This window comes from Serinus canaria, chromosome 13 (genome assembly GCF_022539315.1).
Source record: "Serinus canaria isolate serCan28SL12 chromosome 13, serCan2020, whole genome shotgun sequence".
In the NCBI taxonomy this organism is placed as follows: Eukaryota; Metazoa; Chordata; class Aves; order Passeriformes; family Fringillidae; genus Serinus; species Serinus canaria.
The window spans coordinates 9,307,402-9,379,015 of record NC_066327.1 but is presented as its reverse complement, the minus strand read 5'-3'; the positions used below and the strand labels follow the sequence as shown (position 1 = coordinate 9,379,015).

General features: G+C 46.1%; 2 protein-coding genes across 2 annotated transcripts; both read left to right on the top strand.

Moving 5' to 3' along the window:
• Positions 1 to 36,775: 36,775 nt before the first annotated feature.
• CXCL14 (C-X-C motif chemokine ligand 14) lies at positions 36,776 to 44,699 on the top strand. Its single transcript, XM_009091388.4, has 4 exons — positions 36,776 to 37,064; positions 37,896 to 38,001; positions 42,484 to 42,594; positions 44,126 to 44,699. The coding sequence occupies exons 1-4, from the start codon at positions 37,001 to 37,003 to the stop codon at positions 44,139 to 44,141; spliced, it is 297 nt and encodes a 98-aa protein (XP_009089636.1). The 5' UTR covers positions 36,776 to 37,000; the 3' UTR covers positions 44,142 to 44,699.
• A 16,665-nt stretch (positions 44,700 to 61,364) lies between these two features.
• On the top strand, positions 61,365 to 61,895 carry NEUROG1 (neurogenin 1). Its single transcript, XM_050979769.1, has one exon. It carries the CDS (start codon positions 61,365 to 61,367, stop codon positions 61,893 to 61,895), a length of 531 nt encoding a protein of 176 aa, XP_050835726.1.
• The last annotated feature ends 9,719 nt before the right edge of the window (positions 61,896 to 71,614 follow it).

Sequence of the window (71,614 nt, the reverse complement as noted above, 5' to 3'; positions counted from 1 at the left end):
TTAGTCTGATTTCAGGTGGGGCCAGGAAGGATTCCTTGAAATGGCTGCAATATTCATTCAGCATTTCTTTCAGAGAGGGTCCTAAAGAACCTGAGAGCTGTGTGATGTCCACAGAGCTGTTTCTTTCCTCCCAGGGAAATGGGAGGACCATGCTTATTCTCACAGGTAGCAACAAAAGAGACCATCTGCCTGGCAGTTTTATAATCAGCTTATTTATCTGCATGTGGGCACTGCAGGGAGCTCCAAGCTGCCCCCTGATGCCCATGGCTGGAGGGGAGCCACGATGGCTGCACGCTTTTGGGGCAGGGAGCAGGCACCTGGTGGGTTCTGTGCAGGGTCAGGAGCTGGACTTGGAAGGTCCTTGTGGGTCCCTCTCAATTCTGTTTATGTGATTCTATGATTCCTGATTGTGTCCTGTGAGCAGCCCCTTTGGCTGCACTCCCAGCTGATGTTACTTACACTCAGAATTATGTGCAAAAGTGTGGCTGAAAAGGGCAACAGGAGGGGCAAGAAATCAGCCAAGTGCACAGGGGAGAGACAGGGGCAATGGGCTCTCCTGGCAATTTGCTGCCTGCAGCCTTCAGAGGTGGAAGGAGCCCAGCAGTGACAGTAATTGCAGTAATCAAAGTAAATCATGTCTTGCCTACATGGCATTCTTCTCCCTGTACATGAGAACAGAAATGAATTTTCTGGTTGTGTTTGAAGATGATGATTTCAAAGATTTTACAGGAGGATTGATTACACATTTCAGCTTTCAGCACTAGAAAAGGAAATTCTATGGGAAAGAGAAGTCCAGTCCTTTTTGTGAGATTTTGAAGAAGGCTGTGGAGAGCATAAGTCAGAGCTAAAATGGACCCCATGTACATCGGATTGGTGATATCCTGAAATGAGCAGTTGTGCTTTGAAGTGCAGTGAGAAAATAGAGATTTTTATCTGAATGAAACAGGAAGATAATTACACTCAGAAGCTTTAATCAGCATGCTTCGGATTTAAGCAGATGGATACACAGGGCAAATCTGTGAAGGATGAATTATTTATTTTGGGCACACTAAAACTTTGTCTCTTAAAGGTCATCAAACTTTCAACAGAGTTGACAAAGTCTGCTGCATTTGTGAATGAGATTAATCTTCTCATTAGTGAGAGGCAACATTTTCTTTTGAACTTGATATGCCTGGTAGGAGAACAAAAAAAACCCACAGAACAAAATCATTTATGGAAAAGTACAGCTGAAGAGCATCTGTTTGTCTTACAGCAGTGGTTCTGCCCAATTGATCAAAAAAAAATTAAACTAGAAGGCTTAGAGCAGAATAATATGTTCTGTCCAGCAGGCTCAAATATTTGACATATCTATCATTCTTAATAGGATTATAAAATTAAAGGCAACCCCAATCAAGCTGCATTCATCACTCAGTGAGATGTCCCTGTAGTGGCTAAGGGATTTTGCTGTCAAAGGCAATGAAAGAGTCACTTCCACCCTGTATCAGAAATGAGCAGTGAATAAAGAGGAAATGCCATTGTTGGTAATTGACTCCAACGACCCTGCTCGCATGGGTGAGCCTAAATGCACCCAGGGACAGCTAAAATGATTTACAATACTTCACATTTAAACCAGGCATGGCTCAAAACTGGGCTCCCAGCTTGAGTTTATCCATCTGGATCCTGATCAGTGGGGCCAGGTTTTTATTTCTGAGGTGATGCTGCATTTCAGACAGCACAAGCTGGTTGTCTGCAGAGTCCTGGGACCAGGGTCGTGCTGCCAGTCCTTCCAGCTGGAATCTCCATGGGAATTCCACATGAGTGAGCTTGATGCCCACATGCCAAAGGGATTTACAGGCAAAAGCAACTTAGACTCTTCCTGACCCCCACAGGGAATCAATGGAAGAACTAAGGAGAGAAACTGCATTATTAATGGAGATAAATGGTAAGATGAAGGCTCAGGCAGATTAAAATACCATGTTGTTCAGTGAAGGAGGTCTCCAGTGGGCACACTGTATGGGACTGCAGACAGGAACATTGGGAAGTTGAATGTATGTGAATATTCAAACTCATTGGGATAGGAAAAAGCACCTGAGATCCCAGCAGCTACTTAGAAGCCACACTGAGTTAGTGACACAGACCTGAGTTGATTTTCATTCTTGGAGTGGGGCCAGGATAAAATTAATGGTAATTTTTGTGACTTTAATAAGAGCACAAAGTCTTCATTGTGCTCAGCAAACGCAAACATTTTAACAAACAATGTTTTTTTTTAATTGCATGGAACTCAGCCTTACTACTTTGGAGCACATGTGTTTCAGTATAAGCTCCTCTCTACTCAGGAAAGTATTTCAAGATGCACAAAAGTCCCTTTTTTAATCAAGAAGTGAGTGAAATAAAAAGCCTCAACAATGAGCCAGCTTGCCTTTCATAAATAACTGCTTTGTAATAGTTTCTTGAATATAATTGCACAAAAAATACTGCAGCGATTTCAAAAACCTGTATCCAGCCAAAGTGCTGCCATACAGATAGCTCTGTCTGAAACCTGACCTCCTAAGAGGAATAGGTCACAGGAGTTTTTGGATTTCAACTGAAATGAAAAGCCCTTGGGCACTGAATTTGCAGTGATTTGGTTTAGAGAGGGAAAACCTCACCAAAGAGCAGCGACAGCCCGAGCACCCCAGAGCAGGTCAGGGCAGGCTGGTGCCAGCCCAGCTCTGCTGCTGCTGTGATGCAGTCTGGGGACTTACACACCTTCTGATGGCTTATACCAGCCTCAAAATGGCAAAGTCAGGGGAGCTGAAGCATCATTTCCAGTGGAAATCTGGTCTGAAAGTTGGGTACTGAGCACCCTCCAACCTGGAAATCCCCTGGCTCCATGGCAGGCATCAGGCAGGGATCTCCCTCAGCTCTTACCTGTCCCAGGACTATCCATATTTATTTTCAGGACAAACCTAGCACTGAAATCCTGAAATTCAGCTCTGAGATGCTGTGCATCTTCCAGGACCACAGCAGTAATTAAAAAAGAGAAAGGTCTTCTGCCTGCTATCCCAGTGTGGTGGTTTTTGCATGGTGAGGGCTGAGCAAAGTGAGGCTGTGTCCTGTGCAGGGATTTTCTTTCTCAAGAGAAGATTGTAGCCAAGCTACCCTGAGAATAAAAGGGCCTTTGAACAACATACTCAATAAAATTCTAAATTTAAATTTGAACACACACACAAATCATTTCTGGATGTTTATTTCATTTCACATCAGGAAAATCCGCCTTCCTTTGGTTGGAATTATTATCTTTTAATGGATACCAGAAGATTTGCTCACTGATGCAATTTTTCCCAGGATTTCTCTTCCTTTGTGTGTCCACAGTGTTTCCCTGTTTTGCTCTTCCCAGGAACATGCCCTGTATTCAGTGGGACAGCTTGGTGGTTTCTGCAGTTCCTGAAATTTCCAGCCAGGTTGGAGTAGGCAATTTAGGCAAGGATTTTAGACTGGAGATTAGAACTAAAATAGCACGAAAAACAAAGGAGTAGGAGCTAAACAGTTGATATCATTAGCAACTTCTTTGCTATAAGGCACTGCACATAACAGAGAGTGACTTTATGATTTCTTGGCAGTTTGGAGGTGCCACATTTGGGGTGTCTGATGTTCCTTGCTTGAAAAGAAAAGACAAACTGGTGTGAAAATCAGTGGACTGGGGTGGCATACAACTCATGATTTCTGGCTTTGTTTTTAGCAGAAGGAAAGTAGCATGTTCCTGATGTGGGGCTGCAGATCCCCCACCCTGGAGAAGACTTTCAGCCCTGGGTAGGGGCAGGGAGCAGGATGCAGCAGCACAGTCCCTGCTCCAACAAAGGGCCAAGCTTGGAAGCCACACTGACTTAATTTATTGCATGGAGAAGGGTCTGGAAAGTGGAAAATTACCCAGGAGTGAACAAAGAGGCTCATCTGTAACCATGGGGGCACACAGAGGGGCCCAGCACCACCCAGCACGACTCAGTCAGGAGGAAGGACACACAGAGGAGCTGCTGGAGAGGGGGAGCTGGCTGTGCTCTCACTGGGACCCACATGGTTACATGAGCTGGGCAGGGATAGAAACTTTCAGCTGCTCTGCAGAGAAGTTATAAGGTGTAGGATAAATGCCTTGGACAGCCCTGGATGGGTTTGACCCCTATGACAGTGCTTGTGTCACTAGTGCCATATTTAGCAACCTAAGGTTGCCCAAATTTGTCTCAGCCTCACAAACAGGAGCCGTGGGGAGCAAAAGCAACCAAGAGAAGTGGAGGCAGATATGGGAAGCCTGATGGAACAGCCAGGACTTCTTGTGTCCTTTCATTTAAATGAAATAATTAACCCTCTTAAACCCCATCCTCACCTGTCTTGTGGAACAGAAAGGACAATCCCATTTACTCTTTAAAATATAATCTTATACCTTAACCCTTATCTTGGTGCCCTGGCCAACCCAAACATTGTCACAGGATTTGATTGGATTGCTGGAACTATTTGATTTGTTCCTGGTAAATCAGACTTCAGTTTACCAAAGACTTAGTAAACTCCACTTACCACCTGTTTATCATCTGTCTGACACAATACTTTTTAATGAATTTTTATTTTTAAATCACTTTTTGGTCAAGGCTGTCCTTGCTTAAGAGAGGAAGTTTACAAGCACATTTCAGTTTCAAACAGTTGAAAAGCTGGCAACAGGAGATTAACACACTATAGCTGAGTAAATGCTTGGGAACCTGTTAAAATAGGAGGAGATGAGGAATCATGAGGACACGCCCCAGTAGAATACAGAAATTTGCTCATAGCTTCCTTTCATCCATTTCAGTGAACCCTCACCATGTCATGAACCCTTCTGCCCTTGCACAGAGCCCCACTGTGGAGGGAGAAATTCATTTATATGGAATTGGAAGCAATTCCCAGCCCTGCTTTGAAGCCAGCCGCTGTCAGTCCAGCCCCAGGAGCAGCTTCCATGGCCAGCATCCCTGCAAGCCATTAGAGCACTTGGGATCTGGAGATAATCTTCACTGCCCACTCCCAGCTTCAGCAAGGCTGTGCAAACATCATCTGTTTGATTTTATCTGCTCATTTTCACTTAAGGGGTGCAAGAGAAGAGGACACCAAAAAAACCCTTTCAAAACATTTCTCTTTTTTTTGATGTGGCTGCTATCAGAGGCTTACAGAAAACTGCATCAGCCTCTCTAGAAATCTCAGGCATATATTACATTATGCAGATATGTTGTGGAGAAGAGCAGCTAATTTTTTTCTCTCTGTCAAGCTGATGTAAGTCTGATTTTCTGTAGCTAAACTGTAGGAGAAAGAAGAATTCTTTGCACGAATGAGCTTTACTTACAGGCAAATAGTGATAAGACAAGGGGAAGCAGCTTTAAACTAAAAGAGGGGAGATTTAGTATAGATGTTAGGAGGAAATTGTTCCTTCTGGGGGTGGAGAGGCTCTGCCCCAGGCTAGTCAGAGAAGCTGTGGCTGCCCCATCCCTGGAACTGTCCAAGGCCAGGCTGGATGGGGCTTGGAGTGTGGTTTAGTGGAAGGTGTTCCTGCAGTGCTGGGGGTAGGGGAGAGGCAGGGCTGCTCCTGCAGCTCCATTTCCAGGGGGTGCATCCCAAAAGCTGAGGGAAGGAACAACACAGGAGCCCCTGCCAGGACTGTGCTGTCTCCTGAAGGAGCAGGGTTAATTGGCTCAGTCCATAACCCACAGCACAGCTCCCTGGAGGCACCAGGATCCCCCCAGGGCTCCAGGGAGCCTCAGCCTGGCTGTCAGAGGAGGCTCTTTGGCAGAAGGACCACATTTGAAACATATTTCCTGGGAAATGATGATTCCCAAATGGTCCCAAAGCACTCCCACTCCCACCTCTCACATTCTGACGGTGCTCTGAGGCTCGGGCTTGGGCAGCAGGAGGTGCTGAGCTCCAGTGCCTCTTTGCAGGATCAGGATGAGCTCAGGGGAGGCACCAGGCTGGGGACAGACCCAAGAGGGGTTAATTAGTTAGTTAATTACTGTGATTAATTAGGAGAATAAAAAACTAAAAAAAAAAAAATCAGAAAACTAGCAGAGATTTTGCCAGAAGATGTTAGACCTGAAACAAACAACAACAAAAAAGGCAACCTACCAGGGGACAGTGCACATGATTGACCAGTAAAAAATGGCAAACAGCTGTGCCTGAGCATCTGTACTGTGGAGTCAGACTCTGCAAAAAGGGGTAAATGACAAGAAATTGTCAATAGCTCCTCTAGCCAAGCCTAGGCCGTGCTTCAGGGAAGGAAGAAGCCAAGAGTCAAGCAGGCTCCCTTCCTCTCACAGGACAGAAAGTGGCTCAGGTTGGGATTGACTAAAGGTGACATTTTTACCACATTTGTCTAGAAAGGTTGAGTCCAAATTCAGAGGTTGAAGCCCTCTTTGTTCCATCACCCCTCTGCTGGTACCTCCTGGGTGGGCCATCCTGGTGGGGACGTGATGTTTTGACCTGCCACCAAAGCCATGTAATGTTTTATCTTAAATTACAGAAATGAAAACTGGCATTGGGCTGCTTCTTGCATTTGCCCCTCTAGGCAAGATGGAAAGGAGTCCAATGATGAGCACTTTAAGCAATCCCAGAAGATGCTCCTTACTCCTAGGAAGCTTCATGGCTTCAATTGTATCCTGGCCAAATTGCAATCAGTTACAGTTGTTTTTAATTTCTCAATCTGTAATAATGAGATTACACTAATCCTGCGTTCCCAAACCCTTTTGGTTGTACAGTGGAAATCTTCCTTAGCCTGATGCCTCAAAATCAAAAGACAACCAACTTCTTCATTTACATTCATAGTTATTAAGCCCATGTTATGATAGTTAGGGCAAGACTTGTCAATTTATAATATTTATTCTTTGTTTTGCTACCAGGACAAAGGAGAAGTTCATGGATCACTGGCTCCTACTGCCTTTATTTATAGACTAAGGCAAACCCACATTTGGAGAACACACAGATGTGACGAAATCAATCCACTGGGCTACCTCGCCCTCAAAAGGCTCCTTAAAGCTGCCATGAATGCCTGGATTTTTAAGAAACCCATTGCAATTCCCAGATGCTGAGGCTGCAGCCTGGCTGGAGCTGTGTGTGGTGCAGCAGTTGGGATCCCAGGGATGCAGGGAGCTCCTCAGCCACGTCCCTCACAGCCCTGAGCCTTGCCAACACCTCTTCAAAGGTCATTCTAAGCATCCAAAAGAGGTGAAGGCATATTTATTCCCCACATGCTTCTTTTTCTAATTACAAAAGTAATTAATGCCCTGAATGAAACAGAATGAAATGAAGTTGCTGAAAACTGCACTTTAGGCTTCTTTGAGGTGAGATGAATTAATTAAAACAGCAAGTGAATCCAAACAACAAACATCTACAGAACTCAACCCAAAGTGATCTGAAACAGCCAGAATATGGCTTCTCATTAGCAGAGGGGAGGTTTTTTCTCACACTTTTCTAAAACAGTTCTCAAAACTATATTAGTAAGTTTAAATAACATATTAGCAACATATTCACTTAGAAGTATTTCTAAAAAGAAGTATGAGTATTCCCAAAATTGCCCATCTATTTTTTTCATCATTTCCTAGAAGAAATAGTCCAAGGGCTTAAGTAAAAGAAATAATACTTCTTTTTCTTCCCTTTGCAAAGGGAAAAAAAAAGAGCCTAATAATTTGAAATGCCTGGAAACAATTTTTTCAGTATTGCTTCAGATCTCTCAGCTAAAAGGAAAAGTTGCTATATCTTCACTCTGACTCTCTAGAGAAATTGCTTTGATATAAAAATTTTTAAAGTGGCTGAAGAACAGGCTACTGAGTTTGCCTCAAGATCTCAGGTTGCATAAATCAGAGGAGACCCATAAAAAGGCACTTGGTGGTTTACACAAGCTGTGGATCTGTCCCATTTTTGCTATAAATACCAGCACTGGAATGTCACATACACTTCCACATGCTAATGGCAGTGTCATATTAATGCTGTGAAATCACACTTGTGAGACACAGATTTAAATGTTATTTGGTTGAAAGGATTTTAGAGCAGAGCACATAAGTTTTGAAGGTCTTTTTTTGGCTGAAGGATAAGGGAAATGGACAGCCCTTTACACTTTCATTTGTGACTCCTCTGTCAATGGTGACTGGCTGTAGTTTATCACATAATACAGCTGGCAACTTCCCAAACCCCAGTGAAACCAGCAGAGAAAATCACCATGAACAATTTGGGGCTAGAATTATGAGTTTTGGTAATGAATATTTTAAGCTCCTTTTACAGCTCTCATTCCCAGGGCAGAAATGGATTTAAAAGACAAGCAGGGGATCCTGATGGGCTCTGACATCACTGGAGCTGTTGTGCTCAGCAAAACCATCTAGTTACATGAGTTCTAAAGTCCTGCAGAACCTGCTCTTTCTGTGGTTGAGCTTAGGAGTTAATGCAAGTCTCTTCTTTAGATCACCTTGTGCTACATTTTGCTGTGTTTAATTAATTAATCCACTGAAGTGAAATTCATGTCAGATGGAGCTGTGTTGTTGTGAGATGTGACTGAGCTGTGCTGCTCTGTCCATGAGCAGTGGACAAGGCTGTCTGTGTCTCTGAGTTTTGACTGTTTTTCATTATTTTTCTGATCCACTGAGACGTCGAGAGCCTTGTGCAGACCTTGGAGATGGCCTCTCCCACAGCATTGCTGATTGCCTTGGTAAAGCTGCATTGTCCCCAGAGGGGAGACTGTGTCTGGTATCTCACAGGCTTTGGCTTCAGTCTCCAGTTTTGCCAGCTGTTACACCATTTGACATCATCATAATTAAGTTCCTTCATTTTTTTTCCCCGCATTGTGGGTTTGAAATTAGGCACCTATATTGATATATGGACTTTTAAAGGCATGGCCTGATTTTCAGATATCTAAGTACTGCCATCTCCATTAATTTTCACTTTAGCACCCTGAAAATCAGTGCCCTAAGCACCTTACTCTGTATTTCTTTCTAAGAGTGAAAGCAATTGAGAAGGGAAATATCTGTCTACTTGCATAACAAAAACTATTGCAAGTAACTTCACCATATCTGCACAGATCCTCTCATTTTGCACACATAACCCACATTCACCACATTTGCATGGATTTTTCCATGCCTAATGCTCTGCACAGCTCCCAAGGCCTGAACCTGCTTGCTGCAGGTAGCAAGGAGCATCCAGGCTCATGAACCTGCATGCCCCAGTCCCCCTGATAACCCAGAGCTTTTGCTCTGTCACAGCATGTCACATAAAATAGCAGCGGAGCGACTGGGAGTGGGCGAGGTGCTTATGTCTTCTGAGCCTCAAACCACACCAAAAAAAAAAAGAAAATTAGCTCAAAATAGAGCTTGAGATGCTCCTCCTGCAGAGATGGGAGATGTTGCAATGTGGAAGTCATCTAAATGTGAGGAAGAGACCCTGCACAAATCTTTAAGGTTGGAACTAATGTCATGTTTCAACTCTGTAATCTAGGACCGTTAAATATTTATGCTGTTGGAATAAACACAAAGAAAATTAGTACCAGTTCAAATGAAAAGGATCAAGCTAGGATGGAGGCTAAAAGCAAAAGAGACAAAATAATCAAGCTGGATTTTCCTTCTCTTTTTATTCTCAGCTCTCCTTCTGCTAATGTGTTATTTCACCCTCAATACCTCCGACAATACCAGCTGCTTTGATCCCTAAGGCTTATTTGCTCCCTAAGTCAGCAAGTTTGCAATAGCCTAAATAAACTCAGAAAGGTTCAAAGCCCAACAGGAGAGAGAAAATATACTTTTAAAAGACATAAAGTCAGGAAGGCATGTGTTCCTTAATGACTTTCCTGGAGGCATTATCTCTTCTTCCCCCACACTCCTCCTCATCTACCTTCCTTCTGTTTTCTGGCTTAAATTAGACTGTAAGATCTTCTGGAAGTGAATGCATCCTTCCTGTGCAATGGGCCATGATCTTCACTGGAGCCCCTGGTAATACTGGGACTCATTTTCCATCTGTTGTCAAGGGTACTTTCTTGGTCCATTAACACATAGCAAAACACAGAAAGCAAAAGAGACCTGTTTACACGTGATGTATTAATTCCCATCTCCACACTGCTCATTTCTTGTCTCCAGACACTCCTTTTAAAACACAACAGGTATTTTCCATGCATGCCAATGTAGTGGAGAGGCTGTGGACAATCAGTACAGGCACAAACAAGTTATGGAAACTGCAGGATCTGCTTCTATACACAGAGTAATTTATTACCTGTTGCATTCAGCTGGTGGCAGGATTATGTCTGTCTTACAGAGTGTCCTAAAGCTGCAGCTGTAAAAATCAACTGAGGGTAGGTGTGGGGAAGGAGGAACAAATGCACTAGACATTAATTGGTTTTCTTTGAACATAGCAAGGATTTTTCTCTGTGACAGCAGAGAGATTAAGGCCATGTTTTACCTTGAGTTATGGTCCCTTGTCCTCCTCTTTTTGGACGGAGATGCAAATCCTGCACTTCCATATATTGCAGACTTCTGCCCCTCTCCAGGCTTTCTCTGAAGTCAAATGCTAAGGGCATAACCAGACAGCTTTGCCAGCCTCCCAGGACTTCAAAGGCCTCCAGTGAGGCCACACAGTCTTAGAACACAAATTCTCCAACGCTGCCAAACTTTGTCATCCCACAAAATGCCTGGGTAGGGTTAATGCTGTGAGAAAGTTGGGACTGTAACTTTCCCACTAAATGGAGGAAAAAAAAGAGTTGAACATGATGTTTGCTGCCAGTACTCAAGCCTGGGTTAAGATGCTCTCCACCTTGTCTCCTACCCTGCACACAGTGGCAGAGGGATGGGCCAGGCTGGACTGGTGGCACCACAATCCAAACACAGTGGCAGCAGTCTGGCAGTGAGATGTCAACATGCCATCGTCTCCCCAGGCCCCTCCCCAGCCTCTGCACAGCAGGCTCCACTCTATTCCTCAGAATTTGGGAAATCTGGTAAAGATTAAAATATATTCTACTCATTTCTCACTAGAAAATCCAGGAAAATTATTTATTTTGTTTCCTGGCAGAACATGGTTTGTTAAATTACAATTGTTTGCATTTCAAGTAGACTGGTTTTATGGAGACAGGTTGCTCATACTCCTGAAGGATGATGGCATCTTCCCTTCTCCTTGTTGCTTGAGGAGAATAGGGAGTCTCTATTTCACCTCATCTGGCATCCAGCATTTTGCCATGTAGCCCACACACATTGCTGGCTACTGCTGATTCATTTCACATGTAACTTCTCCTCATCCACTTTGCATAAAGGAAAAACACTGATGTGCAAAGCTTTGGCAGGCAGGGAACAGAGGGGCACTTGGAGACACAAACCTTTTCAAAATATTCAGAAAATTTGGTGTATTAATATATATTCCTGCTGCACCCACTAAGGGAACAGTCACAAGTCAATCTGCAATCATTACAATCATGTCCCCATGTGCAACCTGTCAGGGGTTGGAACTAGATGATCTTTAAGGTCCTTTCCAACCCAAATCATTCTATAATTCTCTTCATGAGCATCTTTATCAAAACAGCTCTGATTAACAACATTCTGACACAAAAGTCCATCCAACTCTCTTCTTGTAGAAGCAATTCCTGGAGCTGATCTTAATCCAAGATCTTCCAGCAGTAGAAAGTTACTGTGTATTAAAACCACATGTATATCTTTGGTAGATCATGTCCAAAAATGCTGGGAACAACAAATATTCACATTCAACCAGTAGCCACCAGCTTTGTAATAAATATTTATATAGGAAAACAGTCACAAAAACTTTGTTTACTGCACAGAAAAGCACTCAAAATTAAGGAATTTTAAAGTGCATATGTAACATTTGTTAGCTGAAAATCTGTTCTTGAAGTGACAGATCCTGGGTTTAGTTGGATTCTCCTGAAGTGAACCCAAGGACAGCACATCAGTGCTAGCAGCAAAAACAAGCTCTCATGGTCCATTCCCAGTGATGGCCAAGTAAATGCACTCAAGGCTCCCAGGGCATACACTGAGTCAACACGTGGCTGCACAGCTCCAGCTTCACCCAGCCCCTTTCTTTGGTTTACATCACAGCTCACAGTCCTTCAGAGCACACCAAAGGATCTTCACTGGCAGCACTGCACTCTTTCTGATGTTTTCATGAGGTGCTTATGCAGAAAATAATGGTCCAGAGCATAAAAGGAGCCAGAGCCAGCAGACACTTCCCAGCTTGCATATTTTCCATGTGCATTGCATGGCCTGGCTGCTGGAGCCAATTCCTGGGGTAAACACAGCTCCTGGGGATCCTGTTCCCTCTGGTTTGTGCCACGAGTTCTCCCTCAAGCCAAAGCTTTTGGGCTGAAGCTGCCTCCCTTCCTTTGCTGCAGGGCAGGAGGGAAAAGCCTGAGGAGCCAGGTTCTGATTGCAGATTGGTAACAGAGCTGGAGATCAGTCAGGGGGATGGCAGGAAATGGGCACCACCCCAGAGACACAGAGTCAAGAGCAAATCCTTCCTGGTGTCTGTGGCCTCTGCTGGTTTCTCTCCCTTTTTCTCAGTCCGTTGGTGAGCTTTTAAATTTGTGTTGGGATTTTTTTCCAGGATCCTCAAGGAGAAGAGACTGGGCAGCAGATACAATCAGCCTGCCATCCATCAACCAGCTGAGGGAGACTGAGGATTAGAGACCAAGCCACAGATGGACAATTGTTCTTGAACCATCAACACTTTTCATCAGTTGTGCAGCAAGATGCTTTGGCAGATCCCAGCTCCACCTCCCCAAGCAAAGGGAATGGGTGCCTGCTACAGTGAGGGGATGAAGCAGCCTGTCCTTGGGGGACAGGGATGTGCCTACTGTCTCCTGGACAATGCCCTGGAGAATGAGCTGAATCAAGAAATTAGACTTTAATACATTCAAAATTAATGGAATTTTTTTTAGCCCTTCATTTGTGACCACACAGTGCCCTTTAATGGATGGGTCTCCCCTGAACACAGTTCCCAGGAAACAGCTCAATGAACTCAGTCCTTGGAAAGAGAGGGCAGAACACTGATGAACATCTGATCTCACATAGGGACTGGCTAAAAAAATTAAACTTTTTTCCAATGGAGAAAACAATGAACTGTAAAGAACACAAAGTAAACTGCAGATGATCAAATCTGGAATATTTCACATTATATGTAAGGAGACAAGGTTTGCTAAAGGATTTAACCTTTCCTCAGTACCCTGTCCTACCTACTTACTTTCTGTATTTCCTTTGGATTTCATAATCATGATAATTTCCTTTTTTGGATGCAAAGAAAGAAGTAATAGTCACTTAGGGAAAACTGTATCAAACATAGGAGAGGATTTTTTTCACTTCTTCTGCTTAATAACTTTAGGAATGTGGGTAAAACAATTTCTTTCTCTACTTCTGTTACATTAGTGACACGTAGGTTGCAGAGAGCTCCATTCACCCAGTTCCCCAGCATCTTTTTAAACTGGATGAACTTTATTTTGAGACACCCCCAAAACAGTGCTGTATACTGACACAGAGTTAGTTCATGCTTTGAAAAGCTCTTGAGACCCTCAGAATAACACCTCACATCAGAGGCATCACCAGTTACCCTTCATCCTGCTGCCAGCGTGGGATTTGACAGACTTTTTCAGAAAAAACCTTTGAGCATCCAAAAGCAGCATGTAGGAAGGAAAGGGACAGCAGGACCCCACAGAAAGGTATCAAAAGAGAAAAAGAAGCTGATGCTTCTTAAAGACTACCAAAAAGCCTGTCTTCAGAGGGTATCCCAGGGAAAGGCCCCAAGGAGGTACTGACCAGGATGGGAGCAAGCCACAGACTGCCTCCTTTCTGTCAGAGACAGGCAGGGCAGAACTGGAATGAAAGGGGGTCCCTGAAAAGCAGACTTGAAGGTTAAACCCAGAGGACTAATTCCTACCTGTGTAAGAAACAGCTCCCTCTCTCTCCTTGCATTACTGTGTAGGGTGGGTTTTTGTTATGAGAAATACATCCTAATCCTCAATATTGCTAGCCAAGGAGTAGGAAAGAGCTCAAATTAAACTCTGCTCCCAGCCTGAACCAAACCTTGGTGCAGAAGGACTGCATCCTCTGGATGCCACTGCCCAGCCCAACTCCTGGGGATCACCCCAGCCCCCTGTAATCCCCTCAGAGCAAATTCAGAGCAAACTTTATCCCCATCCCACCTGGCTGTGGCCCACCAGCACCCTTTGACCACCTCAAATGCCCCTCACAGATAAAAAGGGAAGGGCTCTGGTGTTCCCCTGCCCCCAGACCTTCAGTAGAGTGGTGGAGTGGGAGCCACAGGGAAACAGTCAGTGTATGCCTTCAAAGCAAAATGTACAATTGCTGGGTAATTCAGTAACTCTTGGCCTGATTCCTGACAAATGAGATCTGGCCAAGTCCTTCCACGGTGGCATCAAGATGTTAATGAAAGAATTATATCAACAGCTCTCAGGTTGTCTCCTTTATTTATACTAGAAATCTGGTAATAGACACAATTACAGTAAATTAACTTTGGCATAGCTTTAGCATAAAAACCACATACCAGGGCCAAATTTTACTCCAAGTATAATATATCTATTGCCCTGCCCGTGTTTCTATTTATTTTGCTTGGACTGACAAACTTTAATTCAAAGAACATAATTACAGAATAACTTGCTGCTAGGTTTCTTCAAGACTACATTATTCACTTGAAGGGAAAGTAAGTTTACTTCTCATTGAGTTTAATGATGAAGGTTAATTTTCTTTGAGTTAAAGGAGTTTGCTTTTTGACTTGATTTCTATGCATTTGGGGCAACCAGCACAGCTGTGAAAACATAATTGTTCTTAAAAATTTCGGGATGTTCATCCTCATTTTCAAAATTGCTCTCTCTTTTGTGTGCTTTCCTAATTTCAGCTCGCTGAAGCGGCCGCTGATTAGCAACCACAGGTGCAATCCTTCTGGACTGCTCACTACCTCCAGCTCCAGCACTTCCAGCCACATTCTGCACTGCAGAAAATAGCCTAATTAGAGGCAAAAAGCTGATCTGTTAAAATAGCAGACGGACCAGCTAGAGAATCAAGGAGAGTTATTTGCCCCATCAGAGTCAAGGGGAAATTTACCCTTACATCAGCATGGACAGGGACCAGGGAGATGCAGAGGACGTGCAGCTCTGTGGACCCACAGTGCCAGGAGTGAAAGATCGGCAGTGACCTGTTATTCATGAGCCATTAATATAACTAATAACTGTGCAGCAGCAGCAGCATCCCCAGGACCTCACTCCTCTGCAGCCTTGGGGCAGGACAGGCTTTTCTCTATGAACACACAGAGGTGAAGTGATGCCCCTGTGTGGGTGCTGAGGCTTTGGGGGACACACCAGTGAGGCACGGGGCAGTGTCCAGAGCTGTGGCTGTAATGAGCACATAAATCATCCCTAACGACCCCTGGGCCAGCCAGGCAGTGTGGGGGACAGCGAGCTGGCCCACGCTGCTGTGGCTGCTGCAGAAAGGCTTCAGGTTGCAGTGAGCACAAATGGCTCTTTCACACGTCTCAGCAGATGTTACTCATTTTCTCCTCATCTGACTTTAAGATTTGGCTCCATTCTTTCCCTGTTCCCAAAGCCCGTCAGTTGTCCTAGAAACCTCTCCCAGCTCTCCATGGGCAATGGGCTATCCCAGTGTTCAGCAGGGGCTGGCCCATCTGCAGGCATCCCACTCCTCCAAGTCCTCATCTGGATTGCTTCTGTTCCCCACTGAAACTCTCCTCATCCACCGGCCATTTCCGCTGCTCCGCTGCACGTGGTGTTATTCATCAAGGTGCTTCTCCTCCTGCACAGCCATGAGCTCTCCAAAATACTTAAGGACATTTGCAAAGTTTGGATGGAGGTTAGCAACAGCAAGCAGGACCAGATGTTCACTGGGAAAGACTAAGGCTGCACCTCAGTCACACAACGTCCAGGGCTCACCCTGGACCACGGGAGGATGAGGAGCAGCCAGCAGGGACAGTGCAGCTGGTCCTGGGATGGAGATGCACAAGGGCATCATCTGCACAGCCCTGACAGCCACACAGCTTTGGCTGAGCAGTCATCCAGGTGAACAGGAGTCTGTAATTCACAATTCACTTTCCCATATCTATATTTTAATTTCTTCTAAAAATCCCAGAAAAAAAAAAAACTCAATAGATGATTCAAATTTTTTGCCAGGTTGATAGCTTAAGCTATATGGCACTCATTAAAGGGAAAAGATAATATGAGCAAATTCTTAGGAATGGATTGCTGACAATACATGTGTGTGTGGTTTAGCTCAAATCTATATACCAGTTGTGCACCATATGACATAGGAGTCACTCATCAATCTATAACTCAAGGAAAACATTCCCTATGGATTCTGCTTATATTAAGCACACAGATCACCCAAAGTCACCTGTCACCACCAGCAGGAATTGGCTTAAAATAAATCATCAGTGAGAGCTGCAGTGCTCAGACTGAGAGCTCAGTGTGGGTGGAAGATCTGATTCCTCTTGGTTCAGGGAGGAAATGTTTGCCTGCCTTGGTGCTTGGACCCCCCCATGCTCTGCAAAGTGAGGGCACCTTCCCAGCCTGCAGCATCCCAAGCACATTCCCAGCAATCCACAATTTCATGAGAAATCCTGAGATGAAAATGAACTCCACAGTAAGGTGTGTTCATGGGAAATACAATTAAATGTTAACACAGAAGGAGGAAACCATCCATACAAAGTATGTGTTTTACTCCAGCTCTAAGTTCTCCAGAGACAAGTTGAAAAAAGCCCTGGGATCCAAAGTAGTAAAAAAAAATCAATCAGAACCACAGTTAATCAATATGCAACTCAAGTTTGCAGCAGAACTTTCACCTGGAGGAAGATTACAAAGCCACTTTGTTATTGCTACACACTTCTCACACAATGAGGAAAATACAGCTCAAGAATAGCTACTCAATAGGTACTCAAACCCCAGCTGTCAGAAGTAAAAGCTGTGTCCAAGCAGGGATTTGTTTTTCTCTGGGAAGAGATTTGTGGTGATCCTCAACACTAGAAATGTGCTCACCAATTACTGGATTTATGGCCATGCCTCCATGCCATCAGCAACCCCACAGTCACCAGTGAGGGACAGCACATCCCACTGTCATCCATGCAGTATTTTAACATGGAAAACACTCAGCAATACCTTGTGGCTGTGATTTAATGAAAAGTTGTGAATATTTCACAAGCAGGGTAGCAGATGTTTGCCATACTCCAACCCAGAAATTAGGAATGCACAGAAGATGAGCAGAGCTACATACAAGTTCAGAAAATTACCATGTGCAAATACAACTGCTTTGTTCCAAAATCACCAATTTTTGATGACAATCCTCACCTCTACTGTTTGCCTACAGAAACTCAAAGAATTATAGAATCATTATGGTTAGAAAAGATCTCCAAGATAAATCAAACCTTTGACTGAATACCCCCCATGCCCACTAAACCACACTGCAAAGTGCCACATTTATTCATTTTTTGAACATTTCCAGGGACTACCTGGGTAGCCTCTTCCACTCTTTCAGTGAAGAAATCTTTCCTAATATCCATCCTGAATCTCCCCTGGTGCAACTTGAGGCCATTTCCCCTTGTCCTGTTGCTGGTTGCCAGGGAGAAGAGACCAATTCCTACAACCTCTTTCCAGCAGCTCTGGGCGCAGCCGGGTCTCCCTCGAGCCATCCTTTTCTCAAGACTGAACAACCCCATTTCCCTCTGCCCCTTCCCACAGGGCTCGTGCTCCAGACCCTTCATCATTTCTGACCCTGTCCCATCCCGTTACCCACCAAGGAACGTTTTTCTGTGGATGCACTTCCTGCCATCCCTGCGGGTGCAGCTGCAGCCGCAGCGCAGGGAGAGGCTGCCGGAGCACTTGCTCTCCAAACAAAACGAATTCAAAGGGAACCATTTCCCCAAACAGAGGCTGGGGGGAACCATCAGAAACAAATTAAAATCAAAACAACTTTTCAGCAGGAAACAATGAAACAGATGGAATAATATTTATTACTGGAAACTGCTAAATGTGCCAATTAATTTTGAAGGGGCTTAAGTGGATTAAGCACTTTTTTACTAGAAAATATGAAGAAAAAGTCATGAATCACAGCAATACCTTCGGCATTGTCAATGTATTTTTCTGAAAGCCTGTTCAGAAATCAAAGGAAAAAACAAATCCAAAAAGTCTCAAATTGGACAATAATCTTTCTGTTGCATAAATAGTATCAATGTCCCCATGAGCATCCCCAGAAATATTAGGGGGAGGCAAAAGCCAACCCATTGTTTCCACACGTCAAGTTGGTAATTTTTGTCTAATCCAGAAAAGCATTTGACAGGGGCCAAAATTAGCCATGTAAGCATTTGTGATGCTCTGAGCACAGAAAGATTTTTGAGTTCATTTGGATGTTGAAAGCTGTACAGATGATTAAATGCTTAGACAGACCAGAGTGTAATCCAACCTTGTTACCACACAGAGGTAGTATTATTAAAAGTAGGAAATTAGTGAGCATCTTTATTTGTTTATCTTAACACAAGAACATGGAAGCCCTTTCCCACAAAAATGTGTAATGTTTAAAATATATTCATGCTACATCCTGTTTTACATGGAGTAAAACATGAATAAAAAATATGTAATAATCCAATTCAATTTTAGGAGCACTTAGGGTAAGGGTTTTTTTAGTATTTTTGCATGCTTGCTTAGAAGCCTTTTATCTACATTGCTTCCTGCCAAAAAGAGAATTGAGAAGTGCCTTTCTGGTAAGGCTAGGAAATCCATTTAATTTTTCCAAAAGGAAATTAAAAATACTTCACAGCACTGAAATTTGCCCACTGCAAATATTGATTTTGCAATGGGACATTCTGCTTCAGAACTATCCAGAAACGTTCTGCTCAGCTCCACTTATCATCATTGCCTTCCCTTTCTTTCACATTTTATATAACACTTCATGCTTTCTTATGCAAAATTGTCATGTTCCTCCCAAAATAGTGCTATGTTTAGAGAGGTTATAAGGAGTAAAAAATAAAATTGTGGTTATTTAAAGAGTACAAGATAAATATGACACACACTCTTTCACAAATAGAAAGCAGCTGGAAGAAAACCAACAGTGTCAGGGTTATGTGTAAACTCCATTTTCCTATCAAAAATTATGGAAACAGAAAAAGAAAAGAAAAAAATTCACTGTTTGCTTAAACTTGCTTAGACTTATTGCTGCTGATTCTGAATATGGCTCATACAGGAGACAAATTGCTTCATGTTTCCAGGCTTTGCTATTTGGATCTCAGCAAAAAATTTCTGATTTCTTCCTTAGTAGATTCAATCTATTTTCTTTGGCAGATCCATTGCAATTGTGAACGTATTTTGTCACAGGCTTTCTTTTCTGCTGAGTGACCCAAGCCCCTGAGATTTTAACCTGTTTATACAGGCTGAATAGTTACTCAGTGGGAACTTTGGGTCCGTGAGGAACCTTAGACTTTCCACAGAAGAACATGGGGGTAGTTGAGCTACCTCTGCACAGTCCTTAAACAGGAAATGAGGGGACACACCTCCAAAAACTGATCCCTACTAAAGGCATTATCTGGGAGGGAAGGAGAAAAACGAGGCAAAAGTTCAGTCTTATCTTGTTCATTCCCAGCTGGGGACAGCCCTAAGTTCCAAACCTTGCCATCATGCATCAGGCACAGGAGCCAGCCTTGAGGAAAGGGTTAAAAAAGCCCCTCAAGTAATGAGACACAAGCTGCCTCAGGGCACTTCAGCTGTTGAAGTGCAGGTGTCACTTATGGAAACCTCACAAAATACAATCTCTTTCCTACCACCAGCACTAAAGCCCACAAGGAATTACTCTCACACTTACAACCAGATGCTGCAATCGACCTCACTCAGAGAAGAGGGGGAAGGATCCAACTCATCTCACACTTGGCTTTCCTCAGGCTGAGCACATTGGAGCCACTTTGCACTCTGGGGGACACTGGCCATGCTGCAGCAGCACCAAGGACTGCAGAGGAGGAGCTGCCCACCTGTCTTCTAGAGAAGAGGGATCCCATTCTACCTATGGACTCTACCAGCAGCCAAACCCATTTAGTCCTTGTTTATTAAATATTTGACTACTAACTCTCAATGCCTCTACTATAAGGACTTTTTTTAAATTTCAACAGAGCTCATGTTTAGGAAACTCTGGCATCATGGGACATTGCTTGTCACCTGCCTTCTCTGGGTGATGCTCTGATTCTTCTGGCTTCCTTCAAGTGATGGGTGAGGATACAACCTGTATTCAAACCCCTGATGCAGCTCAGGGACTGCATCACTGCCTGACCCCATGGAGCAATCCATCCTTCTACCCCTCCCTGGGCATCAGGCACAGCAGGGCGCAGTGCTGTCCTGGAGAGGGACAGGAGTGGCAGGTAGAACACGGTTCAACAGTGTCCCAGCATCCAGACATCCCTCACTGGGCACTTTCTGGAGCTCTAATCAGGACTAACATGACCAATAACCCCATTTTCACAGGCCAATATACCTCCATTTCCAGCCCATTTATACCCCTATGCCCATGAGTTCCCTCAGTTATGGATGCACCAGGTACAAAGTTGAAATATATCTTTTTATTTAAAGCAAACTTGATTTTGTCTGTTCTGTGGCCCTTTACCTCAAAAGGCAGTTCTGCACTCTACTCCTCCTGTACTGCTCCTGGCTCAGCCCTCCTCCTCCCAGGTGATTTGGGAAGGGTACAGTATCTCCAGCCCAGGTGCCCAACCATGAAACTTTTGGACTTGCTCACAGATGTCTCCCCTGTCCAGAAGAGCCACTCTGTGTGTAATGTTCAAACACCCCAGGAAAACATCCTGTTTTTCTGTATCAGTATCTCCTCACTGGATAAAGTATAAGACGGCAGATTTCACAGGAATGAAAGAATTACTCTGGTTGAAAAGGGTAATAATATCCATCAGCATAGGCTAAGATTCAAGTTGACATTTTTGCAGAGGCAATAAGACATGAGCTGTTTGCAGCCCACTTTTCTTAACCCAAACACACAGCAAGGAGCATGGTGAGGAGGAGGGGGAGAGGCTGAAGATGCCCTTCACCCACTTCTGCCATGTGGTGCCCACAAGATGGGTGTTCACAGCCCCTTTGCTCACATCATTCCCTGTTTCAAAGAAGGACAAATCCACCACAGAAGCCATGAGTACATGGAGAGAAACAAAGCAACACGATACTCATTTGGCTTGGTCCCTGGAGAGGCTCTGTTTCACTAAATTAATAATCTAGTTAGATCTGTTCAGCTTCAGCTTCTTAAGAAACTAATCCAGACAAGCCCAGAAGTACTAATAACATTTCAGTCTGGGCTTGAAGAGAGATTAGAGAACATTTATTTTGCTTCCAATATTTTCTGATTGCTCCTAACCTTTCCCTGCACAAGCATCTAAATGAAGAAATATGAACAAAATGACTAAGTAATAGGGCTTATGTTGAATTAAACTCCACTGAGAAAAAAAAAATCAAGGCAACCACAGGAAAACTGAACCACTTAACATTCAACAAAATAAATATACAGGAACATGCTGGGCTCTGAATGTAGAAAATTGGAGATTTATAGGTCCATATTTCAAAACTACTGCAATGAACTCCTTCATCTGCCACTTAAATCTTAGCTCCCGGCTCACCTACAACTTACAGAAAACTGTCAGACTTGATTTTTCCTGCTTTGATTGTTTTGGAGGGATTTTTTTGATGCCTCAGCATGAGCATGTTGACCGAGATCACAGAAACGCCCCCCTAAGATGGATTTTTTTAACCATAGAAAAATCTCAACTTTCTCTTAAAATCCTACTTTTGTCCTGAAAGCCAGCATAAATATATCAAGGGAAAGAGAAGTAGGAAGGCTCAGAAACGCAGATCAGGCATTCAGGTTGTTCTGAGTGCTCTGGCCATGCCCAGGCCCAGCGAGAGGGCAGAGTGCTCTGTTACCTGTGGGACAAGGTGTGAATGAGGGCGCTGGCACAGGAAACACCTCCAGGTGAGAACAGCAAGAGGTACTGGCTGGAGAATGAACCTTCCCCAGGTTCATGGCAGGCAGAACTGGGGTGAGGTGTTTGCTTTAAGCACCAGTGTAGAAACAGATTGTTCAGAAAGTGCCTGAGTGCCACAGCCCGAAGCCAGGCAATCAATACCAGGAACCAGCGACTCTGCCGTTATCCACTGTTGGGTCCTGCTCAGATTTATTGGCTGATAAGTGGACGGTGCAAGCAGATATAAAGCTGTAACACGGTTATATGTGAATGATAAGGAGGGTTTAGTCTCTAAGGAAGCACAGGGCAGCCCAGGGAAAGGCTCTGGTGATTAATGGCAGGGAGGCACGGCAGGGGCTCGCACAGCGCTTGGCAGAGGGACAAAATGCAAAAGCTGGATGAGGTTGTGTTAGAGACATGAAAACAGAGGTGTGGGGCCAGTTTCACTTGCCCTACAATAGAGTGAGATAAATCATGGCTGTCAGCACCCACTGAGCCCTGAGGCTCTCATCTCTCTGCTGACCCTCAGTAGGTTTTTCCTTGGCTGGTGCCTCCTCACAGACCTGCACAGAGGAGATGCAGCTACTGCATTTCATGGGGACAAACCCACAGTGAGTGTGACTCCTGCATGCCAAAGGATCAAAAGGTTTATTGAGGCTATTACATTGATTATGCAAATTTCAAAACCTTAGAAATCCACACTGGGATTTTATTTTTTTTTTTTAAAGGAATCAATTGGTGTGATTCTTGTCCCCACAAACTCATAGTACAGGATTGAGGAGCACTTTCCAGCCCTGATATAAACATTTCACCTTTGCTTCCTTGTCCCCACATACCTTGGTTTTCACTGGGAAAGAAACAGAGCTGCAACACCTGGGAAAAAAAAAAAAAAAAAAAATATATATATATATATATATATATATATATAAAGCCCTCTAAGACCACGAAGTCCAACCCTTAACCCAGTACTGCCCACTCCCCATCAGACCATGTCCATGTCCCCAGGAGCTATATCTGTGTGTGTTTTAAATCCCTCAGGGGATGGTGACTCCACCACTACCCTGGACATCCTATTCCATTCCTTTTGGTGAAGAAATTTTTCCTAATAGTCAGTCTAAATATTATTAACATAATCCAAATAATCTAATTTTATATTAATATTAAAATACTGTGAGCCTATGTCTTGGAAAACAAATGCTTACTTGTACAAGGACGGTTCATGCTAATTCTGATTGAATTATATTGAATATTTACAGATATAATCATTTCCAACCTTTGCAAGTCCTTAACACTCCACCTATTTTTGGATGCTAATTGGCACTACTAATTTACAGGCAGAGAGAGCAAGACAAATGAGCAGCACACATTTTCCACACTGAGCCACAACCTGGGAATGGAAAGCTGCAGCCCCAGGCTGTGCTCCAGGCTGGGTTTTTCCCCAGGCTCTGTGCTGCCAGCCCAGCATTGAGTGGGCTGGAAATAGCCCCAGGAGCTTCAAGAACCTGGCAGTGACATGGTGGAGACAAGCAAAAAGAGATACAGTGGACAACACCCTGGGAATAGAAGAAGAAAATTCTTCAGCAGGGGCAGGAAAGCACAAATACATATAGAAAAATCCCTTAGGGCTCTTTCTAGTGCCTGCATCCCCCATCCATCTAAAGGAAAGCTCCAGGCAGGGCCACAGGCTCTGCTTCAAACTCTTGTGGAGGTGAATATTCATATGCACAGCACAGCCAATATCAGACCTTCACATCTCCACATGTCACAGAAAAAATCAGTCAGACACAGGTGCCCAGCACTGTCACCTGCAACCATCAGGTGTAAGTCCTCTGGTAAGTTAAGCTGAAAATATCTATAAAGGTGAAATATTTACTGGGGGAGAAGAGAGAGACAGTGCAACCCCACAGCCTCATTTCTGTGAGCACATGGCAAGAACTGCTCACGCTGTCAGGTTACTGAAATGTTGCCTGAGTGCAGGATGCCTTCATCATGCCTCAAATAATTGCACATTTGATCTGCTCTAGAGAAGCAAAATTTATGGAGGTATTTAACATTGCTGACACCTGTCTTATTATATTATATGGTGTTTTTTAATAAATCAGGTTCCTCACTCTAAGACACAAGTCTTAACACGAGAAACAAAGAGCTGAGGAAAGACATCCACATGGACTCCAGCTGAGGGCTTACCAAACCCACGGGGTCCTGGGCAACAAGAGCCAGAGCTATCAACAACCTACCCGTTGTCATAAACAAGGTTTTGACAAAAATTAATAGAGAAAGGGATTTGTCAAGTTAGTTTTCCTTCATGGGTCAGAATCAAGGGTGATTTATAGTATGAGTCTTGAATGAATTAGGGAAAGACACAAGATTTGGCTGGTGAGTTTGTTAAAAGTATGCACTGAAAAAACCAGAATATTCTATAGCAGAGTTTCTGCTGATGGAGCTATGCTGGTTTTATATGGCCTGAAGATCTCATACTGGGTTTATACTGTTCAAGATATTCCCCAAACAATGAGCAATCCATCAACCCCACATCCAGCAAATTCCACCATGAAAATTAGCAAAGGGAAATTGCTACTTCTACTTCTCCTTTTTTTTTTTCTTGGTTGGCTTCTCTCAGCTTTCAAGCAAGCTGGATGAATCATGGTGACATCTGAGAGCTGAATATTGGTATCTAAACAAGAAATTGGTTCTATTGCATCCCTTTTTTTATTCCTGGTAAGGAGTGGTGCCTTTGCATGTCCAGAGAAGGGCAACAGAGCTGGGGCAGAGTCTGGAGCACAAGTCTGGTGAGGAGCAGATGAGGGAGCTGGGGGGCTCAGCCTGGAGGAGAAGGTGACTCAGGAAGGACCTTCTCACTCTCTATAACTCCCTGAGACGAGGCTGTAGCCAGGTGGGGATCAGCCTCTTCTCACAGGTAACAAGTGACAGGACAAGAGCAAACAGCCACGAGTTGTGCCAGAGGAGATTGGGGCTGGATACAAGGAAAAATGTCTTCACCAAAATGGTTATCAAGCCCCGGCACGGAGTGCCCAGGGAAATGGTGGAGTCACCACCTCTGAAGGGATTTAAAACTGTGTAGATGCATCACTTGGGAACATCCCTTGGGTTCAGTGGTGGCTTTGGTAGTTCTGGGGAAATGATTGGACTCAACGATCTTACAGGGCTTTTCCAACCTAAATGATTTTATGGTTCCATGATTCTAACAGTTCAAAGCAAGAGCTGGGCCTGCCAGGAGGCCAGGAGAGCACCTGAGGATCCTTTTGAAGCACAAACACACTAAAACATTTGCCTGCCCTGTCCTGCCCGGCCCTGTGTGGATTTGAGGGGCTGGGCTCCCGGGGTTGGTGCACGGGTAGGATCTCCCCACCATGGTCTGGGCATGCAGAAGCAGACCCAACTGCTTCCTCAGTCATTAGGATTATTGTAATTTGCACCACAGTTGTCATTTTCTTTCCACTCCAACTTTTCTCCATAAGTGCAAATCCAGCTGCCTTGCCCTGAAAATTGTCTCCTAGCAGCAAAGAACAGAAGCTGAAGAATGCTAAAGGGCAACTTGTTTTATCATGCTCTAGCTCTAGATGGATTTGTGCAGACAGAAGCACAAATTGCAGTTTAAAACAGTGGTGGTTGGCATCAAGAAAGAAATTACTGCACCTTTTTCACCACCTATTCTCATCAGCCAGATTCTCTGCAACTCTAGGTTACCTCCAAGCAAATCACACACGAGGCCAGGGATGAAGTACAGGGCTGTACTGGAAATCCCTGGTGTGTGTTATACTCAGTGGACAGAGGTCAGCCCAGAGGGGATGAAAGTTAATAGAACAGGCTTTGAAAGCCACATAGGTGTGCTACACCTGCTGCTGACACAGGCTGCTGCTTCTACATCCAGAGTTTACACAACAAGCAAAACAAAAAATTCCGAGAAACACCCTGAAACTTCAAATACCCTTGGACCTAATCATGGGGTTGAACAGAAGGATAAGGAGATGGCCCCTTAGCTTGAACTGGACCATTTAAAGAGCTTTTTTAAGAGCAACAAATCCACCCTGTCCTACACATGCAAGTCAAATTAATAAAAACTTTCTTATCTGATATAACCCTCCTAACCAGCTAGGGCAATCATGGATACAAGATCAGGCCAGTGTTGTGGGAAAGGCAAACCTGTCCTGGATTTTTCCTTCCTGCATCCAGCCTTACCCATTAGCTTATTTGGAGCAATTTACATGCCAAAGAAATTATTGCGTTGGGTACAACGTGGGTTTGTTTGGGTACAAACACATCTAAAGGCTGCGTGGGCTACTTCTCATACTTAGAAACTTTATTTGCTCTTCAAGAGCATTAAAGAATTCAATTTTCACTTCCAGACAGCATTTCCCAGGCGACTTTCTTCCGCTGCCCCGCTCCGGTGAGGAACATCAAGAGCCACTGCAGACCTTTGAAGAACTGGCCAATAATTTCAACATCTCCTTGGCAAAAACAGACCCTGCAAGGCAGCTGTCCCACCTGACAGCTCTGAGCAGAGGGGTGGGCTGTGCAGGGGCACAGCTGCATTCACAGCAGAACAGCCTTTCCCAAGCCAGGCACTAAATGCACTTAGAGAGAACAGAAAATCTCAAGTACAAGATAAAAGAAAACACGTTCCAAGTCTGGAAGCAGAGCGTGGGGCAAGGCTGGGATTGTTTGGAGCTGGCCTCCTTTCTGCTGGCACCCACTGCTTGCAGACACAGAGAGCAGTGCAGTTTAAAAGCTTTTGTTGTTGTTTTTCTCCGTATCCCTGGGTAGTTTCAGTTTTGGAGTTTAACCTTCAAAAGGTTAAAGCCAAGGTATTCTTTCTGCTGAAATGTAGCTCCTTTGTCATCAAAGTGCCATATCTATGGGAAGTTTACTGTGCCAGGGAAGAGACAATGCCTGGCATAGCCAAAGTCACTACTGGGGGAAAGAAAAACCCATTCAGACACCTGGAAGGGAAACATGCCTAATCTAGCAAATATCACCAGCAGACATATGCAAAGTACCAGAAATACAAATGCTAATGAAGAATTTATGAAGGTAAACATGTTCATTAGAGAGACATCAGTCTCAAGAAACTCTGACAGTAGCACAAGGACAAATCATTCATGTTAGCCTCTGGCAGCAGTTGCCTGCTACCAGCCAGTGGCTGGGACATCAGACCAAGGGCTTGTACATCAGACAAGGAGGAAAACTGGGGTGTTTGTGCACTCCCAAAGAGGAGGTGGCTTTGGCAGCAGTGTGTGGCTGCAAAAACCTTGAATCTTTGCTCATCAAACGCCAGTGCTGGCTGGAGTCAATCACCAGCCACAGGTGGTGCCCCAAAGACCTGTTTACCCAAGAACACAGAAAGTCCCTTTTCAGCCTCCAGTGCAAGAGTTTTCCCATTGACTTCCACCTGGGCAAAGGCTTGGAGGTTGCAGAAGAAGACAGAGAGTGTATGATTCCTACAAAACTCAGCAATGACCTGGAGCTATGGAGTGGGCACAGCAAAATGCTTCAAAAGAAACAAAATCACAGCCCTAGAGAAGTACAGGAATCAGAGCTACTGATGGAATGACAACTCATAGAGAGTACTTTCTCTAAGGACAAGTCACTTGGGACACAAAGTGCCAAAGCCCATAGCTAAGATCCTTTCTGAAGTCCCAGAAAGCATCTGCTGGGTCTGCTTTAGGGCATGAGAACTGTGACTCCAGAAGGACCACAGAAACATTGGAAGGATAAGATGGAGATCCTTTTCTCTGTCTTGTTTCTGAGCATCTGCCACACTGCTCCATGCCCAGCCTGGAGAGGGAGGTGTGTGCAGCTCAGCCTCCCTGAGGTGCTGAGAGCCATCCTGTGGTGTGGCTGTTCCAGTGTCCTGGACTTACAGCTCCAATAACCCAGCCCTCCAGCCCTGCAGGAAGCCACACTGGCAGATGCCACAGCTCTGTGTTGTTTCTGAGAGCACCAGGGGAGGGGACATCCAGCAGTGTCCCACCACTTGTACCTGAAGTGGATTGTTTCCTTCTGAATCCCTGCGGGACACCAGTCTCTATCACGGGTTTTAACTTTGCAGTCATGAGTTATCCAAATCTGTTAAAAAAATAAGGGAATATTTGATCCCCTGAAGGGCAAATTTCCCAATTCACCATATGAAATAAGCTGTAAAGCAGCAATTCCTTTGATTTCTCATTTCCCTTTATTTTTTTCCATTGATCTCATCACATTCTCTCATTGTCTCATCTTATAGAGCAAGGCAAGAGGACAACTAATCTGTTTTCCCTCTGCTCTTAATGTCTTCTTCATTGAAATTCATGTTAACTCTTAGGCACCCTGATCTCTGAGAGTATTCATAAAGCCAAATCCACATCTAGAAAGTTCTGCTGCTCTGAGACTTCTCTTCCAAGCTACTGAGCTCTGGGGAGCTCTCAGGAGTGGGACAGATACTTGTGTAATCCTTAGGAGGCATCAAAAGAAATGCTGGCTGCTGAGTTTCTCCAAGATTTTCCTTGGGACAGGGCACTGATCTGAGACAGGGGATGAAGAAGGACAGAGGGGGACTTCTCACCCATCTTCTCCTTTTAAAGATGAGCTGCTAGCACAAAGCTAGCCCCATCCACAATGGGAGCAACCTTGGGTGCTGGTCCTCTCCTGCAGAACTGAGGTTCCAGAGCACCACCTCTGCTGCCAAATCACTTTAGCAACAGCTGCCTGCCTTTTCAGAAGGAGCCAACTGCCAGGAGAGGCTGCCAAAGGCCTTGGGAAGGGATCACAAGCCGGACATATTTTTGTCCTCGAGAGTGAAAGCAGCAAAGCCCTGGATTTGGGGAGGACACCTAAGGCAGCCTACAAAGAGCAGGGGCTGCACCACCAGTTTTCCAGTCCCCGTGCCATCACTGTCTGTGGCACTTTATCAGCCCTGTCTTGCTGTCTAGCTGATTTCTCATTTAATTTCCACCACAAAAAAAAAAAAAAAAAAAAAAAAAAACAACCACTGTTTCTTCACTACATCAACTCTGCAATGTGCCATCTTCGTGGGATTCTTTTTGGATTGTGAATAAAAACCCCAAGAAGTTCACTTCTACCTACTCAGGGCTATGACAGTGCAGCAAAGCACAGCAGGAATTTTCTGTGCTTTAGCTGTTCTTCATGCAGGCACCATCAGCATGGCCAGGCAGGGAGGGGTTAGCAGGGTGTAACAAGGACGGGGGTGCTGCACAGTGGTCCCTGCTCTTCCCTTGCTGGTCTCTCCCTGTGAAGATCTGCAAGCCTGGCCAAACCACCCTGCTCCTAGGGAGTGATGAACTCCAGAATATTTGCTGGCAGAGGGGGCCTGTGGAATGCTTGGCCCAGCTCTTTTGCAGCCCACCCAGACCACACATGAGGAAGAGATGGGTGGCAAGGCATGCTCACAGTTGAGCATGTAACCAGGTGGAAAACTTGAGAAAAGTGGGCAAATGCAGCCTGGGGGGAAGTTCAGAGCAATGAAGTCCTTGCTGGTTATGCCACTGCCAGGAAAAGTGCACAGCTTGTCTGTGGCAGTAGGATGTCTCTTGGTTTGCTTGCAGAAATTCTGGTTTATTTGCAGAATGAACTGATTTTCTTAGGAACACTGTGCATAACAACTCCCACTTCCCAAGCACTATGGTAATTAAGCTTTTATCCAAGTAGATAAAATAATTAACATATTTATTACTCAGAAGAAAAAGATCTTTTTTTGATTGATTGCAGCCTACTAATGTTTCATCAAATATTCAAAGTCTCTATTGTTAAGCCATTAATTTTATTTATTTTTAAAGACACTACATATGTTTCCTATCCCAAGATGAGGAAAAAAATCAGCATATGAAAAATTCCCATCATTACTAACACACAGCTCAGCAGAAAATGAACAGAGATAGGGAGCACCCTTCCTGTCTGCAGTAGAGTGGGCCTCATTAAGCTTGCAAGGGATTTTTGCACATTACAGAAAGCACTGAGGGGGTGAGAGAAGCCCTGCAGAGCCTTATGGGCACCTACAGATGTCGTGGCTTTGTGCCCAAGCCAGTCTCAGTGTGTTGCAGTGCTTGGTCCTGGCACTGCCATCCTTGCCTGCACCCCTCTCCTGTGGCACCCCAGGCACTCCTGCACATCACCACAGGAGATGCTGGGAGATGATTGCCCTCCATACCTAATCACTGTATTAGGAACACTTTAAGCTAATGGTTTTAATTCTTGGTGCTGGGCAGTTGTGTTGCTGTGGTTACTCTGTGGGCAAATGTAAACAGCTCCAGTCACCAGGAACAAGCACAAAAAATAACCTCTCTAAGGCTGCCAAGAAGATCTTCCGTCGAGTGCTGTATCCACACACCCACAGACTTTGGCTGTTGGGTTTTTTGGAAAGATGAAGACACAAGTCCAAATGAAAAAGATGCCAGAAGCCACCAGAGAGAATAACCATGGAATACATCAAGGTAATCATCATGTCTTCCCAGAGGGGCAGTCACCCCTGCCCAGTCATTTCCTGGTGTCTGGGATCCCCAAGGCAGCTCCATGCCTGGATGTCACCCTCGGGTTTTGAAGCAGGACTTGAGGTGCAGCAGAAAGCTGGATCTGACACCCTGCATGGCTCTGCCTCTGCAATTTTGTGTGTATCAATCCTTTCATGTCTTCATCTTTTTGCTTCAAAAGCCCTCCTAACAGACAAGGGAAAAGACCCTCACTGCAGGGCTTTACAGAAGGCTTTGAAGAGCTGCAAACATGTCCCTACCACCACATCTGCTGTCACCTCTGCAGTGGCCATCACCCTCCAGGCACCACAGCTCCCCCCCAGAGTGCCAGCAGGGCACACAGTCCCTGCTCCTGCCACTGTAGCTCATGGTAAATGGCCCCATGCACGCCAAGCATCACTGCTCTCTCCCCCACAATCTCATTTTCCTTATATTAAAGCCCACAAAGCCATTGTAACATGGACACCTCAGCAGGGGCCTGCTCACCAGCTCTCCTAAGGGACTCTCATCCCATGGAGACAGTGCTGGAAGCAGATGTGCTGAAGAATTTTCCTGCCATTTCTGGAAATGTTTGAACTGATGCCCAGTTCTAACAAGCTGCAGAAAGGAGAAGTGTCAAGAATGGGTTTTCTCATGCCTGAGCATTTGTGGATCTCGCTGTCACCACTCCCCACCTGAGCAAGCGCTCACCTGGGACTGGATTAGAAACGTTTCAGGTGTTGATCTCATTTGATCTATTGTCTTGCAAAAATAAAACACCTTGTGGTGTTTTACACTGAACTTTGTGGTTCAGTTTTCCACATTCCCTGTGCTTTTGAATACGGATGGCTTGGCAGCAAAGCCACTCCTTTTAAAGAAGTAGCATTAATAGCACAGAGAGAAGCTGCCTGTAATTCATTACATACAGTGCCACCCTATTCCACTCCTAAAGCCTCTCGCTGGAAAAGCTGGAACCCACAGATGACCCAAAACTACGCCCAGACAAAGCCAGGTGTGATCAGCAAATTGGGATGGCACAATGTGTTTCCAATCCTGGGGCAAAAAGAAGGGGTTTCCTTCCAACTGCTGATGTGTTATCCAGTGCTGTGTTCTAACTGCACACCTGGGCACTAACACCATGTCCTCCCCCCCGTTCTCAGCCTGACTCAGGAGTTAAAAAACAATTAGGACACAAACAAGGACAGGGCCCATGCCATCCCCATCCTTGTCCCAACCATCTCTCATCCTCTACAACACCATGGAGACTTCTCAAGGCTTTGGCCAGCACTATCAGGAGTGTGAATCAGTCAGATCAAACAAATTCCCTTTCTTACCTTCACATTATTCCTTCTACATTACAGCAAGCACCAGGGTGGATGCTACAGAAAGACACCCATCTCAGTGTGTGGTTAAGCACAAAATAAATACCTACAGCCAGTCAAGATGAAATGCCTGTTAACAAAATTGTGTAAAGTGTAAGCTGTGCTTGCACATAAAAACCACTGGTAAGTTGTAACACGCAAGGAAATGAGTCAGTAGGAAATTAAACACAACTTACTATTTTCTCAGTGTTACAAGTCACAGTTGGGATTAATCCTTTTGTGCATATCTAGAGGTGACTCTCAAATCACATACACAAAGAGCCAGTTCTCCCTTTTGCCATTTTATTGCAGCTCTTTTAATGATTCATGACAAAGAGCTTCAAAGAGCTCCAAGCCATGACAACAGTCCCAGATCCCACCTCCTTGTTCTCATCTCAGCAAAAAATCCTCCTTGGTGAATAATTTAGGTTTAGGAAGAGAGCTGTCTTAAAACTATTCCCAAGGGAAGAACTAGTGTCTGGAATTTAATCTCATTATGGAAATAAAAATAAAAATAAAATATCAAAAGAACACAGTGACTGCAACAACAATACAAGCCTTATTTTGCAGAATTCATCCGTTGTGAAACTCCACAGAAGGGAACACAGCTGTTTTCCCTGAAATATGTTTCATGCTTCAAGAGACCAAAGATGAAATCCAAAGCTTTGCCTTTCAGCTTATGATAGATAAATACATGCAAGGATGACACAACTACTGTTCAGGCTATTGAAGAAAGAAAAATGTCATTTAGAGCTAGAGGTGAAAACATGGGCTTGACCACAGGCTGCAACACATCCTCCTCTAAGTTCAGCACAGTGGGGGCAGGCTTGCAACAGCCTCCCAAAATCTGAGGCAATTCACCCCTGACTTCAAGCTCGGAATCAAGTTTTATATTTCCTCTGTTGCAAGGGCTGAGGGCTCATACAGCATGGTTACAACATCAAAAAGGCACAAAAAAGGAAGTGCAGCACCCAGAAAAATAAATGCGTACAACATGCATCACATCTGTACTCCTCCACCTTAATTTCTGAAGTTTCTGGTGAGTATTTAATTCCTCCTCCAAATTCCTGACGTGATATGCAGGGATTTTGCCACTTCACTTCTAAGGTTTAATCTTCTCCTTGACGAGCTGATAGGGATATTCTTAGACATTAAACTCAGATGAGCCATTCACAGTTTGCTTCAGTTTCATGGCCATTTTGCAAAGATTTCTCCCCATGACGAGCACCTTCCTCTTCCCTCTGTGAAACACTATGATACTTGGAAGGACAGTTAAAAGATTGCCCTGTGCTTGAAATAACCAGCATCTGCAAAGCCAGCTGAATACTGAAACACTTCTAACAATGGGGATGACTGTAATGGTGTATAACCTGGTCCTTGGGAGGCAGATGAACACCTAAAGGACACTGTGGGTGCTGGCTTAGGAAGTTGTGTACTTTCACAGCAGGAGGAAAAGCCTCACCTAAGGTCAGGTCAGGGCATGGAGCCCACCCAATCTTGTTTGAGCACAAAGACACAAATGCCCTTGCCCTGGCAGATTTAACAGCTCTTCTAGAGCCCTCTCATTTTGCCACCACAACTGTTTATTTTGGGAGTGAACTGCCCCCTTCCAGTAGCTCCCCCTTCCAAGGGCAGTGTGCATTTGGGGGCTGTCCCTGTGCCTACAAGCACAAATATTCTGCTCCTGCTCAGCTGCACGTTGCACTCAACAATGTATGATTTCAGCTTCCAGGTGGATAAAAATGGTGAGGATTTTGCTTCAAATGGTAGTCCCTTTGCTAAAATTCTTCTTCTTTATTTAGGAGGAGACAACCATTCATCCCTGCCCTCCATTTAGCAAATCACCCTTCCAGGGTGACAAATCAGCTCTGGTTCCTCTGGGTCACACCTTCAGAGGCAAAGCCAGACTTCAGCCTTGGTTTGCTAGAGAGCCTGATGCTGGGGCAGAGACCTGAAAAGAACAGAGGGTGAGATGAAATTAGAGTCCTTTCAGCAGCAACAATGCCCCTCTAATTAGCCAGATGAGCAGGTGACACGCTCTGTGCACAGGTACACTGATGCTCCCCTGGGGACACAGGGCTCCCTGAGCAAGTCCCATCTGCAGAGCTGAGGACAACAGCAGGACCCGGCTGACTGTGTCTGCTCTGAAATACTTCCTTTGTGTGGGGCAGAACCCAAGCCCTGATCAATTACTCTGTGGCTTTGTGAGGTCTGAAAGGGATGCTTCAGCCGCTTGCCCTGTGCTCACCTGGCCAGCCCTCCACAGCCTGTGAGTGCTGGCTGCTCATCAAAACACATTTGTGGGGCTTAGCAGATCTGCTGGAGACACCCCAGGCACCCCAGTGAATGCTGAGCAACTCAGCACATGACTGCATAAAGAAAATGTATCTGAATTATCAGAGTTTCTTTTGGGACAGAACTGTATTCCATATCTGTTTCTTTTTACGCAAATAATTTGCTAAAACTTCTTCTATTATTTTCTTCTGTAATTTTAACACAGAGCAGGTGTCAGAGATGGCTGTACACTGCCACCAAAATCTGTCACACCAGGCAAGAGGCACCTTTGTGCTCTCAAAAATAATTACTGTCAAAACCGGTGCCTGGCATGAAGACACTGAACTGCTTGGACACACGGTGAGAGTCACCATATGTGTACACACACCTCAAATACATCCATTTCTACATGAAATTTGGAACTAAAACAGCAGTTTCCTCACTCCATACTTAATAAACTTGGCTCTTTCAGCATGAGAGGAGTCATACAAGAAGATGGGATTCACTTGTGGAAAGCACGAGAATTTCCTTTAATTTTTCTCCAGCCTGTACATGAGTTCCCGGGTTTGGGGAAAGTTCAAATTCCCGGCAGCTAAAGCTGCACCCAAATTCTTATTAGCAGAGGGGGAGGGAAAAAGATTTTTCCTTACCACAACTCTCCCTGAGGCTGTTCCTGCACACAGTGCAGAGAAAGCTGCAAGGAGGGAATTACCCTAAGATGCAGCAGAGAAGGATATCAGCTCTGGATGGGAGTGCTTTTCAGCCAGTTCTCCCCCGTGCCCAACGAGCAGCTTCACTGCAGCTGATAGTATTCTGAAAAAAGCCTTTTGTACTCTCCTTGGGGGTTTAGGGTGGGGTTTTGTGGGTTTTTGGGGTTTTTTGTTTGTTTGTTTGTTTATTTGTTATTTGGTTTTTGTGTAAGAAATTGAGAATTTATTTGAAAGGTTTGAACTGAGACCTTCTATACCTCAGCTGGCTGTTTTCATCCCAGGCTCTGGAACAAACCTCTATCTTGAATCCTATTGGCATTTAATAACCAAACCATTCCTAGCAGGACGCAGTGAGAGCCGCCGGAGCTGGCTGGAGTTGAGCAGCAAAAATACTGAAAGCCCAACAGAAATTGTATCACACCTTCCCCCTCCACTCCACTGCACCAGCAGCAGCCTCACAACCCCAAAACAGCTCTTTCATCCCAAAAGCTCTGCGCCACCTCAGCCGGTGCCACCAACTTTGTCCCCGATGCGCAGCACCCGGTGCTCCCCCACGGCAGCCAGGGCAAAGGCAGGGCAAAGACAGGGCAGAGCGGGCAGTGCGGGCAGGGCAGTGCGGGCAGGGAGGGCAGGGCAGGCAGGACAGGGCAGAGCTGGCAGGGAGGGCAGGGCAGGCAGGACAGGGCAGAGCGGGCAGTGCGAGCAAGGCAGGCATGGCAGTGCGGGCAGGGCAGAGCTGGCAGGGAGGGCAGGGCAGAGAGGGCAGGGCAAAGACAGGGCAGAGCGGGCAGTGCGGGCAGGGCAGTGCGGGCAGGGAGGGCAGGCCAGGCAGGACAGGGCAGAGCTGGCAGGGAGGGCAGGGCAGAGCTGGCAGGGAGGGCAGGGCAGAGAGGGCAGGGCAGAGCTGGCAGGGAGGGCAGGGCAGGCAGGACAGGGCAGAGCGGGCGGGCTGTTCCCGGCACGTCGGCACGTCCCGCATGGGAGCCAGGGCCGGAGCGCTGCAGCTGCCTGCGCGCAACGTGCAGCCTGTGTGTGGTAGGGCTGTACTCGCAGCCTGCCAACACCCGGGCCGGGAACGCAGCGGGATGGCCGCTGCCAATGGGAGCCGGCAGGAACCAAGCCATGTGGGAAACTTAAAATGCAAGTGGAGCTGGGAGTGCGTGGGGAGTCCTCCCCAAGCGCTGCCCGAGCTGGCAGGGCGGCTGGTTTCGGTCGGCTCCAATAACGGGGATGGGTGTGCGGGCGGGGAGCCGGGCAGCCGGACTGGGAGCGGGGCTGGGAGGAACCGCGGACCCGCAGAGGCGTTTGGCTGCCGCGCGTTTGGAATACACTGCTGTGAAGGCGATTAGACCCCGCTCTGATCTCCACCCGTTTCATTTAGACAAAAAAATCTGGAATCTGGATTTGAAGATGCTCCTTTAGCTGTTTCTGAAATCAGAAACAGACTCTGCAAGGGAGGAGGAACATCTATTTACATCCATGAAGTTCCCGCGTGTGGCTACCCTCATGGAGCAGAATATCGTTCGAGTGTTCATTAAAGCAATGATAATCCGAGATTATTTCCTGAAACCGTCCACACGCTAACAACGCTTGTAGGAACATTTTTCCCCATTTGATTCACGGAACTTTCCTTTAGAATTAGAAGCCTGATAAAGCTAGAAAATTTAATATTTTAAGTCAATCTGTGGCAAAAGGGAACACCCTTTCCCAGATGAGGCTTTTCCAAATCTTATTTCCAAGGTGCATGGGAATTTCCGCGGAGCGCGGGCATCCCTGGAGCGCTCACAAGCGGATGGTTTTCAGCTAACAGCCCCATTCATACAAATACACACATCACCCTCCCCAGCAACCCTCCGCTGATGGAGAAAGCCCCAGCTGGGCAGGGGCAGCAGCAGCCGCCCCATCGCCTGCGCTCCCTGGGGGATGTTCGGGGCGGGGATGGGGGACGTTCCCCCCGGGGTGCCGGTCCCCCCCTCCCCGCCGGGCTGAGGAAGCGGAGGGAGCCGTGGAGTTGCTCTGCATATTAATGAGCCGGGAGCGAGGGCAGCGGGAAGCGCTTTAAAGGAGGAGAAGGCAAGGCAGCGGCAGAGCGCAGGCAGCGCCGGGAGCCGCTCCGCCGGGAGCCGCTCCGCCGTCCCCTCCCTGGCGACCCAGCCCCGGGACAGCGGCATCGGGGGCACGAACCCCAGGCGAACACACACATCAACCCCCCGGCCTCCCCTTGGGTACCTGCGGTCTCACAATGAAGCTCCTGACAGCAGCTCTGCTCCTGCTCTTCATCGCGATGTGCTTAGCCAGCGCGGAAGGTAAAGTGGCTTATTCTGCTTATTCCCATGTAAATCTCTTTTCCGGTAATTTGTGTTCGCCTCTTGATAGCCCTGGCTTGGGTTGAGTTATCCCCTGCACGGTGGAAAGGTGTGATATGTGGAATCTGTGAGTAAGGGAGCTGCAAATTATGTAAAGGTGGAGGAGAGATAAAATACAAGGGATGAAGTTGTGTCTTCATTTCTGTCCTCAGAACTCACAGTGGGGCAGGTCATGCCTTGTTCTTCGTTATTCAGGAATAGAGCTCAAGCATCTCCTTTGAAACTGGGGTGGTTTTCAGGGCAAATAGGGCAGAGCTGGATGCGAGGTGGTGGCACAGTCTGTGTTTTCTGCTGTGCACAAAAATGATGGTTAAAAAATGCTCAGCTTTTGTCTGGCTATGACTGCACCACAGCATCCATGCAAGGAGAAATGACTCAAAGTCCTACAAAGTCCAAGTGAGACACGAGTGAATAAGAAAGTAGCCCAGACATGCGCTTGCATGCTCAGTTTAAAGCAAGTTCTAACTCTTTCATTTCCTTTTGTAAATACAATTATATTTAATCATAGCAGGTGCACTTTAAAAAAATCTGCTATTTACAGAGTCCCAGAGCATAGGTAGTGCTCTAAAATACATTTCCCAGAGAGTCACTACCTTTTCCTGGGATATACCAAAGGAAAAAAACAATCTCTTTTTAAGCTCAACAGCATTAAAAAAATTCATCTTTTCCCAGCAAAGCTTGAAAGAGCAAACTGAAGTTTTCCAGGAGGGGATGGGACACTTGGTATGCAGGAAGCTTTGCAGGCGCATGAGAAAATGCTTTCTCTTGTAGGCGTGAAGTGCAAATGCTCAAGAAAAGGTCCTAAAATAAGATTCTCTAATGTACGGAAGCTGGAAATAAAACCGAGGTACCCGTTTTGCGTGGAAGAGATGATTATGTAAGTTTTCCTTCATTTATTGCTTTCTGTTTCCCTGTCAGCTGAACTGCTTCACCTTATCTGCAAGTTCTTTCTTTGTTCTTTGTTTTCCTCATGCCCTGGCATGCTAATTCCTGGGCATAGTAATTTGCTGCATCAGATTTTTAAAAAAAAGAAAAAAAGTGCAATTCTAACCAAAATCCCAGGTATCATTTTTTGACACTTCTTTTTTTTATCAAATAAATACTTCTAGAATGGGAAGCAGTAAAAAGATTATCATTAGTTCAAGTGAAAATAGGGAAAAATACTATTCCAAGCTGCCTGATACAACACTCAGAACTATTTACTCAAGTTATTCTGAGCATGCAGAATAAGCACGAGCAGAGTTTGGTCCGTGGTGGTTTCTGAAAAGAAAAGTTACCCCAGCCTGCATTGTACCAGAGGGATCTCCTTCACCTGATGGGTTACTCGGCATGTAATAAAATTCTTTCCTCACAGTGTCCCTCACAGCAAGTCAGGACCAATGCTGATGTGAAATCTCAAACTGATGTAGTGGGTAACCAAGCTGAGGCAGGTAGAGGGATTTTTTACATGACTGGCTGAAAAAGGAGGGTGGTTTTACATTTTAAATATGGGTGGGTTTGGCTTTTTTCCTCTCCTGTTTGGATATCATAAGATTCCCCCAACAAAGCACCATTCAACCAGCACATGATGCAGCTGGATAAGAGCCAGAAGGGCAGATAATCCAAAAGGACTGCACCAAGCCCCCCTGCCACCTAGAGGGGGGAAAAGTGTCCCAGGATCAGCCACAGCCCAGGACCCTAAGGACTGATTGGATCAGCTCATTGTGCTCCCCCGTGGAACCCTTGCCTTGGCTGACCAAGGGGACCTGTGCAGGCTGCACAGCCCCTCCAGCAGCCTGCAGTGCCCACGGGGCTGGCTCTGCCCATGCACCTGGCACAGGTACCTCAGGAGAGACCATGGACTGCCCACTTGGAGCTGCCAGGCTCAGCACCTCAGGGAGCTTCTGGAGAAGGAATGGAGAGTTGAGCTTCCTCAGGCTTCCTGCAGAGCCAGAGCAGCATCCCTGTGAGCAATGCTGAGCTCAGGGAACGTCAGACCCACGGCTTTGAAGCCCAAACCTGCTGATGGAGACCTGAATGGAAAAGTTCTTGCAGAGCAACCCTGCCTGAATCAGCTCCTCACAGCTTTACTCTGTTTGCTCTGACCCTTCAATAGTAAAGTGATGTCATAGAGGGACTAACTCTTGGCATCCCACTCCAGTTATTTGCCCAAAAGCAGATGGTGACAAGAGGGTATGAAATAAATCTCATTAATGCCACATTTTACTTCCAATCAGAAATCTGGGAAAGCAAGAAAGCTGTGTAGGAGCAGTTGCTTTTCCAGCCTGACAGGGCAGATGTCGAGCAATACTGTTCAGGGCTGAGGCTTGTCCAGGGTTTGCACAGCTGCTGGGACAGAGCTGTCCCATCACTGTCTCATCATTGGAGGTGTCTGTGGGGCAGGCAGGGCAGACCCACTGCCATCACCACCTTTCCAGCCCCCCCTGATGCAGCCTGAACTCAGCATTGAAAGCACTGAAATTAATATTCTGGGAACCAATTTATCCGGGAGCCTCTGGGCACGGCACAGAGGAGCTAAATTCCTGCAACTGAGTTTTTGTTGCTGCAGTGATCATCCAAACAAGTTGTCAAAGCTGCATTCCCTTCTGCCCTCCTTAAAAGCCCTCATATAACAGAAATATTATGTAAATTATGTTGGAATGAGAAATAGGGGGTGCAGTTAGGGAGGTTTTGGCCATAACCCCCAGCAGAGCTGTGCCACAGGGTAAGAGACAGTTAAACTGAGGCCTCAGTCTAGTCAAAACCTATCAAGATTCATGGTACATCCAGCAGTAATTGTGTGTATCTGTTTCCTGGAAGGAGGGGAAGCAGCAATAAATAGGAGGGAAGTTTAACTCCTTCTACCTGCACTGTTCTGAAACACCCCCACCCATGTTTAGCCCCATGCCAGAGCGTGGGGCTATGTCAGGCTGAGAAGAGCTGGGAAATGGGGTCACAGTAGTGCCTTTCTCCAGGGGCAGGAGAAAGGCACTACTTTCTCCTTCACTACTTCCACACCAGCCTGGGATGAAAGGACCAGAGCCAGGATCCCTGAGGTCCTGCAGACAGGGTATTTGTAGGCAGAGGTGCAGCCCCTCCACCCCTGCAGATGGGATGTGTGGGGACACAGGGTGCTGGGGTCACAGATTGACTCAGGGTGTTTATCACAGCCCTGGAGGCATGGACACACTGGGGAGAGTTTGGGCACAGGGACACTCAGACACCAGGGTGAAGGCTCCAGCCACCAAGCCCTGGGCAGCAAGGGGACAAATCCCACGGCAGGAATCTTACTGGAGGTGTAGGTTCCAGAGCTTCATCCCTTCTCCACCTCTCTCAACCTCTTCTTGCAGGCAACTGCCCACTCAGGCAGAAGCTCCCACAGCACCTTTAGGCACATTCCCCTACGTTTGTCAGACCAGCATCCCCAAAAGCAGGCCCAGGTCATCTCAGGGTGCCCAAACGTGCTGCCACCAAACCCTGCACCCATCAGGGACTGTCTGAGAATAGCAGAGGACCATGGGGCTGCCTTGGGAACATTTCTGCTGTCCATTCTCCAGAACCAAAGCAGAAAACCCAAGTGTGATGTAAAGCAATGCATCTCAGCCTGAGGAAAGACCAGTTGACCTGAGAGGCAAACCATGGATCTCCTCCTGCTCTGACTGGAGGCTGGTAAATCCAGAGTAATTGCTTTTGCTTTTGCTTCTGGTGCAAATGCAGGGCTTGCAGCTTTTCAGAGTGTCCCTGCTCCTCTCCTGCAATTCAGCTTGTTCATCATTTTTTGGAAATATCCTCTATGGTCTGTCAGAAGAGAGAAATGAAAGGCAAGGTCTGGGTCAGGCAGAGCAGAGAGCACAGCTGAGGTGGCTGCTGCATGGAGAAACCCTGCTCTGCCCCCAAATCCCTTAAACCTCACATCACTCAAAGCTACAGGAAAACTCCCCTTCTGAAGCACACACTGCTCTCAGAGGAGTTGGCTGAGAGCACCCTTAGAACAGAGTTAGTCCATAGATTTCAGCACTGACCCTTCCCTTTCTGATACCTGCAACCATGAAAGGCTCTTCCACTGCTTTCCCATGCACTGGGGGAAAGTCCACATCCTCCCAGAAAACAACCTGGAAATTACACCTTAACATTTTGTGACCTTAGCTGGAGATGGAGCAGAAAAGAGGAGCAGGGAGGAAGGTTAATTAAATAGAAAAACCTGTTTGGACACCCTGTAAAACCTTGAAATTGGAGTTGTGGTGAGACCCTCAGTTCAGTTCATGCAGGCAACACGTTTTAATTTGTGAGGCACCAGGAGGGTGAGAAGGGAAAGTCTGCAAGGTGTTTTGTCTTCCTTTCTGAACCAAACCATAAAAGAGGCCCTCCAGTATACACAGGTATTTCTGGGTTTCTGCTCTCATTATATTCGTGTCTCTGGCAGCATTTAATTCATTCCACTATAGGGTTTTAGTTAAACCAATGACTGGTTTTCCCTGTTATGGATGGTATTTCCAGAAAATTTTCAATTCTAATACAAATTGTCATTGTGGGTTGGTTTTTGGATGTTGTCTGGAGTTTTTTAATCACAAAAGTAATAAGAAAACCAGAAAACTGATCAATTTTGATCCCCAAAAGTGGGGTGGGCTTGATGTTTCTGGAAAGCTGTCCTGTTGGGACCCAGATCCCTCATGTCACCTCAGCTGTGGCAGCCTCACTGAGCCTCCAGGAGGGAACCTCAAATGATGAAAAGATTTTTGCCATGTTTTGTCTCCCAGCATGCTTGGTCCTGACAATAAGGGGACACCAAACTGGCAAGGAGAGTAGGATCAGGTGGTGATGAGAGGAGAGTGAAGCCCCCAGGGCTGATGCTGAGGCTCAGAGCTTGGCTGTTGGGCACATAAGCACTCTGCCACATGCAAGCATCTAAAATACTACAGAGTTAAGGGGAAAAAATTAAAATAATCAGTTTCTTTATAAATAATAAGATCAAGATAATAGGAAAAATAATCAGATCAATGGAGCAGTTCTGATCATTTCTCTTGGATGAAGTATTGTTGAGTGTAACAGAGCTGTCTCCTCATGCAAAGTCCTTGTGGTTGCCTGGATGAGCCCCAATTAAATTAATTAGGCTCAAAAAATGATATCTAACACTTAGGCAGAGCAAACCCACTGATTAAAACCAGCAGGAATGTTTTCATCTGGTACAACCTCAATGCCCTGCACTGAGGGAGAGCAGCTGCTCTGACCTTACCCAGCAAACCCAAAATATCTGAGTTGATCTCTGTGCCATAAAGCACAGAGTGGAAAACCCTTTCCTTTCCCAGAGCCCCTGGCCTGTTCTGGCATGGGTGGGAGCAGGGTATTGCCACACCCCTGTGACCTGTCCCTTGCCTTGCAGTGTGACCCTGTGGACACGGGTGAGGGGGGAGCAGCAGCACTGCCTCAACCCCAAGCGCCAGAACACCGTGAGGCTGCTCAAGTGGTACCGAGTATGGAAGGAGAAGGGCAGGTGAGTCCCAGCTGGATGAATGGGGGAGGGTCTTGGAGGCAAGTCAGGCAACCAGCAGAGTTCAGGAATAGAAAAAACAGGAAAATGCACACGCTGGCAAATGCTCCATCCAGCACAGAGGATGCATTTTGTTACCAAAATTACCATTTTAATTGGGTGTTCTTGATATTAATTATTTCCTGCCACAGCAATTCTTGCTTCTATTTTGGCATTAGGTTGTTCTGACTATAAATAGTTATTATTTTTGGTTAAAATATTCATCAGCTGACATTCTTAGTTATTTACATACACTCACCTCCCTTCTACGGGGAGAAACCCAAGATGAAAAGCTAAACTACTTTCACACAGTCACGAGAAAAGCAGTCAGGAGAGATGGAAAGAGGGAGCCCTGTCCCACACTTCAATCTCACCACCTCAACATCATCAATACTTGATGACGCAGGTATTCTCTAGTTTTAACAAGCGTATCATTCCCAGAAAAATGATAATTTTCTGAAAAAAATCTGACAGCTTCTCCTTTGTAAAGAGGGTTGGGATTTTTTCTAAGTCATAGGCAGAAGATAGAGAGTGAGAGATGAATTCCTGATGGCCAGTGGTGATGTCTGTGCCCATCTGTAATTAAGGGGAGCAGCACAACTCCTGCCATGTCTCCAGCAATGGCCAAGAAAGAGCCTCCAAGCACAGTACAGGTCCATCAAACCCTCATCCTCCTCATTTGCTGGGGAATTTGCTCCCCAAAACTGAGCTCAAGTACGGCCAGGGAGCAGCAGACTCCTCTCCCTGCAGGCCCAAGGTGCCTGGTGGTGCCTCAGGCCATGCCAGAGCACAGCAAGCCCCTGGCCATCTCCTTGAATTCCTGCCAGCTCCCTGCAGCTGCTTCACAAACAGAGCACGTGGGGAAGCCCTGGCTATTGCATAACCACATATTTACACTCTTCCCCCGTTTCTTCTTTTATTTTCTTTTTTTTTTTTTTTTCATAAGGCCATCATAATGATGAAGGATGTTCAGCCCCAGGCTTGTGCCCTCAGGAAACACACAGACAGACAAGCCCATCAAGTTGTGCTGTCAGGAAATAATCTAAAAAAATGAAACAGAGTAATATTATTGCAAACAGATATTGTGAACATATTGTCTACATATGGCTCATGATAAGCTTCAACATTTTTATATGAGATAGGGATTTTCCAGCATTTAAAGTGAGTCAGTAGATGTGGATTTCTTCATGTTATTTACCCAGATAATTGTGGTAGAGTTTGTCACTCCCTACATGCCTCTAAGAAATGACAGTGTCAAAGTCCAACACTCGTCCCAGATGTTTTATGGATATAGGTAGCAATCTGGTGACTGCTGAAGTCAATAACTTACTTTCCAAATTACTCAGGCACAAGCTAAAAATCTGGGGTTTGGGGGTTTTACTATTTTTTTGTTGTTATTTTTTATTATTGTTATTTTTTATTATTGCTGTTATTTGAAATAGAGTTTTTAAATTCCTAGTTTGAACACCCTGCTCTTGGCTCTCCTTTTGTTTAGGGTTTATGAAGAATAAGAGGAAGTGGTACAAGGAATGGAGTGGACTCCCTCGGCTGGCTTAGGACTGAGCTCTACAGAAGATTATTTCTCTCTCGCAGACATAAGACACAAATTCTATATTATTATAAAGCACTTTTTACCAAGGGTCAGTTTTTACATTTTATAGCCGTGTGCAAAAGGCTTCCAGATTTCACAGGCATCTGTTGCACTTCTGATTTCATACCCGTCTGCTCCGTACTGAAATTAGGAAAACACATGCTTTTCCTTTTAAAGAAGTTCTTTTGGGAGTTTTTTGGTTTTAATTGTGATTCATTCATACTTCACTATGATTGCAATCGAGCTTTATAAGCTCACCTGGCAAACAGAACTGTTTGTGATGTGCTGTACAGCCATGGCCCTCACCCCTGGCAGTGGCAAAGCTTCGGGCTGCTGCTCGTGTTTGCAGCCTCCACCTCGGCCAGGCAGAGCAGGGACCAAAGACGAGTTTGCTGGGGAGGATGCCACGAAAATGCTGTGGCTGCACCTGCAGAAGTGAGGGAAGATGCCAGGAAAATGCTGTGGCTGCACCTGCAGAAGTGAGGTCCCTCAGCACCTCGTCAAGTGAGTGTGAGCATCACCTGTGTACCTCTTCTTTAATGGACGTGAGGTCCTGCTGCAAGGCGAAGCATCCTGTACCTCCCAGTTAACCTCTCATGCATTAGAAAGCATTTCTAACTCACTTTTGTTACTAAGAAAATGTGTATTTTTTTCCACCTGAAGCACTTAAAGAAAGTTTGTGGCTTCAGTACTGAGTCATCTTAAGCTTCAAGACTATTGTGTATGTTTTCCTAGATTTGTAGCAACAACAAGAAAAAGCCTTTAAAAGGTTCCTTTTTATGAAAAATATGATAGGGCAAACATATAAATACATATGTATGTTTTAGTCACCATACAACATATTCATTATTTTGAATGTAATACTTCAATGTTAAGTAGTGCATTCCTCTTTTTAATATAACAAAACTACCTTTCCATTTGTAAATACACTATAGGAAGTCTCCCTATATTATCTTGCTGTATAATGTACTGTACTGCTAAATTATCATATGCTATTTAAATGTTTGAAATATTTAGACAGTTGCATGCAGATTTCATATTTCTTTCTAAGACAAATGAAAAAAAGTAATAAAAAAAAATTTTAAAAAAAATTTAATTGTGTGTAAATTTCCTTAAGCCATCAGGGAACTCCTGCCACTTTCAATCACTTGGTAGATGAATAGGTTTGGGAGGGAAATAGATCAGAGAAGCTGATTACAGATAGGACATCTTGATGACACTGGAATTAGAAAACATTATTCCAGCACAATTTACTTTCCTTTCTCATTTTGGGATTTGGACTTTAGCCAAGCACCGAGGAATGCTGTGACATAAAGAAGGGCAATGCCATTTGCCTGTAACCAGCAGTCTAGTGTTGTGTTAAATAAACATAAATCAACAACTTCAGATCATAGAAAACCACATAAAAAGTGATTTGGATGAGATCTGGGTCAGATTAGGGATGGTCATACGACAAAAATCAGGCAACAAAAGCCATTGAGCTACCACTTCCTCTTCCTGCCCAGTTTCTGCCCTCACCCACAGGGAACAACGTTGGACCCAAGTGCAAACACTACACCTCCCCAGATAAAAAGGAAGGTAACAGCTCAGGATGGCAAAGCCAGCAAGAGTTTAAACACATGAAAAGCTCCTGGTGCTCCCTGAAGTGCCCTGCTGGCCCTTCTGCCTGCTCCCAGCTGGGCCAGGGCAGCTGCACAGGGGCTGCTCCTGGGATCAGCACAAACTCGGTGACAGCAGCCTTGTCCTGCAGAGCCAGGGCAATGCTTGGCCTCAGCTCAAGGGCTTCCTTTAGTTCAGACAGACAAAACAGGGAAAAAAACAAACACACTATAGATAGATATATGTATAGCCTAAATTACTGAGATAAGCACCTGGCAGAGCTGGAGGAGAAAGAGGATTTCAAAGTAGTTTCCTATTCTGCAAAAGGATGAAGATCAAGTTTCAGATATCTGTGAGTAAAAAATCTTGAGAAATACCCCAGGGTATTTAAGAAATTTAATCTCTGGGGATGTCAAGCACAGGCAGCTGTTTCTGGCTGAGCATCTGAACCCAATCTCTGGGCAAACCCAGACCTGTGACTGAGCCAAGGCACCCCTCTCCTTTCTTGAGTCACATTTTAACAAAACCAGTAGTTTTTCCTTGAGAAGATTTGATTTCAACATGCTGGCAGACTTCAAAAAACCTTTTATTTAATTTAGTGACTACTGGGCAATATATTTCCTGGGAAAATATTGATATGGTTGCACAAGAGGTGGTTCAATCCACTGGGAATGGTGTGCACAGCTCTGACTGCCCAAGCACAGGACTCACTGGCTCACACCTCACAGGACAGAGCATGTACCAATTACTTAGCTCTGGGTTCATCTGACAGACCAAAAAAACCCAGCATCAATAGAAATTAAGCACAGAAAAAATCAATTGCAATTTTTTCAACTTGCCAGAGTGGGAGACAAAAAGAAAAAAACAAACCAACCCTCAAAAAAAACCCCAAAAATCACAAACCATTTAAAAACAAACAAGAACAAAAAATTGAAGGTTTCAATACTTTTATTTCCTTTAACCTAAAATCCTTTGAATGAGACAACACTCAGAAAGAAGAATTAAAAACCTAAAGATAAAAAATTAACTCTGAACTGGTTTTCCCAAGCCTGCAAGCCTGCATCTCCAGGGTTGTTAATTTTCCAGGAACAAGAGGAGAATCCTTGGTTTTCCCTGATATGCAGTTATAAAGGGAAATACTGCACCAGAAGGTAACAGCCACACACAAAGCATCAGCCACTTTCCCTCAGACTGAATCATCTCTGCTAAAACATTTAAATAAATATAATGTACACATGTATGTGTAGGTACTTCCTCCACTGAGATTTGGCAGCAATCTTAAGGTTTGGTTTTGTTTCCCCCAGCAGATTTCAGGCTGTGAAGCAGCAGGAGACCCTTCAGCCCAGCCTCCCTCACACACAGACCTTACATTTGTGCTCTGAGATTGAAAATGAAGCTGCTGATGGATGGTCTGAGCCCACACCAGCCAGCCATGACTGCTCCCCAGCCACCAACTTACCTTCCCAGGAGCCTGGACACTTGCAGGGGAAGCAGGAGCCTTGCTTCATCCTGGGGCACAGGAGCAGGACACACAGACCCCACAGGTCCTTTGCTTGCTGCACCACAAGCGTGCGAACCCATCCCAGAGCCTCCCAAGAGGGCAGCAGGTAACTGCAAATCCAGCCTGCAAATCTGCCCCCTGGCACTCTGCAGGAGCACCAAGCCTGCCCTGCAGAGCTGCCCACACTGCCCATCCTTCCCCTGGCACTGGTACCCACTGGTACCGGTATCCAGGGCCATCCTTCCCCTGGCACTGGTACCCACTGGTACTGGTATCCAGGGCCATCCTCCCCCTGGCACTGGTACCCACTGGTACTGGTATCCAGGGCCATCCTCCCCCTGGCACTGGTACCCACGGGCTGCCCCCCTGCCAAACCAGTCCACTGGAGTTCATTCTAACAAAGGCACAGGCTCACCCAACAGCTGCAGGGAGGGGACACAATAGCAGGGAGCCCTGCCTGGCCTTTCCAGTGAGAGCACCAAATGGGATTTGTAATGTTACACAGAGCCTTTCACCACTTGCCTTGCACTTGTTCATATATGGTCGGGGTCAGCAATGGCCAAAAAAGTTTATTAAGGAGGGATGACTGCTTGGTGCTCCATGTGAGATGGCTCTCAGCAGGTCCTGCTGTGCCCCAGCTCCCACAGGCTCCCTAAATCAAGGCACAAGGCCATGCCAGACAGTCACACACATGTCCTGAGCACATCCACGTGGTGGAAGTGCTGGTTGCACACCCACAAAGTTTTATCAGGGCTGTGGGAGCAAAGTGGGGATGGATGGTGAAGTCATTGTTGGGGCTGGGGGTTTGCACTGGTCACCCCTGGGACCTGAGGGGGAAGTTGAAGGCAGTGTTACAGCAACACAAATTCTCTCTGAGCTAATTCAACAGCAGAGCTGGGTCCCTTCTGGGCCCATATTTCTAGAGAATAGGAACAAATGTGAATAAAAAAGTCATTGTCCCAAGGATTCACCATCCCAGTGAGATCCAGAGGCAGGGAGCTGTGCCTGTTCAGGGGTAATGGGCCTCTGTGCACCCTGACATCACTTAACAGGTTTTATACAAGCCCAGACAGAGGGGCCTTGTACTCTCCAAACACACTTCCCTTAAGACAAATGAAGCTCCAGCCACATTTGGGGTAATTTTCCTCCAAAGCCAGTTTTCAAAATGGAAGCACTGAAATCCAGATGTGCCCAGCATCTGAAGACCTCATTTATTCCTGGTTGTTTCAGCACTTTTGGGAAAAGGTAAGGTGGTTAGGGCTGGGTTTGGGCTTGAGATCCAGGAGGATGGACAGCCCATTGGAAGCCCTGACTGCACCAAGGCCATGCCAGGGCAGTCTGTAGGTCTGGCACTCATGCTGGGATTTGTTGTTCAGTTTGTTCCCTTCAGTGGGTTGGGGTGTGCATGGCCTCAACTGGAAATACAGGTATTTTTGAGGATTGCTGTTTGCAGTGCTCACTAACTCTGGGTTTGCTCCATCAGAAACTCTGTGTCTGTTAGTCATTGATTCCTCTCTGATCCTAAACCACAGAGAGCCAAGTGTTTCCTGGAAATCCCTTGTTTGCCTAGAAAGGCTGCACCCCATGAGCCTCCAGATATACTTGTAACCAACACACATTTCTGGCAAAGATCTCCTCTAATTCCATCACCCAAAATAGCAGCAGGGATTGCCATTGCCTGAGAGACAGAGCATGCAAGCAGCTCCAGGTGTTTGTAGATATCAATACACACAGAAATATGAATGGTTTTCAAAATCCTGGGCATCCAGGCAACTTGGAAAATCTCACAAAATATTTGGCTGTGCTTTCTGACAACACATACCTGCATCTCTGTGGAATATGCCTGCAAAGATATTTGAACTGCAGTTTCACAGAGAGAAAGTTGAACAGCTGAATTAAATGGGGTCACCATCCTTTTTACCCTCCAAGGCTTGCCCTTGGGCCATCACCTCTGCCATCCACCAGTGCTCCAGCAACAGTCCCTGAGTCATGCTACAAGTATTAGAATGGTTAATATCCAGTACAGAACAGATCCAGAAGTTGGGTTTTGAGCATTTCTGTGAGCCAGCCCTGCCTGAGCAAAGCCCAGTGAGATCAAAAGGATGCCTGGGAGGCCCCAGCAGCCTGGGATTCAGGCCCCTTCCTTTCTCCCACCAGCACTCAGGTGTCCAGCAGCTCCTTGGCCATGGCCATCAAATCCCAGCCCAGATGACTGTTCTGAAGGAGCAGTGGGGAAAGCAGGGCTGAAAGGACATCTAGTGGCAACCAAAACCCTTCTCAGTCAGCCAAGGAACACCTCTATGGCTGTCTGCATTATAAATCAGTTTGGAGGCTGCTCATTGTGTGCTGCTCTTCCCCAGCTCCACAAGAAAAACCTCAACTATTGCATTTGGCCAAGGAAACGCTTCCAAAGAATTTTTTTTGGAAAAGAAAAGGAAAGGAAAAAGAAAAAAAGGCAAAGCATCTGTGGTTTTGGGAAGCCTGCTCAAAGGTTCACACCATCCTATTATCCCATCAGTTTGGAACTTGTACACTAAGGGAAAACAGAACACCTGGCTGCTCTGTCTACAGGAGCCACATCCATCACACCAGCACGGGGGAACTGGATTGCAGCACAACTCAGGGCAGACTCATTCCCAAACACCTGCCCCAAATCCTTTAAAAACACAAGCCTTTCTGATCAATGTGGTTTTCTTGCCCAGAGATTCTCCCTTCTGCCACCTGCTCTCCAGAAAGCCCAGGGCCCCCTGTGGCTGCCATTCCTCTGGTGTTACATTGCCATCTTGTCCCCAGGTAGGTCCCTGTGACCTCCCAACAGCAAAACCCACACATGCACAGCATCACCTTCATTGCCTGAAGAGGAGAACTTGCTCTCTTTTGTGGGTACCAGCACAGCTACATCAACCAGCCCAGCAAAGCCTGCAGGACGTGCCTGTAGGGCTGTGACACACAGAGCCCATTCCCTGAACACCCAGTGACACACTGCATTGCTGGTCCTCTCACCAGCCTCTCAAGTCCTCAAATCCCCTTTGATTTTTCTCCCTCTTTTCCCTGTTTGTGCCATCAGCTCTTGGGCAGTGGCTGCTCTGACACACACATGGAGGGCACCCAGCCCAGCAGGAGCAGTGACATGACATGAGGTGGCAGGAGAGGAGGCAGGCAGCCAAGGCCTGGAAAATCACCACCCCTGTGGTTTTGGTTTTCCTCCTGCACAGTAAAAGATGTTAGTGAATTCCTCTTGAATGGGTTTCAGAACCTCCTCCAAGGAAAAAAAAAAAAATCCTGTTCATGTTCACTTAAAGCTGATAATTACAGGAATTATTATGATTTATTCCCATCATAAATCTTGGAGAAGGAAAAGGGTTTTGAGGTTTGCAAGATTTGCTGGATGACAAAAAGAAAACACAGCTCTAATTGCCCTTCTTTGTTGTGTTTAATTAAGGATTCTGAAGCAACTGATCTCAGGGGTTTTTTCATGGTTAGAAACCTGCAAGGAAAAGAAAATCTTTCTGCAGAGGCACCAATCAAAGCTTTGTTGGGTTACTAGGCACTAAGTGTGCTACATCTGAACACTCAGGACACCCAGAAAAAGAAGCTTATTAAAGGAAAAGAAATGCTACAACAGGCTTCTTTCCACCACCACCCCCCCACTTCCAGTAGGCCTTGGCAATTTTGAGCTCACTTCTAATCCTGGAAGAAACGTCTTTTGTCTTTACCCCTCAGCATTTTTACCTCATTATTGACCATTCAATTGTCTTGCATAAAAACACTTTTCCGTTTCTATTACCTTCATAATTCCACCATTTACATATTTCCTTGTGGTTTGCTCCAACTTTTATTTTTTATCTCTCCAGACTTATCACTTCTATGACCACATCAGGAAAATCAAACCAACTCAGAGCTCCTCAGCTCCTTCCCTGGGACAGCAATTCCCAGTCAAGCACCACATCTCCCCCAGCCCAGTTTGCCAAGGGCTGCCTTTCCAATTCAAAGTGTAAGTGGCTGGCAGGGTGTTCCCTCTCCATTTTTGTGCAACAGCTGAAACAGCTGTGCCAGGAAAATCCAGTTCCTCATTACAGCAACCAGAGTCACATCATCTCCTCTGGCTCTGAGCGATGCCACCAGCCCACGAGCTACATCATGCTCAGCCAAGGCTGCAGGGAGCTAAGGAACAAAAGAAGGCAAGAAATCCTTGGGATTGCTCTCAGTCTGAAGGCACCTGGGACAGTGCTTCTGCAGAAAGCAGTGGTGCTTGAGAAGGGTGGCTGAAAAAGGGAACACAGAAACACAGAATATTCCACAAGAATCATAGAGTCCAACACTCACCTGAATGGTCCTGTGAGGAAACAGAGGTTTGGGTTGCCCAGAAGGTAAAATCCCAACACCTCAACTGCACAGAACATCCTAGACAATGATGCCTTGAAATGCTGCTCTACAGAGGGAAAATGTCAGCTTTAAAGGAAAAAAAAAAAAAAAAAAAAATATATATATATATATATATATATAGTATATATATATATATATATATATATATATATACACATATATATTTATACACACACACACACACACACACATATATATATATATATATATATATATATATATATACTTACTGGGTTTGTCATGATGTTTGGGAAATGTTCCTTCAGGGTCAGGAGAAAAGGATGAAGATAAACGCTGAATTTGGCTAAAGGTCATTGTAGAAAATAAAAAAAAATAAAATAGAAATGAAGCATAGCCATAAAGCAAAGAATGGAGGGGGAACAATAATTTTTCCATGTTACAAGAGATATTTTTCCACTTACTTGAAGCAGGTGCCCGGGTTTTCCAGCAGTGTCTCTGCACCGGGTTATCCATCCCCGCCACTGCCGGGAGAGCAGAACCAGCTCCGGGCTGCAGCTTAGTGGAGGTTGACACCTTGTGGCAATTCCCATCACTTACAAGTCAGAAAAGGTGGGGTTTTCTCTTTCTTTTTTTTTTTTCTCCTGTGGTGAGGACGGTGGCTGGAGTTCATTGCCCCAGAGGTAAATAATTCCCAGCAGCTGGAGCATCATCTGGGGCCATTAACAGTTTAATGAAGATAAATAACACCAAACCCTGAGAGCAAGATAAAAATAAATCCAAGTCATATCCTATTTGTTTCTGGGGGGGAAATAAAGGAAAGGAAAAAGATTCCTTGGGATAGCACCAGCTGTATATACACAAGGACCACAAGACAAGAAATATAAAGTGATCTAGTGAAAGATATTTCTCACCCCCTTTTCAGTCTCATTGGATCCTCTCCTGTTTGCACAGTGGAGTAAGAGGGGCAGAGCCCTGATTTACTCCAACAGCTGCTTTGGAGAAGTGAAGCTGCACCAGCTCCAGAGAAAATATCTCTATATTCTGTTTATTCCCACTGTAATGAACAGAAACATCTCAAGACCTGACACCCATTTAACCTGAGGTGAAGGAAAAAATGCCTTGGGTTTTATGCCTTGGGTTTTATGCCTTGGGTTTTATGCCTTGGGTTTTATGCCTTGGGTTTAAGAAGAAGCACATTCACTTCTTCATTTATAATTAGCTATTTTAACACAATTTACTACATGCTCAAATTGGAAGAGCAAGAGGCATCCCCTCACCAGAGGCCCAGCAGAAACATGTCAGCCAAACTTGTCTCCCCTCATTAGCCAAGCACTTGTTTCAAAGGAGCTTCTTATTGTGGAAGTGCATCCAGCCCCAAGGGAAAAAAAACTTCACCTAGGACAACATTTGCTTTCCCTTAATCCTGCTGCTCCATTGTCTAATTTCCTGAACACTGAATTCCTGAATACTAGAACTAGTACTTTGTATTTACTTAGCATTTTACCCCTTCCAGCCATTCCAAAATATGTATTAGCAGGCCTAAAACCTAGAGCTACACTAGCAGACCACTGTGAAGGGATTATAAGGGCTAATATACACTTTGAGAACTATTCTTTCCAATTAACTGTGAGCCAGCCTTAGCTGCATCCTCTGATCCTCCACAGTCCCACTCCAGGCACAAAGCACAGCTCCTCAAGTGTCTCCCTGGAGAATTTCTCCTTCTCACTCCCTGCCCAGTTCAGCTGCACCATTTTGTACTGGTGCCAGCAAACCCAGCAGTTTGGTCCCATACTCTGCTGAGAGCTTTCAAGGGCTGTTACACTTGCAGTTTAGCACTATTATTTTTCTCTTCTTTTCTCTTTATACCTGGAGGCATTATGATAAAGAGCTACTGAGGAGATGGTTGCTGGCTGTGAGCATGATGGAGAGCAAGATGGGCTCTCTCACCTTCACAGCTGCTTTCACCCACCAGGGGTTGAATTCAGACTGGAATTTCACTGTTCATACCTGTGGGTTTGTCCCTGAAAATGGGAACTTTAAGGGGTATAATGCACATATAATACTAGCATGAATGGTAAGTTAAATGGATAACCAGAGGCCATTTAAGGCAGTGCAAAGGGTTCCTTTAAATTCCAGAAAGCAGAGCAAATCTACCATTCTGTACCACAGGCTGAGATGCAAACCCTTGTCCCTGCATGGCCGAATTTGCAGCACTGAGCCTTGGGGTGTCACCCTTGTCCCTCTCATGACCAGGGTGGCAGGACCAGCACCCCAAAGGGTCATCCCTGGGGTCAGGGTGCAGGACCCTGAGTCCAGGAATGTTGGCTGGAGCTGTCTCTTCTCCTTTCCCACCTGCCCACTTTGCCCTGGCTCTGGGGCTCCTGCAAGCTCTGTCAGGTCCCTGCCTAGCCCTCACATCTAGTTTGGGGTGAATTCACCTGCTTTTTTTTTTTTTTTTAATTGAGGAATTGTCAGCTTCTTCCTCACTGATGTAATCTTTTACTATAGATTGCCTCTATTCGTGTATGTAATTCATCCAGTTTCCTTTGATGTGAACATCTGGATGGCTTCATACTGATGTTCCTTTAGAGAAAAACCTTTCCTACCTGCCCCAACAGCCTGGAAGTGGATGCACTTCAAAATGGATCCACACTAAAAACCACCTTAAGCATCTGAATTTTCTCTCATGTACATTGTGCTCTAATTGCTGGGGCAGAGCAGAGACTGAGGTGTGGCAGGGAATTTTGATCAAGGCTCCCTGGGAATGTGAGTGACCCAGCCTTCCTCTCCCATTCTGTGTGCAGAGGTACATATATTTATGGATGTAAAATCAGCATCATAGGAGGAGCTGCACGAGTGGCTGTGTGTGACTGTTTCTGCACACACCTGCGTGTGCAGGGCACGTGAGTGCATGGCTGGGGGCACATGTGGGACACGTGTCTGTGTGGCACACCCATGGGGGGGCTGGTCCCCAGCCCTGCCCTCCCTCCCCAAATCCTGGGGAAGGAAGCAGGCAATTCCCTTGGGTGCAACCCTTGTCCCTACAATGCCAGAGGAGGGATTATACCAGGGATTAACATTTTAAACTCCCCTTCCAGACCTACTCAATCAAAGATCCTCAGGCCAGTAATCGCATTTCTGTCCTGGGATTACTGCGTTCCTGAGTCCAAACCTCAGTTTTGGGAGAAGTTGGGGAGAGCTCCCTCCCCCAGTGCCTGCGTACCCCAAACTCCCTGGGTCGGGGCAGAAGCCTCTGCATTTAGGTTTTCTTTTTTTTTTTTTTTTTCTTTTTTTCTTTTTTTCTTTTTTTTAGCCATTCTCTCCAATTCCCTGCCAAGGTCAGGAGAAGACTCTTTTCTTGTCACCTGCCTGCTCCTAATTCCCAGTAATTTATCCCGTATTAAAACTCCCTTAAGGAAGAATGGCCCGGCACCAACACCTGCTATGCAAATGGCAGCAAATCCCCCGGGCCCCGCGGGGCACCGGGACCTGCAGGCTGCCCTGAGCCATCCTCCCCCGCCTTCTCAGAGCCAAACGGGACTCCCCCCAGAGCTGGGGGGCACCCCCGAGGCCCCCCAAGAGTTCAGGCTCAATTTCACCCCCACTTCATGGTGCTTAAATCTTTCATGTTGTCTTTGCCCCTCCTAAGCAGAATTGTTGATAGGGAAGGTATTAAAGAAAACCTGAGCATGGAGTTAAACTTCCTAGTTTGGATGTGGTTGGGGGATTTGTCCTGCAGGGCAGTCAGTGAATTTTGTCCCTTTCTTTTAGGATAAGTATTCTAGTTTCAATTAGCAAAATACAAATCAGCAAAAGAGGGACAATTGTGGGAGGGAGAAGGTGGAAGGGGAAAAAGAAGAGAAGAAAAATCTCTTGCACAATATAGGTGCAGGAGGAAAGGGCTTGTTTCTCAGAGGTGACAACATCCTAATCTCATTTCTCCCAGCTAATGTGGTAGCCAGGAGGCTGGGGAAGAGCCAGGCAGGGAGTGTGCCCCAGCAACATGACCACTCTAGCAGGGTTTGGCCCTTTTTATTGGAGAACTTGGATTAGGGTTGCTGAAACCTTGGGCAGCCAGTTGCATTCCCAGGCACCTGCACCCCACACCAGGTCCAGCCCATCTCCCATTCTGGGGAGCCCCTCAGGCACCCCACAAGCTCCTCCATCTCCAGAAAGAGTGATGCTTTCTTCCCGTGGTCCTTTACCACGATCACACATTTCCCAGCCCCGAGCACTTGAGTGACATTTGGGCTATTATTCAAGGAGATAGATTGTTTGGCCTGAAGATGCATTGTTTGGGCTCCTCATAAAAGAAACAAGTTAAATGCCACAGCTACCACACACAAAAATGACTCCTTCTGGCCATAAAACCAGTGGGACAAGGAAGTGGCTGTAGGAGTCAAACATAATTGATGCTCAGAAAGATGTTATAAATAATCTGCGCCGAGTCCTCTCTCATGTGCCTCAAAACCACAGAAAGTGGCACTTTTTTTTTTTTTTTCTCTTTATCTCCCCTTGAATTCAGAAGCATAATACACCGTGAGCACCAATAATTGATGTATGTTATAATTCTTCATTACCCTATCAGTAGTCTGGGAAAATTGGAAGAAAAGAAAATGCCAGAAAGTTATGGTAAAACTTAAGATGCGACAGAAGTAGCTTTCTTTGCTCATGCTGTGAGTGTTTGAATAAGAAGAATGTCCCTGCACTGTAACAAGCTAAAAGAATGAGGAAGACAAAGGATTTCACGAAAAAGGTTTAGATAGAAGACAAGGCAAGTGAAACTGAAAGGAAGGGAAAAAAACCATTTACAATGGAACAATGCATGTACTAATCGCTTTGATATATTATACAAACCCAAAGACCCAAAACATTGTGTAATTATTTATAAATGACTTCTCCACTCCTGTGTATAATACCACAGAAAGAATAAAACTGCAGGCTACTCTCTAAACTATTTCTAAATAGACCTAGCTCAAAAGGAAGCAGAAGTGTTTGAAAAAAAATAATTAATGGTTGATTTTATGGTTGTCTCATTAAAACATTTTAATTACAACAAACAAAATACATTTGTGCTTGCAGGGAACAATCGTTTACCAACTCAATTCCCCCTTTCAAAGAGAAGCAAAATGTTACATCACACATTTAAAACCTGAAAATAAAGCATTCCCACTATTTCTACAGATCCCCCAGGAGGGGTTGAGCCCTGACTGCAACTCCCAGGCACTTGTGCAGGATTTCAGGGAGGATTTGGCTCGCTGGGCCAGGACCCCACTGGTGCATGGGGACACTCCCTGTGATGTCCCTGTGCTCCCCACCCCAGGCAGCCCCTGGCACACAGCCCGAGGCCTCACACTGGCCACAGGCAGGTAGGGGACGAGGCCAAATCCTTCACAAAGCCCTTGAGCTGCTCCCAAGGTGTTTCCCTGGCAGGAAAACTGGCTCCTGCTCCAAAAGGGGTTAATGCTGCCTCCCTGCAGGCTGAGATCCCTTCCAAATATTGGGCTTCCAGGGCTGTCCATTAGGCAGCAGCCACAGCATCAACCCCTGAAGCCCCTGAGAGCCTCAGGCTGGGCACTGTAAGGTGACTCCAGCCAGTGAAGGGTCCCAGGAGCACAGCACAGCATGTCCACCCCTACCCTGGCAGCCCTCACCACACATCTGTCCCCAGACCAGGCTGGACAGAAGCCGCTGTGCTCTGCACCATGTCCAGACAAGCACAAGGAGACAAGCTGCCCCTCTGAACCATCTCCTGGCTTTCTACCTGCTTTTAAATCCCTGCTGCCTCCCCGGGGCGTCTCCAGGGGTGAGGGGGCAAGGTCCTTCCTTTACTCCTGCAAGGCACCAGGTCCAGCTTTCAGCTTTCTTCTGACGGCTTTGCCATCAGCATGTCAGCTCTCCAAATCTGGTTCAAGCACTCTCCACAGGCAGCTCTGCCTTCCCTTTCTGGCCATGCTTTCAAACAATGAGGGAGCAAAGAAGCAGTATTCTCCTGGTTCATTTGTTATTTTGCCACTCATCCCAAGAACTCATCATTAGTTCAAGACCTCTTGTAGTAATGTAACAAAAGAGAGTATGCTGAGTTGCTGTAATGATGTGAATCTCAAGACTTGAGAAAAAAGTTCTGAGTTCTCTGAGTTCTCTGAAGCATTCCAATTGTAGGAGCAGTTTTACTGTGAACTGCTCATTTCCATGCTTGAAGAGTGATGCTAACACTGCTCTAATGACCAAAATCCTGGTTTGGTTAGAAATGTGAAGTTGAATAACATGGATTTTTACTTACTTTTACAAGGTACAGAAAACACTCACCAGGGAATGGCATCTTCTCATGGTCTGGCTCTTTCTTTGAAGGAAACAGTGCATCCCCAGAGCTGCAGGGAGCCTTGGGGCACATTTTCTCTAAAAGCCCTTCCTCCACCTTTATTCATCAATTCCTACTTTTTCTGGAGTCCAGCCATGAGTGAGACCCCACGCATGATGTCTCAACATGAGGGCACAGAAACCAGCTTCATGCTCCAGGCCTTACAAGTGTTAATTGTGCTGCATGGAAATGCACCCACGACAATTTGGATTTTGGATGAGCAGTCTGCCATCTCTTGTAAGGAAGGATGGGTTGATCCAGCTGTACTTTTGCAGTTTTCTTAGTAAAAAATACCATTTGAACTTTTTTCCCACTCACTTTTTTAAAGTGCTGTTTCTCAAAGCAAATGATGAAGTGTTTCTGAAAACTTCCTTAGAGTTGAAAACATGAAATTAATATCATCCATGAGAGAAGCTGAACCCAGCTACATTTACATTAAGGTGGAAAATTTAATATCAAAGGCTAAAACTCAGACTAAGACCATCATATCAGTGAGATGCTAGTAACACACTGCATGTTTTTTGAAATCACTGGTCCTGTTTCATTTTGGAATTTTTTTCTTTTCCCATCCCAGAAAACTTCACATAACTTCAGCAGCTGACTTTCATAGGAGCAGGCCCATAAGGTGTAAGAGCTATTATCTGTGTTGGCTGAATAATTTATCTGCAAAATTAGTAGACTGCCTGTGATAGAACTGGTTGAATTATTCATCGGGAATAAATTATCCAAGATATTTAGCACTTCTTTCTGTTTGCGAAGGCTTCCTGAAACAATTCTGGTTCTGTGAATGCATTCGTTATTCATAAGTACGCAGTGAATAGATTATGCAAACAAATTTCAGCCTATGGGTTGTTTGTGAAACATTCACTTCAGCCCTGGCTATTCATGGCTGTGACTGATCACAGAGACACATGGTGCTCTCTCCCCTCCTTGATTGGAGCACAAACTTTTAAAACAAGAGAATAACAAATGACAAACTGCAAATGATGGATAAGGACTAATGAATAATGCGCTTTCACTGCAAACTTTCAGACAAGTGATCAGTTGTGCCAAAGTCTGTGGAACTCTAGGGAATCATAAACATTTTAATGAATAAACTATTGACTGCTCAAAGACAACCAAACAAAAGACAATAAAAGTGTTGCAGACAACACTGGAGTTTATACCACTATATAAAATGCACAGTAACAAAAGTTGAACACTTTTTGCCATATGCTTCCATAACCTTTAAATTTTGGTCCCTTCTGGCTTTCTGGGTAGTGCTGGAAACTCCACCGTCGGTCTCTGCCCGCTGCCAGAGCCCTCTAATTGTGCCGTCACTTAAGGACATGAGTAACTCAGTGAAGTGGAACTGCTTAGCGCAGAAAGTCACTTATGTATGCAGAGGCCCTAAAAACATCAGCCTGATTGCAGGTCCGGTGATTGAGAGAGCCCAGTCCCTCCCGGGAACAGCCAGCCCCCCCTCTGTCTCCTGCCGTACCTGGGTGTGTTGCACAGCCCCGGTCTGCGAGCGGATAAAGACGTAAAAAGCAGAAAGAGAGCTGATCCTGCCAGCTCGGCCACTGCCAAACTACTTCTAGTTTGAGACTCGTTAATATTCATCACCCAGGGCTTTTTGGATTGCTCACTTCTGTGCGTGATCTTCTTGGCACAAAGAAGGTTGTTTGTGGCAGTTTGCTGGTGTCGTGGGTCATCGCAAAGCGAGGAGGGTGGGAAACAGAAATAATTCTCATAGAATTCCTCGCTCAGGTTCGAGTAAAGAATTGTTGTTAAGAACTTAAAATGCAGAGATATACAATAATTTATGCTGTCAATTTTCCCTGTCTATCAAAGATCAAAGTCATAGAAGAAAATCAAAGGAGGGGGAATCAATCTACATTTTGTGTGAGGGGAAATCAGGTAAATGCATGTGAATTTAGGCATGGGCACCTGAAAATGGCTATTGACGGGCGGTGAAACTGAAAACCTTCCAGGGACACAAGTACCTGAGTGCTGACAATGGGGCTTCTTCCAAGCAGCGAGAGCAGGATGCAAAGAGCCAGATGTCAGAATTAGGAAACTTTTTAGCCACTTACAAAACTGTGGCTTCCCAAAATGTGAGATAGCGATATCCTAGCACTGAATGGGGACTAGCAGAAGCCGCAAGAACTTTACAATCAAAACAGCGTGATTCTTAGTTTTTATCCAGACAAAGAAGAATTGTATCTGTGCATTGTATATACAGTGTGTATAAATGTATCTACAGTGTATATGTATTGTAAGTGTAACCATCAAAGCTTTTAAAATAAATGTCCTTTGGAACTTTTAACTTTCTGAACACCTGCAAAACCCTTTTCAAAGCAAAGCACGTGAAAGCCAAAGCGCGTGTTGATATTCACCTGAGAAACGCAGGAGGGAAATACCTGCTTCGAGTTTTATCATTTTAGAGCATTTTCACTTTGACGCTTGGATGCAGCAAAAACCGCAAGGTGCAACGAAAACCTGACAAAATCTTCCGCCCGCATCTGGCTGGGGAATAATCCACAGTTCATCCTCTGGAAATCCAGATTAACCTTTCTCTTTCCCCAAACCCCCTGCTCGCAGCGGTTTAAACTCACGCTGGAGCCCCTCCGGCCGGAGCGGGACGGTGACCCCTCCACCCCCGCGCTGAGCCGCCACCCCCCTGCCCGCTTTGTCGCTTTGTCCTGCCGCCTCCCTCGCCGCACACGGGGGGGGACAAAGCGGGGGGACCCCCCCTCTCTCCCCCGTCCCCCGGGGGCGCGGCAGATGCGCAGCCGCCCGCGGTAATTGCGGGCACGCTCCGGAGGGCGCGGCGCACGGGGCCGACCTGCCGCCTCGGCGCGGCCCCGCGGGGCGGCCACGGGGCCATTGTCCGCCCGCCGCTATAAGAACGGCCGGCCGCGCCGTCGTGTGCCAAAGCCGCCGCTCACACGAGCGGATCGCAGCCCGCAGCACTTCAAAGCCACGCGCGGTCGCGTGTCCCCCCGCCCCGCCTTTCCCCGGGCTTTGGCTTTTTTTTCGCCTTTTTTTTTTTTTTTTTTTTTTTTTTTTCCGGCGCTGTGCCCCCTGCTTTTCCCTATAGCGTCCGGCTCGGCTTTTTCCTCTCTGTGTTTTTACACCGTTATTGATTATCCGCATCCCCGGGAGTGCCTTTCCATGTGAGTACGGGAGCGCCGGCACCTGCCAAGCAGACGCACCGCCACCCTCTCCGTTATATTTTTTTTTTCCTTCCCCCCCACCCCTTCCCCGGCAGCTTCGCACCTTCCCCTTCGTTCCCCCCTCCATCCTCCCCAGCCCCGCGTGGCAGTGACGGGCTCCGGCTTCTCTCCCGCAGGATGCCCGCCGAGGCGCCCAGCAGCGGCGACGGCGCGGAGCCCAGCGCTCCGCGGGAGCGGCGGAGACGGCGCGGCCGTGCGCGGGCGCGGACCGAGGCGCTGCTGCACACGCTGAAGCGCAGCCGGCGGGTCAAGGCCAACGACCGGGAGCGGAACCGCATGCACCACCTCAACGCCGCCCTGGACGAGCTCCGCAGCGTCCTGCCCACCTTCCCCGACGACACCAAGCTCACCAAGATCGAGACCCTGCGCTTCGCCTACAACTACATCTGGGCCCTCTCCGAGACCCTCCGCCTGGCCGAGCAGTGCCTCCCGCCGCCCCCCGCCTTCCGCGGGGCCGCCGCGCCCCCCAGCCCCGGCAGCGACGCGGGGTCCTGGCTGTCCAGCGCCTCCCCGTCCGCCCCCTCGCTCTGCGCCTCCGCCTCCGGCCCCAGCAGCCCCGCCACCTCCGAGGACTGCGCTTATGCGCCGGCCGACAGCCTAAGGGGCTTCCGCGGGCTGCCCGCCGGCCCGGGCGCGCCTCTCCGCTAGCGCGCACCGCCCCGCGCCCCCGCGCACCGCCCGGCGCTCGGCCCGGGGCCGGAGGCGGAGGGGGAGGTGAGGGGGGGTCTCGTCCCGTTGCACTTTTCATCACTCTCCTTCCCCCCAGCCCCTTCCCCCAGACCCCCACCTCGCCTCCCGCTCCACTCCGAAAAACTGGGAAGAAGAAAAGCGACAGATTTGCTGCCGCAGACGAGGTGAAAAGTCAATTTTACAATTTGTAGCTCTCCAGAGAAGAAAAACGAGCATGAAAATTTGGTTTGAACGCCCTGACAATGCCATGAAAAGGCTTAAGGGGCCGATGCGGCCCGGGGCGCAGCGCGGGGCTCAGCCCGTCTCCCTGGCCCTGCCCCGGGGCGGCTCAGCCCCTCCCGGGGGTCCCAGCACCGGCCCCGATGGGACCCCGCACCCGGCGGACAGAGGAGAGGCTCATGCATTATAGATGCTGACCCCCAGCGCGGCCGGTCTGCTTTAGAGTGGGAGCAGACACGGGGTATTCAGCGACTGGACCAGAGAGCAGTTTAATTTATTCAAGATGTTCATTCATATGAAAATTGTATTTTTGTACATAAAGAGCTTTATTCTATTATTATACCTCTTATCAAAGTGGGGGTTTCGTTTTGGTTTGGTTTTTTTAAGAAATCGTACTTTACCCTGTAAATAAAATTTTTAACGTTTGTACTGAATTTTGGCAGCGCCTCTGGAGTTTTGTTTCTTGAACTCGAGGGGGTTCACTCCTCAGAAGGAGGCTGGGGTGGAAGGGAAGGGATCACCCCAAGGCTGAAGCCAGCACTTCTGACACCCCACTGGCCAAAGACACACGTGGCTACCTGCAGACACCTGCTGGCCCCCAAGTGCCCCAGGGAGGGGATCAGAGCCCCGCTCAGGAGATGGGGGCAGAGACAGGAGCACAGTGGGACACCAGCAGTGCCCGTGTTTCAGGTTCACAGCAGGAGCTGCAAGGTGTCAGGAGCTTTGGGGCAAGGAGGAGGTGCTGAACCCCTGAACAGGGCACAGAGGTTGTAACTTTCCCTGAAGCTGTGACACTGGCAGAACAGGACTGGCAGGAGCTGCCCTTTTCCTTGAGGCACAAGGTGGCGATGGAGGCTCTCCCAGTTCACTCACAGGAAGGGAAAGGAAAAAGACTGGCTAAAGGTGTCATCTCATGGCCTCAGCACCAGCTGTGGCACAGCTCTGATACTCAGAGATTGAGGGTGTCAAGAGTACCCTCGTCACCAGGAAATCTGCTCCACCATTGCAAAATCCCAAACTTTTCCTTCTCCTGTATTTGTGTGCAATGGGGGAGCTGTATGACCCCCAAACCCTACCTTGTACTCTTCCTGACTCCATCCTCCCTCTCTTTAGCGTTGCTCAATGCTCCCATATTGCACTGGGCACACAGACCCAAGTTTTATCCTCTTTTGCCTTGTTTTATGGGGCAAGTGAGGCAGCTCAGACATGTCTCTACAGCCATCTCCAAAGAATGGGTGAGTTGGAACTGTGCGTGCAGGTATCAGGGAGTTTGTGGGGAAAGATGGAGAGATGTTGTTGTACAAACCCAAATAAATCAGATCTCTGATGGGACTGCCATGGATTACTGAATGAATTAACTTTCATTTTTCTGTGCCTCAGTTTCCCATCTGTAAAACTGGGGTACCACCATCCCCTCACCAGTGAATTTAAGGATTTAATTATCCAGAGCTTTCAGAGCACTCAGATGCTCAGGCCTACAGTAAAAGCCCAGGAAGGAATTCTTTAGGACATGATCATACATGGTGTGAGGAAAAAGGCAGAGGGCAAACACTGAAAGCATCAGACAGAACACTGAGGAGTTGTTCATCACACAGGCAAAAACTCTGCCTGAAAGTTAACCCTCCTGTGGGAAGAATGTGGAGATATCATCAAAAACATAATTTGGGATCATATGATTGTCACAAAAATTAGAAGGAGAAGAGCTGAATTAAGTTTGCACAGACACTTCAGTGTCAGCATTTCCTCCTTTGTGAGTGCCTGAGCTTGCAATATGGATAAATATTTCTTTAACAAACTTTTCATATGCATGTCCATACAGACACACACGCACCTCTGCTTCTCAGGAACTATAAAGTCTGAAAAGTGTTGTTTTTTTGAAATCCTAATAGCAGCATAATACTTATATTAATTAAAGACACCATTGACCAGTATAGAGCAGGTCCTTAATGATGTCCTGTTAAATAAAAGAGATTTTTGAAATCTAATTCTGGCACTAACAGGTCTTAATCTGTGACGCAGTGAAGCTTTGCTTGCACCTGCCCTTGAAAGCCAAGAGGTTTTGTATGCAGGAGCCTCCAGGGGCTGAAATTTAGTACAGTCCATGGAGGCGGAAGGTCATCTAAAGTCACTGGGTCCCAAGACACTGGACTTCAATCTCAAAGAAAGAAAAAAAAAAAAAACTCCACAAAACTTCAAAATATCCTCTATTCTTTTGTGTTTTCTTAGCTGCCAGCAGAGATCTGTGGACATTATGCAGTATATAAAGACCATACATCTAGCAGCACTCAGTGTATGATGTTAGTGTTCCTAATGGGCAATGAAAGCTGCAAATTGCGTGAGGACACAATTAGATTCATACATTAACATGAGTCAGAGAACAGTTTTTCCCCGGAGCAGTGATAGGTTCAGACACAGTTGAACAAATCTGCTGCTGGGACAGATGGAATGCCCATATTCAGAGGCTGCAGGACCAACCTGCACCCCCATTTGCAACAACGGGGTTTGTATTTATTTTTATCAAAAGAATAGTTTGGTGAATTGGAACAGGCTTCCCCTGGCTGGAAACAGGCGGCTATTTTTAATTGCACTAAAATAATCTCCTTGCATTAGTACAGAGGGGAAAAAACGTGAATTAAATACTAGGGCTGATGAAAGCATTTTTTGGAAATACCAGATTGTTCTGTGGTAAAAAATATCTCTTAACAGGCAACAGTCTCAGTCCCACTGAAAGTGAATCTTGACTGGCAAGATCCTTACTGACTTCAGAAATAACTGAAATAGAATCTTGATTTTTAATGCTGGCACCACATGGCATGTGTGTATGTGCATTTTTTCATATGACTGCTGAGAGGTGTTGGTAACACTTTAGCCCTGTTGGAGCCACTCAGCCACCTCCAGGGCATGCAACAATTAGGGACCCTCTGCCAGGAGGTTCTGCAAGTCCTTAGGTCTCTTAATTCCCCTTTAGTTAGGAGAGAAAGTCTGAGATGGCTCCATTGATAGGGAATCCCTGCTGGCTGGGAGACATCCAGCACAGACTTTCTCGAAACACAGCTGGGATTATCCCACTTTCTCTCTGCTGGGATTCACTGTGGGGAAAACTCCCCCACCAACTACAAGTCACTTGTGTGCTCTGATGAGAAGGGCCCACAGCAGCTGGAACTACTCTGTTTCAGCCTTTTCCAACAGATTTGAAGCTCTGGAGATTCTCTGTGAATTACCTGAGCTCAACAAGTGAGCAAATAACTGCAAATGCAAAACTCAGTACAGGTTTTAGATTAGAAGTATTTTCTGTAGTTTCAATGTCATGTGGTGCCCTACTTAGACTCACACTTGATGTGGTGAGGCTCAAATGATGTTCAGTGTTTCATTATGAACAAGAGCATCCCCAGAAGGATTTTCATTATTGGGCCTCAATCTGTCATAGATTTTGATTTTACTCTGTACATGATCTGTAAAATACAGTCTGCACTACCACCTCTGAGCACATGAAACTTAATATTATAATTACAGATCTCTGGGGCTTAAATGTTCCATTAAGATTGATTTGTATAGTAAGTGGAGATTATCAGAGCAGAAGCAGGTGAGAACCAATTTTCAGGAGCTTTTTTTGTTGGTGGCATATGCAATTAAAAGAAGTCATCTGGAGGAGCAGAGCTGCTAAGGACCAATCAGATTCACTGTCAGCACTGTGTGTGAGCAGAGCAGAGATGCAAAAACACTGCATCAATACTTTCAGCTGATACTTTGCCTCTTACTTGTATAGTCTTCAAATAACACTGCTAGAAGATATTTAAGTCAAGATTAACAAATTAAATAACTTGTTAGTACCAGTTTTATGCCCAGTAGTGGTGCCCAGAAACAACTAATCCCTGCTTTCTCTTCCTCCTCAGCCTAATGGTTTCTGTGAAGAGCTGCTGAAGACCCCACAGGTGTCACAGGGCCATGGTTTAGTAATAGATCCCTTTAACAGCCCTGTGGGACCCAGCCCTGTTATTAATGCCCAGGGCAGGAGGAGAGAGGCTGAGCTGGGGGTGGAGCAGCCATGGCCCTGGGAGCAGGGGCTTCCCCCATGCTGAGGTTGCTGTTCTCTCCAGAGGGATGGCAGAGGGCTCACGTGAGGCACTGCTGGTGCAGAGCAGGGCTCCACACGCCGAGCAATGCTCCTCCATTATCATCACTATTATTTTTCACTTGTCACTCCTCCAGTTTAAGATCCACTAGACAAGAGTGAAAAGACTCTTCCCAGTGGATAATGCTCTTCTCTGCCAGCGTGGAAATGCTGATGGCACAGCACTTGTTGTTATTCAGGTCTCTCATTTCTGCCTCTGTTTGACTTTGCAAAGCATCTGTTAGAACCGCTCATCTTACTGCTAGAGAATCTTATGAAACTCAGATCATTTGAAAAGGAAAATGAAATATCACATTAGAGAGATTGGGACAGAGATGCCACCCTCCTCCATGCAATGTGTGTGATTCCACAAGTACAAGAAACTCTTCTCACTCAGCTTCTACCCCATTTGTTTTACTCATTGACTGCCAGTAGGAATTTTGCAAAAGGTCAGTAGGATGGAGATTACAGCATAGCTCTGAAGAGAGTAAAATCTTGTGGAAGCTAGACTTTTAGAGCAGAGATTAACTTTATTCTTTGAGTAATCATGAGTAAGGGTCCACAGACACAGACTGGTATGCACTCTGCCAAATGGAAGTGTCGAAATCAAGTCCAGAAATCTGGCATCCTAACACAGAAATTGGAAGGAAAATGCTTTGAGTGTCTCACTAACATCCCTGCTCAACCTCATTCATTTAGTTGCACTATTCAGCCTCCTGATCCCTGTCTTTCAACCCAAGAGATTCCTTGTGCTAAGGAGAAGGAGCTGCCTCTCTCAGTGCATAGTCTCCCTTCCACTCTTCCTTCATGCTTGTGGGATGTACTTAATTACAAATTGAAGCATCCAAGGGGACTGATGCCTCTATTTCCCAAACAGAGATTTGGCAAAGTCCTCAGGACTTCACTGTCTCTTTCTTGGATTATTACATTCTGCACATTCCAGGATAATCTTTTTCTTTAACCTGAAGATTTCACAAAATTGCCTTCTAGGAAAGCATTTAAAGCTGTCTAATGGCAATCCAAGCTGATTACAGACCTTAATGGTTTGTTGCACAAATAATGGATTAAGTTCCATCTGTAGGAGTTAATTTGACTTATTTTTACAAACAAACCACTTGCTCTGCTCCCCTCTGCATGGCAGCTGTCAGCAATCTTTATGAAATCATACCCAGGAACACCTCCAGCAGGACTGGCTAGGGCAGCACCTGGCATCCACACCCCAGCACAAACCAGGCAGAGCATCTTGCTTTTCCAGCTTGCAGCTTCCATTGAGGTGACGAGCCCGAAGAAAGACAACATTTGCAAACATGAAAATACAAAATCCCAAACCCAAGATGGTGTTAGTCCACTTTTGGAGGTGGCAGGAGAAGAGACACACAGCTAAGGGACGCTGTGGAATCAGAAGTTTCCCCTGTCTCTGTTGTAGGGACCAAGAGATCTGGGGACCCTCGATGAACAGTTTAGATAAATGAGGCCAAACAGAGAAGGCAAATGTTACAAATTAAATGGAGGAAGACAAAATTCCCAGCATGGTCAATTTCATGTTGGATTCCCCATGCTGACCTTCAGGATAATGCACAGATAAGAGAGTCTCCAGTACAGGGTCAGAAATCATGAAAATCACTATTTGCAGGGAAAAGTTAATCAACCTTCCCTAAATAGTCCTTTCCCACCTGGATTTCTCCTTTAAAACATTCACTTTGGAGGAAGCAATGCCCTTCTAGGCAAGGTTGCTATCTGTGTGGAACAATGGGATGTGGCCTTCAGATGTAAATGTAACATGGACCAGAAGAAGCATCTCTTCCCCTGTAGCTTTCCAATTTGGCCTCTGGGACTCACAGAAAATAGGAAATATTTATCTATACATTATTTTCCTCAGACCCTGGAAAAGGTAGAGACCTCGCCAGTAAAGACCAGCAACTACAAGCAGCTGAGCAATCCCTCCCTCCAAAGCCCAAGACCTTGATTTACTTTCTTACTTTTTCACTTGACAATCCCTACATACAAATGCAGCTTCTCTGCTTCACTGGTAGTATTCAAACTGAAGGGACTTAACTCCTGAGATAAAAGAATATGGTATCTTTTTTCCTCCCAGTTTGAGTACCATCTCATCTGCAACAAGTCTTTTGTAATCTGAAAGGAAAACCCTTCCTGTCACAACACCAGTAATGGATATTGCTCTCTCAATTACCCCTTGCTTCACCAGGAGAGCAACTGATGCGCATCGTGTTTATCCAGATCACTGAAGTGCTTTCATTATCTAAGAAAAGAGGTTAATTAGTATTTAATCAATCTTTTCACAGGGTACAGTTTCCTCCTCTCCTATTTGCAATCCAAAAAGATGTCAGCTTCCAAAGCCATAATGCCCTCTTGATAAATCAAGTGGCAACTAATGAGGTCCGTGGTCCCAGGGCAGGAAGCTCAGGGCTACCTGTCACCAGCACGGCTGTCACCTCGGCTGTCACCTCCCTGCTCCCCAGGCAGCACTTGTTGGGATGCTGGGAGATGCAGGGAGCATCGCATGGGATACAGGGAAGGGAATCATCAGCTGAGGGAAGGTGCTGCTGAATGTGTACACCCTGAGCTGGAGTGTGAGTGTATATGTCCAGTGCATGCCTCACTCTAACCCAGCTTGGAGGATTCACAGATAAATCTCACAGAAACTCTATGCTCAAGAAGGAAACAGATGAGAATTCTTTCCTTTTTTTTCTCTTCTCCTTCCTTCCTTCCTTCCTTCCTTCCTTCCTTCCTTCCTTCCTTCCTTCCTCCTCTTCCTTCCTTCCTTCCCCTTCCTTCCTTCTCCTCCTTCCGTCCTTCCTTCCTCCTTCCTTCCTTCCTTTCCTTCCTCCTTCCTTCCTTCCTTCCTCCGTCCTTCCTTCCTTCCTTCCTCCTTCCTTCCTTCCGTCCTTCCTCCTTCCTTCCTTTCCTTCCTTCCTTCCTTCCTTCCTTCCTTCCTTCCTTCCTTCCTTCCTTTCCTCCTTCCTTCTCCCGTCGCACTTCTTCCTTCCTTCTGCATCTCTCCACTTTCCTTCCACCCCTTCCTTCATCTCTATCTCATCATCTCTATCTCTATCTCTCTCTATCTCTCTCTACCTCTACCTTTACCTCTGCCTCTACCTCTACCTCTCTCCTCTTCTTTCCTTCTTTCTTAAAGATAACCCAGGAGCCATCCCTGCATCTGCATGGGCTTGAACTTCAGAGGTAAGAGCCACTAATTATGCTTGTTGCCAAAAAGTTATGGATAATAAAAGCATTATCCCGCTTCAAATAATATATAGAACGATGGAGTTTTCTTCATTAGACAATAGGCAAGTATTTGTTCTTCCCTGAAAAACGCCAGAACCAAACCTCTGTCTCTTACCATTTCCACTGTGTTAGTTCTGTGGCTGTGGCTCTGCACAGCTCTGCTGAAGCTAAACTGGGCCGAGTCTGGGCTGTTAAAGAAACAAAACTTAATTTTGGCCAGTCTTAGAGAGGCTCATGAGTGATCTGGTCCAAAAGAGCTGTTCCAGCTGCCCAACTTTTGCATCTTTAAAAAGACCCAGCAGCACTTGCAGTGATGTTTTTTTCCGAGATATCTAAGCAGAGAAAATGGCCCATGCATCCACATGCTCAAGCCCCTTTGGCTACTGGGCTATTCTCCCAATAGCCACTGCTGCTGACAATGAGGGACTGAGCCACATGCCCTGTGGTAGCCATGCTCTGGATTTCTTTCCCTGACTTTGGGAAATTCATTGTCTTTAGCATCGTCTGTAGGTTCAAAGTCCGCTTTCACTCCGCGGGGCGCCCTTTCTGGGTTCATAAAGCTACGTTCAGAAATCTTTGGGCAGACCCAAAGCTGACAAAAGTGTCATTAAATAATGCTGCCAATGAATGAAGCTACCAAAGAAGACATAGTCCAGTTTGCATCTCAGTTACAAGAAGAAAGTGCAATGACAGAGTGAGTAATTGGCTAATTGTCTATACGAGCTCTATTTTAACAGTGCAGTCGTGCGATCTCACCATCTGGGGGGAGCTGGGGAAGGAGCACACAAAGCCAGCACGGTTCCCGACACACAGGCCAGGCAACTGCCTCCTTCCCAGGCCAGAGGTGGGAGCTGCAGCCCCCCGGGTCCCCCCAAATACAGGCTGAGATGCTGAAGCTCTGCTGACGGTGAAAGTCGGGGTGGTTGCCAAGCAATATCTGCGGTTTTCGGAGTGCACGCTGAAGCCCACCTAAGTTGCACAGTGCAGTAAGCGAGTGCTAGTGCACAGCGATGTCTGCCTGATTGCAGGGCTGCTAATGAGCACAATTAGTCGGGTGGTTGGTGTCGTGAGCCGGCATCCCTGGCCCAGACGTGCGAGGGTGCTGCCGGCGGCAGTCAGGGAGCTCAGAGCACTGGTGCGATTCTGGGACGTTCAGAAATGATGGCATTTCCCCCTCCTTGTCTTGAAAAAGCTGAATTACTGCCTTTCAGTTCCCATCTATTTTCCTCCAAAGTTACCATGAAGAAAAAAGTATAAATCACACTTCTAAGTGGGGCTGGCACTCGGCTCACAGAAGAAGAAGGGAAAAAAAAAAAAAAAAAGGAGGTAATGCCATAATGTAAAATAGTTAAAAGCTTATTAGAGCCGTTCAGGGCAGTATGATTTCCACTTTGTTTCAGAACACCCCAAGCCCATCCTTTCATGCTATTGTGAAGGCAGCAATTCAAATCTCCCTTTGTCAGTATGAATGGCCCCTCTTAAAGCTCTTTTATGCCAACATATTCCCTACAGGCATATGCCCTTTAGCTCTATTACTGATTTACCCAAGTATTCAGCCCATACCTTCTGCTTTTCTTTTTCACTTACTGAAGTTCCACATGACACGAGCTGCAGGCTCTGCTTTGGTGCCTGCCCCACACCCGGCCCCAGCCAGGATGCTGCGTGCTCTGCCGCTATCTATCTCACCAGGAAAAGCCACCAAAAAAACTAACAGAGGAGACTTTTCAAATGATTGATTTTTCTACCCCCCCCCTTCTACCTCTCCCCCTTCTTTTCATCCCTACATTTGTTAGCGCAAACAAATGGGAGAGGGTATATACCACCACCACCCCCCAGCCACAGGGGAAAAAGAGCCTTGCAGGCTTTGAGGGAGGAAAAATTCGAGTGTAAAAAACGCAAGTAGGCCTATTACCTCTACTTACCCTAATTAGACTTGCTTTGAAGGGCTATTCAGAGATTTTGAAAGGCTGTCCTCTCCCTGCATCTCATTGTGCAATGTTTGCAGAGACATTTGCATCTGTTTGTGCTTCTGAAAATAGCAATGGATGCTTTCAAGAAAGCAAAGCCACCTCCGAGCCCCTCGCACCAAGCCAAGGGCCGC

Coding starts and splice junctions, on each gene's coding strand:
- CXCL14 (XM_009091388.4), top strand. CDS start 37,001: ATGAAGCTCCTGACAGCAGCTCTGCTCCTGCTCTTCATCGCGATGTGC. Junction 37,065..37,895: donor GTGCTTAGCCAGCGCGGAAG/GTAAAGTGGCTT, acceptor TTTCTCTTGTAG/GCGTGAAGTGCAAATGCTCA. Junction 38,002..42,483: donor TGCGTGGAAGAGATGATTAT/GTAAGTTTTCCT, acceptor CTTGCCTTGCAG/TGTGACCCTGTGGACACGGG.
- NEUROG1 (XM_050979769.1), top strand. CDS start 61,365: ATGCCCGCCGAGGCGCCCAGCAGCGGCGACGGCGCGGAGCCCAGCGCT.